Below are 70,101 nucleotides of genomic sequence, written 5' to 3'. Positions count from 1 at the left end.
TATTATCTTCATCACAGGATAGCTGCATAATCGGTAAATGTAGTATGCGTTCTCTCCCATAACCGCCTTTGATTCAGATAGTATGAAGAATGAGAGATATGGATGAGTAGATTTTCCATCCAATCAATTCATTATTTTGTTTCAGTCTTCTTTTTTCATCATTTGAACCTCGCTGCTCTTATGTGCCCCGTCTGGAGATCTGATGTCCGCCTTTTCTCTACGTAGGAGTCGTTGAGGAGGAGGAAGAACAATTTAAAAACAGTCACGGTTGGCTTCCCTCTCTTCCATGTTTGTATGGTTGCCCTCGTCAGTCTAGCAATCGGATACTATATCCATCCGTAGAGACAATTCTCTGTCCTGGATATTAGACAGTGAAACGAAGTTGTTTCTCCTTCTTGACTGGGTGAGAAGGATCTGCATGCATGTTTCTGACACCAAAGATGTTCTTCCGTGTGATGCGTAATATATGGATCTAATCTGAATTCTGCATGTAAGAACTTCTCCCAAATAATGTTTTGTTTTGTAAAAATGTCCTCCTGTGGATACCAAGTTTGTTTTGAAGCTTATGTTCCAAGAAATTCAGTGATCAGATGAGCGTGATTAGGTTTTCGAATGTTAATCAAAAAATTGATAAACATTCGAAATTCACTTGAGAAGTACCACTAAACTAAGAGTTAGTTGGTAATCTTCCTTTTCGGCATAAGGCGTAGGCCAAAAGGGTATTTTCATCTATTGATGATTGCTTGTTTGTACGAACGACATTAATCTCTTCTATAGGTGATGAAAATGGTAACGCGGAGCCAAAAATCTTCTCTTATTTTTCATCTAACCGTTGCAAAGATATATTAGATCCCTATATGCAAGATCTAACCGTTGATTTTTCAAACCACTCAGTCGATGCAATTTCCGAAATCAAAAAATTTGAAGGATCATTACAACACCAATCACACAAAACTTACAAGGGCATCAACTGTGCTAAGGATTTAACCTAATCAGCAACCTACGCAGACACGAAAATTTCCGAACCACCACACGAAACAAGCAGCTCATCCTGTGTAAAATGCTGTCACCACACGAAACAAGTATCCTTTGTATGAACAAATGCACACTGCAGCCACTCTCAAGCACAACCTATACATTACATAAATTAGTGCTCATCTGTAATTGTGTATAAGTAGTTATATATGTGTGTTAGTTCCGTCTCAATGCCATTGATTTCCAATTTCTTCAACAGGTGAGCCTGGAACGAAAGGCACAAAACCCCGCCCGCCAAAAACAGGCCGCATGAAAGCATTATCAAATCTTCGCCAGTAATGGTGGACGGTGTGCGAAGGAGAGCTTAAGAGCATTCGTAAACTAGTTGGACGGGGTATGTCCACGGGTCCTATGTTTGCCTCTGAATCTTCCACCCCACAGTTCACTTCTGAATCTTGGCCATTGCCGAGTAGTGGCACAACGATTGATTTAGGACTAGACGGTTCAGAAGAAATCATACTCGAGACGTGTTTTGAGACAGGAAGCAAGATTCTCACAAGTGGTTTAGTCATCAAACCAAACACCTGCATAAACAAAAGTATGTAATGTACCAAACCAATCATTTGCGGGTTTATATACAAAATGTGTCCCGAATGAGTCCGGTTTTCAAGTCGCAGGTGTCTTACCACTGTGCTGAAAAGAACAACTGTGATGGTGCTGGTGATCATGATCGCATTCGCACGCAAGTCCGTATGGCCAGACCTATTAAACTGCATACGCATTCAAAACAAAATATCAATGTTTGTGTGACAAAACTTTCCCAAGCAAAGATCACGAGTACACAATCATGAAGTTCTTCTCGCTTTCGTCCAACTGTCTTAAAAGTCCCGAAGATTACAAAAAATGAGTTTCATAGGCAACAGAAAGGACTACGTAGCGTTCAATCTTTACCTGATTATAAGCAAGCGCCATTGAAACAGAGCCACGCATAAGCCCCGCCCACCAAACTGTAACCTGAAAACCGGGAAATGCGCGGAGATCTGTAATATTTCATTTGATTCAAAGAATGTACACCAAAAGAGATAGAATTGGATAAACTCTTACTTGTTGCTTTAAACTAAGCTTGTCTTGTGGAGATTTCTTAGTCAAGTTGGATAAGAAAGACAAGGGAAAAACAAAGGCTGCTCTTCCAACCAGAACCAGTACCAACAGTATCGAACTCACCGCCATGGATTTTCCAGGGCTGAACAATGAAAATAAAGCAAAGCAAAATTAACCAACGGAGATCGACTAAACACGTTGTACAAGACATAAGAGTTTAAAAGGAGGCCGATTTCCTTTTTCTGCATTGATCATACCTATCACTCACAAATCTCCACTTGTCAATGTCCAGGGTATCCATGCCGACATAAAGAAAGATAAAGATCTCGGCCACAAATGAGAGAGTGGCAAAAGTATGCCTGCATTAGTTTGTAAAGAGAATGAAACATCAGCAATGTTTTCCCCAGGTTTCGGCAGATCGAATGAGAACGCCTCTCAATTTTCCAGGAAGATGTTTATGGATATTTAACGTACTTAGTTGTCACTCGTGAACTTTCAGTCACGTTATGCCATGTGTAGTGAGACATAACAATTCCGCAAAAGAACACAGTGAGAATGGCACTCAAATAACATAGCTGAATGATAAATCAAAATTTTGTTTTATGGTCAGAGCTCTTTTTAGATAAGAAACAAAACCAAAGAAACACGATGTACGAGTTGTCACAAATCTTACTTCAGACAGCACGTATGACAGGTAAGCCATGAGTATCATAAGAGCGACTTCGCGATCAGTTGAGTGCCTGATTATTGAAAATTAGAAAAAACAAGTATAAGACCACTACTCCAAGTCACGTTTAAAAACTCCGTCCTCCAGTGTAAAATTATACAAACCTGCCGAAGTAGAGCTTCTTGATGATAAATGCACTTAGTAGTCCAGCCTGCAAGAAAGTAGCGTTACGAAAAAAAAGATGTATGTGTCTGAAATTTATTTTGGGAGAGAGAGAGAGAGAGAGAGGGAGGGAGGGAGGAAGGCTTACTGCGACTCCCAGGATTGTACTTGTAACAAACAAATATAAAAAGTTTCCAAAAAATTGCAAAGCAGTGCTTGTATTGATGTGAGAGAGGTCGAAGCTCTGGATCGCATTGAAAAGCACTATTGATGTAGCATCATTAACGACACCTTCCCCAAAAACCAGGCTGTACAACAAAGGCGTTTCATCCTGATTCAGCACCTGCATTCAAAAGTTTGGATTAATTCAGTCGTCGTTATTAAATCTGCAACAGGAGCACATCCTTCACAAGACACAAAGACCATGCATACCTGTAAGGTGCAAACAGAATCGGTTGCAGAAAATATCGCGCCAAGTGCTGCAACCAAGGGACTGATCCAATAAAGCAGAAAATAACAAGACAAAAACAAAACAGCAATAATTTGAAGACATAAAGTATACCAAGATAATCTCCAATCTTGAGGGAACCGACACTGAACTTGTGAAAAAAGTGCATTGCACCTGGTTCAAAATACAAAAGAATTCATGAACAACCATTAAAAACATCATTGAAATTATCCGCTGGTCAATCAAAATCGAAGAAGCTAGTAACGCAGAAGCTTGTTTGAAACCAATTATACTGAAGAGGCAGTCCTGCTCATACTTTAAATGATGTATTGTTTCGAACATTTTTGCTCTGCACAAATATCCTAACACGCAAATGTCTCACATCTTTAAACCTTCCAGCGGAAACCTATGCTACAAAAGCTAAAATCCTCAGGTTGTCGAGTTACCTAAGGATACGATGGCAAAGGATATGAGAGTTCCAACAGCACCAAACGTCACGATAGTCATGAAATTACGAAAAAATTGCTTCTTCTTGACCTGGAACCTGATGACGTTGAGAAGAAAAGATCAATTATAATGTACTGCCAACTTAGCGAGTAAAATAATCGAAATAAATATTTACTAAATTCCATTAATACACTCTTTTAAAGTTTACATCGATCGAGTTATTATGCAGTAACAATCAAATTCGACTTGTACTAATGCTTAAGCACTGCAGCTCCTGTCATCGAGCAGAACTCCGGTCATTTCATGCCGTTTATGTTAATTTCGATAAATTGTCAAACTTATATAAAAAGCAACGAACCATATACCGATTGCGTACGTTTTGACGGTTAATTAAACTGATCAGGTAAACAATGAGTTAAACCTACATCCACAAAACCGCATTGAACTTACCCGGCATTAAAAATGATAGGCGGAAGCAGATATATAAAGAAGAGATCTTCACTGAACACTAACAAATGTGAGCTTTTTCCTCCAGTTGTGAGCAAAATTACAACTCCTGTGCACAGTCCCTGCCCACCAAAACAAAAACTCCCACAAAATCATTTCCGGTTCTCCATAAACACACACATATCACAAATACATATGCACGTAAGGAAGTGATTTCCGCACGTCCATTTCCTCTCCTTGCACGCCATTCGTTATTTCTCGCAATTGGATTGAACAAATCAACGGACAAAAATGAACAGGGATGTGCGGAAATCATTTCCTATACCGTCGTAGAACAATAAAAGCTGACTCACAATTACAAGGGCTGTGATGGACTCATTCATCCATCGACTTTCCTCCAGCAAATGACCAAGTAGAATACAAGCGCAGAGAAGCGCCACGAAAAGGTTCATCGAAACCACTGATGTGTGGTCGGAGGCCATCAGAATTTTCATTGATTCCGTTGCAATTGTGCTCGCATCGACCGCCATTGCTAGCAGTACCAGAGAACAATTCAGTTCAAGTTCCACTTGGAGTTCAAGTCAGGCCTTCGTTTCCGAGAAGCTGAAAAGTGAAAAAATTTGTAAGAAACATTACATCTTTAACTTTTTATTTTATCCACACTAAATTAATCTATATTTTTCAAATCTGGTCAACTTCGGAAGACGTGCAAAACAGAAGAGAATTAGACATCAAGACAGTAGTGACTGTTGACAACCCATGTCAAATTTTCCTAGGCTAACTATTTCACCTTAAATTGTGGAAATTAAATAAAAAAGATTCAATGAAAGTTAAAAAAAAAAAAAAAAAAAAGATAAACTCATTTTTTGAGTAACTAACCAGTTTTTGGAGGTCAAAGTTTTGATCTTTGAACAAGAAAATGGAGGGGAAATGGTCCAAATTTGGATCTGGATTCTATAATTCCTACTGAAAAAAGCTACCAAAATTCAAGATTTGTTAGTTCCAGAAAAGTTTAGAGAGAGAGAGAGAGCAGAGTAGGGGAGGAGTGAGAGGATAGGAAGAGAGACCGCCAAGAGAGTGGAATATATACGGTCGCCTCGCCTCCGTTTGTGAGAAGGGGGAGTTTGAAATTGGAGGGAAGCTGACCGTTGATTGAGTAGCAGTGATGACAGATGAACGGTGGAGATGTAAGCCTGTGTTTGACTTTAAGTGGCGGTAATACGAGGTGTCTTGACGGTCTTGAGATGGGAATGAAATATTCTCTGTTGTTGTGTTGTGTTGTGTTGTGCGTCATCATCATTGTGTTTGAGTTTTTGTCGCCTTGAATGAAGGATCCTTTTTTATTTTTTTATTATTATTTTATTACTTTTGCTTTTTTGTGGAAGGTCGCTTTTTTGTTTTGCATGCGATTGATAGGGATCGGGCTTTCATTGTCATAGAATTCTAAAATGTTAAATTAATTTTTCATTATTACATTCTAATGGTATTTTTTTATTTAAGCATGCGATTGATAGGGATCGGGCTTTCATTGTCATAGAATTCTAAAATGTTAAATTAATTTTTCATTATTACATTCTAATGGTATTTTTTTATTTAAAAGTGAGAGATCTCAGATTTTATTTTCGTCAAAAGTAAAATTGAATCGCATTATTACAAGTTTGTTGTGAAACTCAACTCACCGTCCTTCAACTTATTGTACATAATTTTTTTCATTTGTTATGAAAAAATATTAATGTAATACAACCACTCATGCTTAGTAAAAATCCATTAACACGAACAAACTCACCTGTTAAAAAACTCTCTTCTGTCGCTCAAAAGAAAGTGAAAATACAATTTGATATTTTATCACAAAATAAAATCATAGTATGTAATTTCGCACAAACTAAATTTTAATCTTTTTTGTGACAGCCCATCCCGAACGTATATATTATTTTATCCTCGAGATCATGGAAATTTCTATTATGCCCTTTAAACGTTGAGTCGTGTATGTATAGGCTAAGGTTTTGGACCAATTAGTTCCATTCCTAATTAATTGGACCCAATTAGAACTAAAAGACCTAAGGTTTTGGTTGATTGGCTGCAAAACTGGACCACACACACATACACCAACCAATCACGTTGACTCTTCTCTCTCTCTTTCCCTCTTGGACTTCTTTCCATTTCCGTACAATTGTACAGACAAATTTCAAACCAACCTTTGGAGGCATGGATCAAGACTGTGAAGGTGGTTTTCATGTTCCTTGCAAGCCCAAGAGTTGATTCGTACCCTTAGTTGGTCGTGAGAGCTTGTAGAACTTGAATTACCCAAACTCCGGCGAGGGGTGATTTTTCCTCCGACGTGATCGCGAAGGTTTTAAGTTGTTTTGAGACCTAAGAAAGTATTATTCTTACTATTCTAGCACGTTAGATCAATTTTGGAGTGGTTTTGACGTAAGAACAATCGAGTTTATATAGTTGCAGGCTTTGGCCAGTTTCCTCGAGTTTTTTCGGCGAGTTTCCATTGAATTTAGGTCCCCAAAGTGGTAAGAATGTGTTCTACTCGTTGTAAGCTTCATTTTGGTTCAAATTTCATCGAATTTGGTTGAGAAATGGAAGAGATATGAAGCTTTAACATTTTTCCAGAATCCGACGATCGCAGCGGTGATCGACGCCGAACTCCGGCGAACCAAGGAAGAAGGGGGAGAATATTCCATCAAAATTGACGGAATATTCTAAAGGCGTCAGGTATCTTTAACAGAATATGCTTTTATTTAACGGAATATTCCCTAACGATGTTAAGGAATCCGTCAGTGTGCCAGGCATATGCCTGCACGTGGGCCGCACGTCTGGCCGTGCCTTGGCCGGCGCATGAGTGGTCGGAAAAAATTTCTAAAAATACGGGGTTGTTCCTGAGGTTGAGTAGGATATGGTGGTATATTCAAATACCCCATTTGAGCAATGTATGAGAAGTTATTACCTAATTTTGTTTATGTGCTTAAAAATAACGTTTAAATAGTTGTTCGCATATAGGTGAGACCTATCCTGAAGACGAGCGCAATCAAGCAAGGCTCGGGGGTTACGACCCTTCCACATATTAGTGATTGGGCTTTTGGTTTTCAATATATATATATATATACACACACACTTGGTATTTTTCCCAGAAAACTTAATTAAATGATTTGATACTTTGAAAGCCATGTCAAATACTCTTTATGTTTAATTGTGCATTATTATGGTTATATATATATATATATATATATGGTTATATATATATATATTGTTGTTCGACGCTGTGGACGCTCAGGCAAGCTTCAGGTGAGTATATTGATGGTAGTGATGGTAGTGAATATATTAGTGCTGAGATGCATTTCGAGCTATTTATTCTGCACCCCGGTGTTAGTGCTCCGCCTGAGGATAAGGCCTAGCCTTTACGTGATTGTTCACCTCCCGCACCTCACGCTTACCTTGGATCCAAGGCATGTCGTACATACCACATTAGGTGGTTCCGACTCGTAGGTGACTTGCGATACTTCGCACAGCCTTCACGTGACTGTAGCACTTGAGCGTATTTATGTACACCTAGCTTGTCGTTCAGACCACATTAGATGGTTCCAACTCGTGTGCAGAATTTGATTAATGAGTTGTGGACCCAGCCGTACAAGTCATTTTAGGTGACTCCGACTGACATATTATTTCTTATTGATTTATTGCACCTGGCTTACTTATTTCTTGTTGAGATTTGACATGGTATTTTCAGTGGATTGCTATTTGAATATGCTTTGAGATATAATCGTATATGCTATTTTCTGGGAATTTTACGGCGAGGGGTTACTACTTTTGATAGTGAAATGGTTTTGAAAAGCTTTGTTTTTGCCCACTCACACTTTCTGTTTTGCGCCCCTCCAGGTTTTAGGTAGGATTGCTCGTTGGTGGCTCACGAGGAATTGACAGTGGTTCTGACATATCATCACAATTGTAGGACCATCTTTGGTATTGTATAACTAGTATTCGTCCTGCTGGACTACACTTAGCCTACCTACGCTATGGTTATGCGTAGTCACTTTTAATAACGCACTTTCATCTTATCTCATCTAGTATTTTAGTCAGTTGGTTTTTATTTATTCGCATTTCTTATATCATTATTGCTTCCGCACTGTGCACTTGGCTATGTCACTCTCACGTGATGGCCAGCATGCCTTGAATTTAGGTCGGGGTGTGTCATTTTTCATCCTCAATTATAGCATATTTCTAATTTTAGATTTTGAAAAATAAAATTTTTACCTTTTCCACGCTCTCTCTTTGCTCCATAATTTTGTTCAGAACTAGTAATTATTTATAGGATAAAAATCAAACTATGACAAGTATATGACAAGGGGTGCAAAGTAGAGTTTATTCATACTAATGTATCGCTGAGTTGACAATGTGACCCGTTTGGAAGTACTTTTAAAATGATTAAAAGCATTTTTTGTGAAAGTGTTTTTGAAACAAATCTATAGTAAAATTACAAATAAATCATGAAAAAACACTTGAAGTTCTTCTTACAAGAAACACATAACTAGTGCTTATGACATAAAACACTTTAAGTGCTTTTGGACCAAAAAATATTTTCTTTAAAAGCGTTTTCAGTCATTTTTAAAAGTATTTCCAAATGAGCCACAAATCTTCTACCTAGCCAGTAGGCTTGAAGGTGAACGAGGAATACAAATCCTGCATTGAAAAATTGGCAAAATTAAATAGGAATATTTGAGTGGTTTCACTTCTAGTTACGTTAAAACTCTCACACTTATCATGTTGTGCAAATAATATAATATCAATATGTTTAGTATTAGGAAGTTGATACGTCTATTTAAAATCTTAACAAAATCTAGGTAGGTTTTGCCCATAAAATATAGAGAAGGCAATGTGGCAATCGCTATAGACTAAATTCTCAAATACACAATTGAACATGCCATTTAGGCAAAGGGATTCTCATTTTTTCAAAAAAATAGGGATTAGGTATGGGGCCCACCCTGCATCAAACTTCAACGATCTGAACCGTCTAAGTCTCGATTCATAGATCATCCTTACAAAAATTCAATTCAATCCAAAATTATTTGACTGTTTAATTATCAAGATAAAATTTCATTGTTTTTTATATAACAAAGTATTCGTTATTTTTTTTAAACCCAATTAGATGTTTAAATATTTCCAATTTAACTAATATTTTGTAAGAATGATCTATGAAGTGCAACTTGAAAAATAAACAGTTCGAATCGTTAAAATTCGATATCGTATAAACCCCACAACTAATCCGTATTTTTATAAAAAAAATTGATATCTCTTCTATTAAAAGACTTCCCCACAATTGAATTGAACAGGACCTTTTAAGACTTCCCACAATTGAATTGAACAGGACCGTTTAAGAATCTCAACGTATGGGCCAACCCCACCTAACACTGCACCACACTGGTTCCCCACGTTCGCAAGGCACAGTGCTGGGGGAGGGTTCGTACGGCCACATTATGGAAATCATAATCCCCACAATCGCCATCAAAATATTTCTGACTTCTTCTTTATTGGTTAAAGAGAAAGGTTAAGAAATATCTTTCAAATTAAGATTTTCTATGAATTCTCAGTCATTTCATTTTTTTTTTAGCATAATATTTTATAATATAGACATGAAATTTGATGTTAAAACTGTGAGATGGTGAAAAGTTTAAATGTTGAGAGAGATTCCTTAGCATTTCTCTTGGTTAAATAATAGGCGAGATGAGGGATTTTTCAGTGTGATCGGCACACGAAATACTTGAATAATTATTTGTTATGAATCATGAGCCGTAATGTGACATAAATATTCTAAAATGAGGGAGGATGGTAAGAAATGAGAGATCGAACCTAATACTCTATAAGCGAAGATGAACGGATCAACCCTAAAGTGAGAAAGAGAAATGTGAATGAAACTTTCTCAAAATAAGACTCTTCATGAACTTTCTACCACCTCATAGTTTAACATATCCGTACTTTCGGTTGTCTTTCCACCCTCATTTGATCGGGTTGTATTTCCTGACCTGACTAACCTCATTCGCGATGGAAATACCCTATTCCCCTTTTTCAACCACTCACAAGACCACTGAGATCAAATTGACTCAGTGGAAATGCAGATACAACAGAAAGGACCAAAAGGAAGAGCATCCTCTTTTAAGTTTCTTACTCCCCCACCCACCGCCGCTCGGCCCATGTTGGAGAAGACGATGCAAGTCTTTGAGGGATGTCTTAAATTTCGTGCCAACATTATAAAACATTGCTAAAAAAACATGAGGTGACAAATATTCTCATTTAAAAAAAAAAAAAAAAAACTCCTTAACATTTCTCAAGTGAAAATTGTGCTTAATTAAGTTGTACGGATGATGGTAATCTATATGTAGTACAAAAGGAAAGAGCAACATTAAGCAATTTGTGGTGCTTGCTGCTTGACGATGCACCATTTGTGGGTGCAAAGCCATGATAACTGCTAGCTTAATGCCGGCATCTTTAAAGATCGATCAACACAATGCAGGTACAGGGACCGATCGAGTAGTGGAAGAAGAATCAACATCATTATATTAGATCAGTCAATCGCATGGTCCACAATCATCACCATTCTATTGCCACGTGGTTACTTACGTACACACGTTCATTGTTTGATGGAGAAATTTTTGGACGAGCACACTATAACATGGCGTGTTATAATATAGTGAAAGGCTTATTTTTAACTACATTTTTTGAATTTGGTATTAGTCTTATTTTGTTCACTGTAACTTAAAAGTTGTCACTTTACTTTTTGAAACTCAAAATATGCTCTATTTTGCCATTGGAACTCGATTTTGATCGTATTTTGTCTACTGAAACTCAAAAGTTATCATTTTACTATATAAAACTAAAAACCCGCTCCACAATGCCTTAATTTTGTTAATTTCGTTATGTGGGTTTGATTTAAGTGCACCAGGCTAATTAAATTTTTTTTTTCATCTCCACAGCTCAAGCAAAGCAACCCAAAAAAAATTTCAATCTTAATTTCTTCTTTTAAATTTAATATTTTATGATTGTTGAATGTTGAACCCACAAGTCGAAGTGAAATGAATTTTGAGTTTCAGATAGTAGAGTGGTAATTTTTGAGTTACAGGGAACAAGGTGAGATCAAAATTAAATTTCAGGGACGTAGCTAAAAATAGACTGATAGTGAATTTATATCATCATATAAAGGTTAAAGATCACGTAAAGGAAAATTGATTGGAGAATTTTTTTTACGGAGGCTACAGGGAGAATGACTTAAGCGTATCTTGAACCACTAATACAAAGCAAAAGAGTTGTACACATAACTTTATATTAGTAACTCATGACGCCATTGATGCCACTATAACAATGAACTTCTTTCATATAAGTACTGGTTTGGTACTGATATGCTTTTATAAAAAGTGGGTATTAAAAATAGTTGAGCTCAAAAAGGTGTTTGATAAACACTTAAAAACAACTTATTTTCATAGTTTTGGGTGAAAAAAAACTGAAAACGTGAAGCAACAAAAATGAGCTTATTCTCACAACACAGCAGAAGCAGTTTTTTTTCAAAGTATAGCAATACCAAACCAGCCTTAAGTCATTCTTTGCTAATAGACCATGTGTTAGATGTATCATGCATGGATAATCTTAAGGAGATCAAATTTTCAAAACCAAATTATATGGTTGTGAATGATTTGATTATTACTTAAGCGTTGATTAACGTGCTTATTCATCATGCAAAGACCCATTGTTTGCATGAGTTGCGCAACTCATATAAACCCCAAAACCCATCTCGCTGATTCTGTTTCCCAATTAGCCTCTCGCATGGATGTGTGCTTAATCATGATTATTGTGTTGATCTTCTCTTTCAAACACTCCCAATTTTTTTCCTGGTTGGCGTGAGATTAAAAGTTCTCTGCACTTTTCGTGCATGGTTTCAAATTTAAAATCCTACGTAAGAAGTATATGCACGGTGAGAGTGTAATCTGTGTTTGGGATAAAATCTGAACTTTGGGCCAGAGAGAAAGTCGGCCCAAACCCAAGGCCCAGAGGAAAACTTAGGAGGCAGGAAAGAGGCTTTCGGCTGGGCACAAATTACAAAGGCCACCTGCTTACCTGCTCAAAGACCACAGGGGGTAGGTTATTCAATCACTGCACAGCCCAATAAAGTACTTTATTGGTGGCATTCATGTAAAAAAGCTAGTGAGTCATCACCAAACCGCATTCGGGCAACCGCCGTTGCTACAGGAACCCAAGCTGAATCCGTCTATAAAAGGAAGAAGAGAAGACAGAATTAAGGACACTCAAACAAACAAACAAAAGCCAAAACTCTGCTCAAGCCAGATTTGCCTTCAACAAAGCTGTAGTCAGCACAAGCCTTCATCCCGTTCGGGATAAACCTTCCCAAACCCCTGTAATAGCTCTGCTACCTTGTTCTTGGTGGTATCGATTCATTTTGTATCCTCTTCTCCCCATCAACCCCTTCTGAAAGCTTTCAGACCTTTGATAGAGCCACAAAGATAGATTTTGTAAGAAGTTCAGCCTTGGCCGATAAGGTTCAAACTTGCCCGACTATCTTTGCTCTGTCTTTGTCTTTTCTTTCTTTTAAAAGCACAATAACATGTTATATATTCTCAGTTATATACAAGTTATTTCTGGCAAAGTCACAATGAAAATGAGTCTTCAGCACTTGAATCCGATCTGAATCACGTCAGAGTTTAGATCAGATCTGAGGCTTAAGCCCGCGGGCATGTAATTTAAAGATCAGTTTAAAAGTCCTTAGCCTCAAGGCATAAAAAAGAACTCTATGTGGACTCAACCCATCCACGACGATCCTTGATAAGCGAGAAGTCCGAAGTTACTTGGGGCGCAAGTAATCAATCTATTTCTCCGTTTTGTTACTATTATATCTTGATTCGTAGAAAAGGCTTAAGCATAGAGTGAATTCTGATAGAAAGCCTCAAGGCCTACACCTAAGGCCCCACGAAGGCATCTATTTAGCTTCATTTTATGTTGCGGTCTAGTTGGTCCGAGTATAAGGATTAACTCTGATGGGAAGCCTCAAGGCCTATACCTAAGGCCCTACAAAGGCACTCATTTGGGTTCGTCCTACCTCTGGGATTCAGATAATCAAAGGTATAATAGTGATAAAACTCTGGCAACCATAAAAGGCCAAATATGATACATCCAAGCGCTGGTTTAGTTTGACAGGAAGCCTCAAGGCCTACACCTAAGGCCTCACAAAGGCACCTGTTATATCTAACTCGGTTTCTCGGGCGTATACATATTCAATCAAAGCTTAAACACCCATTCAACATCTGCCATACTGAAGATGGCAGTGGCACGCCTGAGCACGATAAAGTTAATCTTGATTGTGAGCCTCAAGGCCTACACCTAAGGCCCCACAAAGGCACCCTTTCAAATTAACTCTGTCCTTCTCTTTCAGAACTGCCCGACGAGCCTTGCCCGAAGTGTGTCTTGCCCGACCAAGATCTGCCCGACGAAGGCCTTCCCGAGCAAGCCCGAGAAGAAAGCAGGAGTACGACAGATACCCTCAACCGACGCCATTCTCCCAGGGGAGCTGTGTGCTCGACCGCCAGGAGATTCCTGCGACGAACATAGTTTTGGCACGCCCAGTGGGACCAAACTGATCTGAAGATAAAGATAACCATGCCAGAAGATTTACAGAATACTTTGTTTCAAATGCTACAGAGACTGAATGAAGCCTCCCTAGGCTCTAGAAATGAGACAGGTTTGGCTCCTCCCAAAGGAGAAAGACACAGGACTACCCAGCCAGATGAAGTAGTCATAGTCAACCCCGTGTTGCCCTTTTTTAAAGCCCCGGTAAACATGCTCAACATGACCTGGGCAGAGAAAGGAAAAGGGAAAATTATAAGGGAAGAAGAAGAAGGAAAACTAGCCAAACGACCTACGGAAGGGATAGGCAAACCATCCGAGTACCCAAAGGCTGCCATAATCAAAGGGCTGGTTATGTGTAGTAAATGCCAGTGTGAATGTGAACTCGAGATTCCCCCAGCTGGAGTCCTTATTGATCACGAGTTAATTAAAAGAAAAGCCCGCGAAAAGCTTAAGCAGGCAACAAGAAAAAATACTTCCCGAAGCGTTTTTCAACGTTTAGGAGGTGATTCCCAACCCAAGGCGTTGTCAGAAGTATTTCGAAACTATGAAGTTTCTGACGAGGCAGAAGATATGAAAGCCAAACTCCAAAGAAGTACAGAGCAGCTTCAAAATGGCCAAAAGGGGAAGGAAGTCAGAAGAACTGATGGGATAGCTAATCCTGTTAAGAAAGCAACTCCTGCATATCGTGGGCGGAAATGGTATGTAGTTGGAAAAGATAGGCAGCCTACCAGACCAATGGGAGTATCCATGGTCAGAAGGGTTCAAAGGCAGCACAAAGCCTACATGAATTCCCTGATGACCTCCATCACCTCTGAAGCCTCAAAAAATCAAAAGCCAGAGAAAGCAACATCTGAAAGTAGTAGTCAGCTTCGTTGGCGAAGTAAGAAGGAAGTAGAAAGGGCTAACAGCAAGACGGAGGGTATGGGGAATCATGTGCCACAAAGCCATCACCCTGGCAAATATAGGATCTTAAGAAGGGCTCAGGAAGATCTGACTATGATGCCAACACCTGGTTGGAGGCCAGGGCCCACCCATGAGGAAACTGTTGCATCTGAGAGGAGACCAACCTTTCTGCCTTTGGATCCGTTTGGTGAAGTTCCAAAGCAAGCGCTGTACGGAGACATGAATCAACCACAACAGGAAGGGATACCAGAGCCCTTATTACCAGCCGATGCAATGGCCTGGTTAGACGAGTTCATGGATCACATTGGGAGCAAGAAGGAGGACTTGCTCGAACCCAGCAACTTCCACATCAACATGACGTATGTATTATCCGCCATGTTTGGCGCCAGGCCTGACCAGCCCGCTACTATGAAAGGTGATTATTTAACAACTGAGCCGATGATGGCTCATGTCAATGTGGAGGTAGTTACAGAGGAAGACTCAGACGAGGTTGAATCCTCAAAAGTACCTAAAGGTGGTCCCATACGGATTTACACAGATAAAATGGTGTTCAGCCGCCCAAGTATTTCGTTGGCCAACCACCTGAAGCCTATATACGTTTCAGCTCATCTGGAAGGTGTACCTTTCAAAAGAGTTTTGATTGATGGAGGAGCAGCTGTTAACATATTGCCAGCCAAGCAGATGAAGAGGATGGGGAGAAGCACTGAAGATCTTATTCCCACAAACCTTACAGTCTCGAGCTTTTCAGGTGCCATCACCAGGACTCATGGGATATTACCTTTGAAGGTAGATTTGGGGTCCAAGAAAATAATGTTGGCGTTCTTTGTAGTAGACTGCACTTCCACTTACGGGGCCCTACTTGGAAGAGATTGGATTCATCAAAGTTTAGCCATCCCTTCCACTCTTCATCAACAAGTGGCTGTATACCACGAGGCAAGTACTGAAGGATCAAGCTTTTGGGAGATGATAGAGGCCGAATCACGGCCGTTCCTCCCCTCAGCTAATGTTGCAGAAGCAAATTTCTACAATCCCAACGTGGGGATTTTGAAATGTTTAGGAGCTGATGAGAACGGCCGCCCTACCAAGGTGACGGCCCGAAAGCTTCTAGAACAAGGGATGCTCCTTACCAAGGAAGAGTGGGAGAGACCCTGTCTTATACCAAACTCTCTATACCATCAATGATCGAACAAAAGAAGAAAGATCAGGTCATGGCAGTCAGATCCCTGATTAAAAGACTGTTGGTGTATGGAAAGGGAAGAAGACAGGAAGAAAGGCTCTTGGATAAAGAAGAGCAGGAGTGGCAGGAGAAAGTTTCTACCAGCCAGCAGGAAAATGAGGAAGAATCTTACACAGAGGAGTTAGATAAGGCCATTCAAATGGCCGAATGTGTCTACGATATAGACGAGCCAGACGGTCTGCCCAAGAACCCGGAGCTAGTTGAATTTTTGTGTGCAGAACCTGATAAGCCACCTCCAGAGGTCCAGGATCCATTGGAAGTTATTGAGCTAGGCACAGAAGAGGATCCAAGACCAATTCAAATCAGTGGTTTATTAGGGATTGAGGATCGGACCAAGATTATCTCTCTTTTGCAAGAATTCAAAGATTGTTTTGCTTGGCATTACACCGAGATGCCAGGATTAGACCCAGCCCTGGTGGAACATAGATTGCCTATCAAGGAAGGATATAAACCTGTCAAGCAGGCACCACGAAGGATGTCAAAGGAGATAGAAGAAAAAGTCAAAGAAGAAATTGAAAGGCTGGTGAAAGCTGGCTTCATTAGACCAGCCAAATATGTAGAGTGGCTAGCCAACATTGTACCTATTTTAAAAGCTATAACAAAAGCAGTACGGTGTTGTGTTGATTATAGGAATATTAATAGCGCCACACCAAAGGATGAATATCCCATGCCCATGGCTGACTTATCCATAGATGCTGTAGCAAAGCATAAAGTTTTATCGTTTATGGATGGAAATGCCGGTTACAATCAAATAAAGATGGCGCCAAAGGATATTCATAAGACAGCTTTTAGATGTCCTGGTCATGTGGGGGCATATGAATATCTGGTCATGCCATTCGGGCTCAAAAATGCAGGCGCCACGTATCAAAGGGCAATGAATGCCATTTTTCATGATTTAATTGGCCAAAACATGGAGGTGTATATAGATGACATTGTGGTGAAATCTAAGACAGAAGAGCAGCATCTCGTGGACCTCAAGCAAGCATTGATGAGGATGCGGATCCACAAGTTGAAGATGAATCCAAAGAAATGCGCTTTTGGAGTGAGAGCGGGCAATTTTTTGGGATTTTTGGTACATCAGAGAGGTGTGGAGGTGGACAAAAATAAGTCTCGGGCAATATTAGAGTCACTTCCACCTACCAACAAAGTACAGCTTCAGAGATTGCTAGGGAAAATCAACTTCTTAAGGAGATTCATTGCCAATTTGGCGGGCAAAATCCAGCCACTAACTCCACTACTGAGATTGAAGGATAGGGAGAATTTTGAGTGGGGGCCAACCCACCAGCAGGCATTTGATAGCATCAAGGCTTACTTAACTTCCCCACCAGTGCTGGTGCCACCTCAAAGGGGAAAGCCATTGAAACTATATATATCTGCATCGGAAAGATCAATTGGGAGTCTACTAGCTCAGAATAATGAAGGAGGAAAAGAGCAGGCTGTGTATTACCTCAGCAGAATTCTGACCGAGGTAGAAACAAGATATTCTCCGGTGGAAAAACTGTGTTTGGCTCTATATTTTACTGCCAGCAAGCTAAGGCATTACATGCTACCTTGTCATGTGCACATTATCGCCAAAACAGATGTGATAAAGTATATGTTGTCAAGACCTATGCTAGCAGGGAGGATTGGGAGGTGGATTCTAGCATTATCAGAATTCAGTTTTCAGTACATACCCCAGAGGGCAGTCAAAGGCCAGGCAATTGCTGACTTCCTGACTGAACATCAGGAGTCTCAAAGTGAGGAAATCAATATCCCGGGAAGTTTAGAAGTTGCTAATGTTTGGATCCCACCAAGAAGTGATGTTTCGGGCAAGGAAGATTGGATCCAGCAAGAGATAAGGAGGGTAGCAGGTCTTTGGATTACACCTTGGAAGCTATATTTCGACGGGTCCTACACTCAGAAGGCAGCAGGAGCTGGAATTGTGATTATAAACCCTCAAGGGGTTTATCATTACTATTCCTTCCTACTTGATTATCAAGAAAATACCAATAATCGGGCAGAATATGAGGCATTGATTATCGGCCTGGAAATCCTGATGGACTTGGGGGCAACTGAGGTAGAGATCTTTGGTGATTCGGAGTTAGTGATAAATCAACTAAATGGCGAGTTCAAATGCAGACATATCACTATGGCAGGGTACTATATGGCAGCAACACAACTGCTGAGTTTGTGGGAGTCTGATATATCAGTCAATCACATTCCTAGGGGATCTAACTTGGCAGCCAATGAAATGGAGCAACTAGCTTCAGGAGTGCCAATGCAAGAAAGGAGGTATGGTGTTGATGTTGAGATCCAAACAAGAAACCTTCCCTCTATTTCAGATCGGAGGTTCAGTCTGGATGTAATGGTTCTAGAGACCAAGGTGAAGGATTGGAGGACACCTATTACTCAGTATCTGAAAGATCCTTCTTCACCCACAAGTAAGAAGAATAGGCAGCAAGCAACCAAGTATGTATTGTGGACAAAAAATCTGTTGAGGAAGACCCCATATGGGTTGCTATTAAAATGCTTAGGCCTAGAGGAATCCATGAGAGTAATGGCCGAAGTACATGAGGGAATATGTGGAGCACATCAAGCGGGAACGAAGATGAGATGGCTACTCAGAAGGTATGGTTATTTCTGGCCCGACATGGAAAAAGATTGTAAGTCCTATGCCCGCGGATGTGAAGAATGTCAGAGACATGGACCTCTCCAGCATGTACCATCCGTACCTCTCAATCCAGTGGTCAAGCCTTGGCCGTTCCGAGGATGGGCAATGGACTTCATCGGGCAGATTTATCCGGCCTCTAGTAAGGGACATACTTTCATAATTGTGGCAACGGATTACTTCACCAAATGGGTGGAAGCATCGGCAGTAAAATCCATAACTTCGGCCGTGGTCAAAAATTTTATTGAGACCAAGATCCTGCACAGGTATGGGGTGCCTGAAACTATAGTAACAGATCGTGGGCCATCTTTTATTTCAAAGGAGGTTGAAGAGTTTGCAAGCAAGTACAAAATAAAGATGATCCAATCCAGTCCATACTACCCTCAGTCAAATGGGCAAGCAGAAGCTAGCAACAAGATTTTGGTCAACATTATTAAAAGGGTGGTGATTGATAGTCCAGAAAGGTGGCATGAGATGCTAGGGAATACATTGTGGGCATACCGGACTTCTAAAAGAGCGGGGACAGGCACGACTCCTTATGCCTTGACTTTCGGGCAAGATGCAGTGCTTCCTATGGAAATCAACGTCAGTTCCGTAAGAATTCAAAACCAATTTGGGTTGCATAGTGCAGAATATATCGAAGCCATGTGTCAAGGTATTGAAGATCTGGATGCAGTCCGAATTGAAGCCTTGAACCAGATTCAAGAAGGAAAGATTGCTGTTGCCCGAGCTTATAACAAAAGGGTGAAGTTAAAGTCTTTCAAGGAAGGAGATTTAGCGTGGAAAGCAGTCCTCCCGCTAGGCGCTCAGCTGCGTGGCTTCGGGAAATGGAGCCCGACATGGGAAGGTCCTTTTATTATTAGTCGGGTTTTGAACAAAGGAGGATATTATCTGGCAGACCTCGAAGGCAGTGAGCAGAAACACCCTATTAATGCAAAATTCTTGAAGAAATATTGTCCTACATTATGGGATGTTAGGGATTGCTATATCGAAGAGGGGGCAGAGTGAGACAGACCTTAGAAATTCACATACGGTGTTTTGTTCATCCAAACATTTAAAGAAGGCAGAGATGTAGAAATAGATAAAATTTCTTATTTCATGTCGACAAATTGATGAGATTACAAGATACCAAATCCTATGTATTACATTTGATCCTCTCTGAAAGTGTTGGTGTCTTCAACTGGTTTCCCGTTATCTTCTTGGTTGAAACCCAATTAAGTGATCGGGTTGTGCGGCCAACATGAGCTTGGTAGGGGACCCTCCTACAAGATCTTCACCATGTATGATGATGAAGCCCAACTTATCACCACAAGTGGTGGGAAGATCAGTCATCAGGAGGAGACCGCCTGACCAAGGGTGTTGGAGGTAGAGGGGTGATCGACCAAAGGTGTTGGAGGTAGCAATCATCAGGTGAAAATTTTTCACGAAAGGGGAGTTTCAGAAAACTCCACTCAAAACCTGAGGAACCCATTTCTCAGTGGGAAGACGGAATGATTCAAGGTGGATGAGGGGTAAAGACCAAAATGAAGAAGAGGTGATGATTTGAAAAGGGTTTCCAAAGCCAGAATTTATAGAGAACCAGAAGGTAGTTTAAAGGTCGCAGGAAGCTCAAAAGGCACGCATGCTGTTGTTCAATTAATGTTGGCGCTTGGGATCCCAACCTTAACATCAATTGAAGGGGGCACTGTTTGGGATAAAATCTGAACTTTGGGCCAGAGAGAAAGTCGGCCCAAACCCAAGGCCCAGAGGAAAACTTAGGAGGCAGGAAAGAGGCTTTCGGCTGGGCACAAATTACAAAGGCCACCTGCTTACCTGCTCAAAGACCACAGGGGGTAGGTTATTCAATCACTGCACAGCCCAATAAAGTACTTTATTGGTGGCATTCATGTAAAAAAGCTAGTGAGTCATCACCAAACCGCATTCGGGCAACCGCCGTTGCTACAGGAACCCAAGCTGAATCCGTCTATAAAAGGAAGAAGAGAAGACAGAATTAAGGACACTCAAACAAACAAACAAAAGCCAAAACTCTGCTCAAGCCAGATTTGCCTTCAACAAAGCTGTAGTCAGCACAAGCCTTCATCCCGTTCGGGATAAACCTTCCCAAACCCCTGTAATAGCTCTGCTACCTTGTTCTTGGTGGTATCGATTCATTTTGTATCCTCTTCTCCCCATCAACCCCTTCTGAAAGCTTTCAGACCTTTGATAGAGCCACAAAGATAGATTTTGTAAGAAGTTCAGCCTTGGCCGATAAGGTTCAAACTTGCCCGACTATCTTTGCTCTGTCTTTGTCTTTTCTTTCTTTTAAAAGCACAATAACATGTTATATATTCTCAGTTATATACAAGTTATTTCTGGCAAAGTCACAATGAAAATGAGTCTTCAGCACTTGAATCCGATCTGAATCACGTCAGAGTTTAGATCAGATCTGAGGCTTAAGCCCGCGGGCATGTAATTTAAAGATCAGTTTAAAAGTCCTTAGCCTCAAGGCATAAAAAAGAACTCTATGTGGACTCAACCCATCCACGACGATCCTTGATAAGCGAGAAGTCCGAAGTTACTTGGGGCGCAAGTAATCAATCTATTTCTCCGTTTTGTTACTATTATATCTTGATTCGTAGAAAAGGCTTAAGCATAGAGTGAATTCTGATAGAAAGCCTCAAGGCCTACACCTAAGGCCCCACGAAGGCATCTATTTAGCTTCATTTTATGTTGCGGTCTAGTTGGTCCGAGTATAAGGATTAACTCTGATGGGAAGCCTCAAGGCCTATACCTAAGGCCCTACAAAGGCACTCATTTGGGTTCGTCCTACCTCTGGGATTCAGATAATCAAAGGTATAATAGTGATAAAACTCTGGCAACCATAAAAGGCCAAATATGATACATCCAAGCGCTGGTTTAGTTTGACAGGAAGCCTCAAGGCCTACACCTAAGGCCTCACAAAGGCACCTGTTATATCTAACTCGGTTTCTCGGGCGTATACATATTCAATCAAAGCTTAAACACCCATTCAACATCTGCCATACTGAAGATGGCAGTGGCACGCCTGAGCACGATAAAGTTAATCTTGATTGTGAGCCTCAAGGCCTACACCTAAGGCCCCACAAAGGCACCCTTTCAAATTAACTCTGTCCTTCTCTTTCAGAACTGCCCGACGAGCCTTGCCCGAAGTGTGTCTTGCCCGACCAAGATCTGCCCGACGAAGGCCTTCCCGAGCAAGCCCGAGAAGAAAGCAGGAGTACGACAGATACCCTCAACCGACGCCATTCTCCCAGGGGAGCTGTGTGCTCGACCGCCAGGAGATTCCTGCGACGAACAATCTGACATCGAGAAAGTAAAAGTCTTTTATCGTATAATAAAACACAATTTCACTTGAATCTAGCATGTTAGTGGTAGTCAATCATGTGGATTGCTCAATCAGAATAACAGTATAAACATACACGAGATTAGAAACAACGACCAACTATATACATTATTTTATTATTCTATACCGCTCACCAATGACGGAACCAATATTAGGTCATTGGTTGTCTTTAATCTCAATAACTTCAAAACCCCCATATATATTTGTTTGTATATTGTATTGACATTTATAAACAGTTAAGAGAAACTAAATTACAACTTCATCTTCATACTTCTTCTATTTTCTTATGTTATATTTGTCTTCATTTTCTCTCTTCTTGTATGAAATACTTTGGTTGAAAAGGCTTGATAGTTTTTAACATTACTCCACAGTGTCCTACATCCACCCCTCGACAAGCCTCTTCAAGTAATAGTAGTTGTCGACATATGTTGGCATAAACTTTTGACAAATGTTGACAAAAATTAGCAGGTGCCTACTAGGTGCTCGACGACATGGCCCAATGAAGCTTTTTGGTTGATATTATGACCCTATTATTTGAAAATCTTGGCTACGCCACTGCAGCTCACATACCATGCTAAAATCAAACGAAAAATCAAGAGTGAGAATAATAATGCCATAAACATAAAACTTGTTTGGATGTGCTGTTAAAATGATTGAAAACGCTTTTAAAGAAAATGTTTTTGGGTTCCAAAAGCGTGCTTTTTCAAGATTTATTTGTATTTTTGCTAAGAATTAGTTCCAAAAATATTTTCACTAAAACACCTTCAACCATTTTAAAGACAACATAAATATATGGTAATATTACACTAATAAGATTGCCGAAAAGCTAGATCTTGTTATAATGGGCCTAAGACGAACATCACGAAGATCAAATTCAACATGGGCTTAACCAACCCAGAAGGTTGTTGTGGGTTCTTGAGGGGGTTCTCAAGGAGTTGGGCTGGGCTATATAGTCAGTGGGCTTGGATCCAATAGCTCCATGGCCAAGGCTGTACGGATGCTTGTTGGGTTGGTTTACCACCATCTCCAAATTCCAATCAACTCAATTTTGTCTTCAACCCAAGAGAAATGAAGGTGATAAAAAATGGTATTAGCCGAGTGTAATGATATACAAAGTTATGTGTTATCACCGATGATATATCTCTAACGACATTCAATCTTCACTTTCTACGTGTACAACTAAAATTTCACTTATGTGTTTTTGCTAAATGAAATCAAATTGTTGGTTGGACTCGAGATTTTGCATTTCATTTCAACAATACGACAAATTGTATGCACAAAATTTGAACTCAAGAAGATGTCTTGCATAAGCTCTTGGGATTTTAGCTAAGTGGCGAAGAAGACTGGGTGATGGGCTAGGATTTTAGAATAGGTCCATAGTTTTAATCCTTTCAATGAGTTACGGTTATAGTGTCTATAACAATACGAGACAAAAATGTTTACTAAGAAGACATTTCGTTTTCGATATTTAGTACTATGATTTAATTGTATTTATTTTCACTTATTAGTGAAATGTTTTAAGTTTAAATCTCATGAATGCCGAGTTCGCAATCAAATTATTTCTCTACCCCTTTAGTGTAAATATATCATTGTATAAAATATAAAGACATTTTCGCCCTCTCTTTTTTATCACTTTGCGGTATCCCATTTTTCTTAAAGTTTAAATTAAATAAAAGTTTTTTTAACAAACAAGTTAAAATGTTAGTTGTTAGGAGCAATGTTTAAAATATTGGTATCGGTGGAAATATTGATATGCAAATTTGTGAAAATATCAATAGATATATCAAGTATCGATATTGATTACTTTTGATGAAAACAATGAAAATTTATAATGAAACCTTATGAATTGTCAAATATTGGTTTTAACGAAATATAAAAGTTGCTCAAATATTTAAAAAATGTGTCAGCAAAATCGACGGTATATGTTGATTTTAGTCTAAAATTAGTTTCTTTGATATGAGGTGAAGTTTAGACTTAACCCCTAATTTTCATATTTTTTTATTTTATATTTTCATGAAAATATCGACCGTATTGAATAAATTTTAAACACAATTAGAAGTAAGAGGATCAATCAGGATCGAACTCGTACTAAAATGCATAGATATGATTCACTACTACACTTAAAACGTTATCTACAAATCAAGTGGGCCCCGTGGGCACGTGTTGGCAGTTGGCGCAGCCAAACAAATTGAATAAAAAGACAAAAACCCCTCAACCGTCTCCCTCTTTTCCTCTTCTCTTCTCCCTCTCGGAGTCGGAGCAGCAGAAAACCCACGAGCACTCAAATTATCGTTTTCCAGTTTCAAATCTCACTCCAAAAAAAAAATAAAAAAACGAAAGAGAAAAGTAGGATTCTCTCTCCCTCTCCGTTCTAGGGTTTCCGCTTCCGCCATTGCCACGCACGTTCGCGCATTCTCTTTCCGCCACTGCGACCATTGCTTGCTCCGAGCTCGCCGGAACTTTCGATTGCTGCCGGTTGGGATTCTCCGATTCGGTGTCGTTTTTGGTAATTGCGAGGCGTTTTGTTGGGACTCGGAAGAAGGCTGCTTGTACGGACTGTGGTGTATGTGAGGTTCACCTGCTGCTTGAATTTTTATTTCGATTGTTTCAAGTGGTTGATTAAGCATTTATGCGAATTGCTCTCTAGGTTGAAGGTTTTGGTAGGGTTTTGGATTGTGGTTTGCACATTGATGAATTCGATTTTTTTAGTTTTGCTTTGCTAAATTTGGGTTTAGAGTAGCGGTTATTTATGCGTTTGAATTGCAAATAAAGATGGACTCTTTCGTGCTTGTCATTGTGAATTGCCCGTGCATTTTGAAATGTGTTGCTGTATGAATTTATTTTTACTCGCAGGCTCACAATCCGCGTAGTGATTTTCGGTTTTACTGTGGTAATGCAAGGCTGGATAGTGTTCGTACGGTTTTACATGGACTCTTTTTGGGACAGTGGAAGTTAGTAGAGCGTATTGTTACATACAGGTATGCGAGTCTCGATAGTATGTTCACTTGGAAGTGGGAGGATGGCCGTCATGGCAAGGCTTCTGGCAGGCGGGACTGTCTCACAAAGCATAACAGGTACAATATGATTTTTTATTTTTTATTTTTTTTGTTTTGTCAAACGATAGATTTGTTAGATTAGAGAGCTGATGGGGTTCGAACGCACGCCATGGTGCAAGGGCAACACCCCTCTCCACCACTGTGGTTGAGGACCACTTGCATGGTACAATATGACTTTGGGGTTGTATGTTTTTGTGCATTTTGTGGGCTTTCTACACTCTGCCTCACTTATGGTCTACCAATGCTTAGTGGAACTAATTATTTTTTCTTTTAAGCAGCACTCAATTGCCCCGTTTTGGTTTGTCATTAACCTCATTCCCGGTATCCTCTGTACAGAAGATGTTGGCCATCAGAAGTTTGCCGCTCAAATAATTTGCAGAGAATTAAGTGAGGCAAATGAAGCTAATTTGCTTGACGAAGAAGGTGATTTCTTTATTTAATTCAGACGCACCTTTTTAATAAAGAAGTGTATTTGTTCTATGGTCATGGGGTTAATGATAATCTGGTGATGGTGGTTTCGACTAGGAACATCTTTTATTCGACATTATAATACTATATATTTATAAACATGATTAAGAACATTTTTATCAAATTTGGCAGATTAATGTGCACCTTTAAGTGTTTTCATTTTGTTTCTAAAAATTTGGTTTTCTAGATGCATATGTATCACAGCTCTTGGTTCAATTCTGTATTGTAACATTTTATAGTTTCATGCAAGCCTTTAGTTTGTAGTTCGATAATTTTGTTTGATGATTTTCATCTGGGTCTGCAGATATGCATGTGTTTGGTTTGAAGCCGATGGATGATCCTTTACATTTGGTAAGGTTTAGATTACATCGATTTGCCCATGTATGCTGAGTATTTACACTTTTGCAAAGAAATAACTTGTACATTATCATGTAGGTATATAACACTGTTCAAGCTGGCAAATTCTTTATTTCTTCCATCCTAAACATTAGAAACTTCATATTTACTACCTTTGTGCTTGTAGTACTAATACAATAGTGGTCATAACTTCCTTAACTGGAAATAAAGGAGACCTTAGCCTTTTCTAAGTCTCTAGTGACTTCTTTTGCTAATAAATGAGCATGAATTTATTTTATGGGGGCGAATAAACTTCAAGTAGTGGATAGTTGCAGTAACACATTGAAGAAATTAAATGATTGCGAAGTCATCAACAGTCAAATTGAGTACAGTGGATCAATGTGATGTTCAGCAATACTGTGGTCTGTCTCAGACCAAAAATATTGGTTACAAATGTGTTGATATGAATTATGGTGCAGTGAGAGGCTGAGTGGAACTATAGATAGTTTTCTGTGCGATTGCTGTAGGAACCTTATGACTTCTTGCATACAGTAATTGATATGGACTATGATTTTGTGGTTAGCAGAAAAGTAGGTAAAGTTCCTTGGGGTTTATATCCAGGGACCAGGGGTTGAATCTGGCCTTTACCTTGGTTTGAGGTCTTGTGGATGGGAGAGGACTACCATCCACTGTCCTTTACTGGACTGAGAAATTAATACATTTCTCTCAGGTTTAGATTTATGTAGGTCAAACAAGATATCATCACTTGACTAGTGACTACTTTAGCCTGTGAGAGTGTTTGTGGCAGCAATAAGCCCTCTGCTTCTGTAATCTCCAAAAAATTAACATCATGATATTTCGATTATGCACAACACAAGTTGCCTTTACTGCATGGAGTGTGTTAGATATGAAGAATATTACTTTTTATATAGCTGATCTGCTTTAAGTCTTTAAGTAAAAAATAAAAAAGGTACCTGACTGATCCGTGTCGTTGTTTATATCTGATGTGTTTGTGTGGTTATATCTCTATGCATAACCTCTATTTAATTTGATTATTTAACATACTGTGAAGGTGTGTTGCAATGCTTGTAAAAAACCAGTCAAGGCCAGTCAGTATGTGGCTCATGCAGGTTTGGAGGTCTTTTTTTTCCGCTATTTCCTTCAAAATAGTTTTCTCTGTGTTCCTTAGGCCTTTCATATGTAGACACACATGTTTGTTTTCCCTTTCTTGTGTGTGTATGTGTGTCAGCCCAGTATTCTTGCGCTTTACAATTTGAAGCATGCTACCATGTAAGAAAATACTCGATGCTAGCACCCAGTGGAAACCTTTGGATGTGAATTAGTTCTCTTCATAATATTTATTGCTCAAATGTTTGTATGTGGTGTGTTGCATGCTCGATGGAGAAAAATGTGTTGCATGCATAGCCCAATTCATGTTCCAATCTAGGATCTCTCAATGTGGTAGATACCTTATCCTTGTTTATTGGACTGCAAGTAGTGTTTGCTGATTGGTTCCTTCCTAACTCTTTAAGTGTGCTGGATGGCCCGGAATTTTCAGAACTTTGTAGGTCCTTAAATTCTATGCAGGAAACTACTTTGGAGCTTGATGGAAGTATGGGGCAAAGGAAGCCTCCGAAGAAGGAGAGGAAAAAGTTATCAATTGCTCATTCTAGTATCCTTTTTTTATTTATTTCAATAGTAAAGTTTAGTGTTTTCCTTGTTCTTTCTTACATTTCGTACTGATGCCTCATCCCGTTTCTCTTATTCATTTCTATTTGAAACAAAATGGAGTAAAGTTTAGTGTTATGGAAGATTTAATAGTAGTTATTGATATAAACACCATTTTCTGAGTTTTTTTTTTTTTTCAAGTAGCATCTTGGTGCTCTTTTTTTTTTTTTTTTTTTTTCTGATTCAGTGGATAATGTTACCAAATGGTGTGACAATTTGATGATTCTTAACCTTTTCTAGACCAGTCCACTTTAGTTGGAGAGCTAGAACGATCTGAATCTATAGATGCAGATGATATCACTGTGTCACGATTCCAGTTGGATGGGAAAATGGGAATGAATCCTGGCTCTTTTATGGAGGCAAAAAGTAACTGTTATTTGTGCTTAATATTGTCTTCAATTTGATATCTTGACTTTCCTAATTTTAAATCTCTGTTTTGTTTTTATCACCTTTTTTTCTTTCCTTGCCCGACATGTTACTTTTTTTCACCATTAGGGTGCAATTTTCCATTTAAATCATGTTCCTGAACAAATTAATCAGGCTGTAACTTAGGGCCTGGTATATGAAGTATTGGCATATTGCAGATTTTTTTTAAATATAAGATTCTCCCTAGAGTTTAGTTCTATTCTTAATATCATCTAGCAATGTCACAATGGCCTTCTTAAGTTGATTTGCGCAAGTGCACTCCTCCCTCCTTTATTTTCCACTAGAGAGGAGTGCTTGACTTTTTCAAAGAGCAAAAATGAGCTCCCAAATAAAGCAATCAAATAAGTTATTATACAGCTATTCTGCATAAGGATTTGTTCATATATGTATCATTTCATATAGTGAATTCAGCTTATGCAGATGTGACAATCATGATGGATGGTTCCGGAGTTAGTCCAGGAAATACCAATGGCTCAACATCTGTGATACTTCCACCAACGAAACGATTTAAAATGTACGATTGTTATTCTTGTGACCATTAATTATCTTTGCATTGTGATTATATACATATCTTAAGTACTTTAAAAGTCTATTTGAACTTCAAACATATAATGCACACAACTGCTCTAGCTGTTTCCCTTTAGTCAGTTTCTTTCGCCCCCCCCCCCCCCTTTTCCTCTGATCTTATGCACAGCCGAATACTGGACTGTCAATTTTCATTTTCCTCTTTTAAGGATTTTGAGTACTTGTGCATTGTGTTTAATGAGCAATTTAGAGAAATGGACTCTTAGTGGCTTTAGACATTTACCCTGTAGTGGGGTCACAAAGAATGTCTAGACCATGGGCACTTCTTTTGACTTCTTTCTACTTTTATTGATGCCTTATCGCAAAATTTTTATATTTTTATTTTTGTTTATTAGCTGCCTACCCATTGTGGGTAGGGTGATGCAATGTTACAAAAGTGGGATTCATTCTTGCATCCTGTATACAAGTCAAACGCAATGGCTTGTTGGAAATGTTCAGTCGCTCTATTTTTTGTTTTGTTTTTGTATTGATGTAGAAGAAGCCTTTAAATGGTGTTGGATATTTGTCTTTCATTTCCATTAAATGATGCAAATGCCTTTTTCCCCGCTTGTAGGGTAGCAGGTCAGCAGCTGCCACTATCAGATGATATAGGAACAGCATCTGCTGTATCAAAACTTGCAAGTACTCAGGATGCATGTCCTTGTGAGGATCTTTAATTTTTGGAAGTTTTATATTAAATCATCATCTTATACACTCACATGTTGCTTGTCGAGTATTGAATATCCAATCACTTTATTTTGTATTTTAAATACTCCCTAATGTTAAAATATAGAGAACTTTTCATCTATAGCTACCCTCATTACTTGGGCATGAGTATATCACCACCATTTTCATAGTATGAGAAGTTGGATATGGTTGATTTTGATGTTTGATTCTCATTACGCATTAATTCAGAGAACTTTTAGATTTCCACCCCACACCCTAGAGGAAACGAAGAACTGAAATTGGGAAGAAACTACAAATGGATTTCATTGTTTCATTATTTCAAATATGCATAAATATGGTAACTATCACCTCTAACGTAACTAAAACTTTATTGATTCTCTAGTTGCTTCTAAATTTATGGTGTATTCACATCTAGGTATGTATTTCGTGCATGTGTGCAGATAGGGATTCTCCAAAAGGAGCCATTCCTGCAAGTGAAATACCTTATCCTGCTCTTAAGTATAAGAAGTCCGGGCAAGCCCTTGAATGCTGCCTGCCAATTAAAGGTATGCTAATAATAGTGTCGGTTTGCTCAATTCTTTTACTTTAGCATGCAAAGATTAACAATAAGGTCTTGAATCTTAAAGATGAATCATCATATGTACTTTTTGAACTTCAATCGACTTCTTGGGAAAGTTTATCCTGATGATCATTCTTTCCCAATAATCTACCGTACGTGCTCTCTGTTCACAGTATTTGACAAAAAGTTTTGTATTAATCAGATTGTCCTCTTCCCCTTGCTACTAAAGTATATTACTCTCAAAGATGCAATCGGCTCCGGTCAGATCTTAGTCATCTTTATCATGAGGCAATGGCATCGACTGAGGAGCTTTGTAGTGACATGGTGAGTCACTAGTATGAAGATGTTAAATGAGTATCGGACAACATTTTGGATTGCATCAAAACAAGATTGTCTCCCTCTCCTTTTTCCATCAAACGTTTTAGTGACAAACAGCTAATCTGAGATATAATTACTTAATTGTAAAACAGAGAGACTCACAGCATTTGCCTTCTTTAAGGAAACCTGATCAAATTCTCGCACAAAATTCAGAAGTTTGCTTGGGGAACTCGGTAGGTTGCCAGCCTGACGGTGACTTCTCGAATCAGTTACCCGTGGATAATGTTCCAAGGCCTGAGGTGGCTAGTGTTCGTTTAACTAGAAGCAAAATTCTTTCGAAACCTTATTCTTTTGCGGGTAACTCAGGTATTCTTGAATCCTTTGTAAGATGTGTAGTATTTCATTAGAAGTGTACATTAGATTTGATCATACTTGTTTGTTCTGTAAGGACTTCCACAATGGTAAATAAATCGTTCACCCAGACAATTTCATTGGTTTTGTAGGACAATCACTGGGGATCATGCAACAGAAAACTGGCAGCGTTCACGTTATATAGGAGTCCTGGTAGGAATTTTTGCCTCGGTTAAGGTTCAAATTGAACCTAATACTTGAGGTTAGGACATAGGTTTCTTTTCCGAAATTGACTATACTCATCAGTAAAACGCTCATTCGAGGCCTCTACATAAGAATCAATGACTGAGCAATGTTTGTATATCGCTTGCTGTCCCAAGTTTCTGTCCGAAGAAATGCTACTCTCGAATTTGTAAATATGACTATTTGTGGCCTTTTAATTGATGCAATATTCTTTCTGTTACATTAGTTTCGTTGAAGTCGCCTTCCATTTACTATAATTCTTCTGTACATGGAGAAAAATTTCATGTCATCCTTTTTTTCCTATGCTGTGGCTATCGAAAGTTTGGTGGTGACGGAAACATGTTGCTCCAGTTCGATTACGAAATTAAGCGGGAGCTCTCAGTTGGCGGGGCCCTGGTAAGTTTCCATCAACATTTATCATATATGCAATGAAAGAAGCACAGGCCTCATGTGTGAAAACAGCAGCCAGCGCAAGACAAGACTTGCGCGTGACCGCAACAGACTTAGACAGCCTCTTGTTATTGTGGTAAGGTATTTTAATTAATTATATCCTAGATATTTTGATCCTTAAATATAAACGGCAAGCCAGTTAAAAGTAATGCTAAATTATGTCCTTGTTCTTACTTCTTAAGTGTGTGATGGGCTCTTGTTCCCAAAGCATGTCTAGATATCATGATAAAAGAAACACCTGTAAATGTTAATTATGTCTTGGGTCTCTTTAGTTTGATGCTTTCGTTTGTTTATCCAAACAAGAAATTTTTAATCAACGTCTTTATCTGTACGAATTTCGAGAGTAATTATTGTCGTTCTAAAAAATTCATTCTGTATTTCTCGTTCGGAAAAGCACAAAAGAGAAAGTGCGTATCTAAGGAAGTGCTGAATAAATTTTTCGGGAGTGTCAGTAAGAATTCCTTAAATTCTCTGCCAAGTGATTAAAAGATGATTTAAGGCTGACGTAGGTGTAGGTGTAGGAATATGCTTTGAGAAATCATGGTGGTCGTGTGATTGATAAGGCTGGCATCCTCTTTTTTGCAATAGTGCCCCCATTTAAAAAGTTGGGGAGTGTCACTTTCCTCATCCTACCAATTGGCATGTGGGCTCATCCTTTTTTGAGAGCAAATAAATCAAGAGTGGGTGGTTTTTGGGGTAGTATCCATCCATCCTGTGGGCTAGCACTAGTAAAATTCTTGTCTCCTCGTATGTTGCGGACAAGTCACAGTTTGACGTGTAATGCGTCCGAATCTCTCATTTCTGTGATTGGAATGATCTGATTTTACAAACGACTGTGATTTGCAGATAAGAAGACGATATTCCAACATAAAACCTCTCTCTCTCTAATATGATACTCTCAAACCAGAGGCCCACACAAACCTTTGTGTAAATCCTAGATCCTCGTATGGGAGAGAGGTCAAATTCGATCCTCAACACATCAGGTTTGGCTCCTCCCGCAAGAGGACCTCATATATATCTCGAAGTATTAGCATTTGCCAGTTTGTTTGTCTGGTGGTTTCTGATTAGACAAAGGGAGAGACAGATAATTGAAATATAACAACCGACAAACAAAGTGTTCCTCTCAATTCAAGTGTCTTCATGTACACATGTTTTCTTCTCATATGTTTTCTTTTGGTTTTGTCCCCTTATCTTTACAAACTTTGCTTGCCGTTCAAGTCTTGTCTGGAAGACTTATATATAACTAGTTCACTGTCTCGTAGCATTTCAGTTCAATAATGCATCGCTATGCATAAATTTTTTCATGCGCAATGCATTATTGGACCGGATGGCACATAGATGGTGAACTGGTTCTATGTAAGTTGTTCTCGTAAGTTAGAATGTCGAGTTTAAAACACAAAAAACTTATAGAATTGTGAATTTAGATTAGAAATAATTAAGTCGATTAGAAAAACGTAATAAAAAAACAGATAAAATATGAAATTAGGTTAGAGAATCCCGTCAGAATCATCACTTGGGTACTAAGCAATATGAAAAACAAAAATAAGGCTGTCATGCTCGTAGAGTACGTAAAATTTGGACACTAGTTTACTTTTACGTTAAAACAAAAGTTTGTGTGTGTATAATAAAGAGGAAGGGAAGGCTAATTTGCGGATTAGTCTAATACAAATTAAGATTCCACCCACTGATTAGCCGGCAAACTTTGTGTCATCTCCGCCCATCGGTTTAGACGGATTATCGATGTATTTTGTGCGTTGGTCCCCCCTACGACAACTTTACCTAAGACTTCCTCATCTGAACTAAACTTACGAGGTCCACTTTCAAGGACCTTAAACAAGCTTTAACAAGATGTATATAGTATGAATTTGTATTTCTGAGGTCGTCCATCTGACTTCTTGCGTTGCATTCTCAGGTGGCGGTTAGGCTTTGCCTTGCTTAGAAAGGTCTTTCGGGAGAAGATATTCTACATTAACATTCCACACTCCACGTTTTGGATCGATTCTTGGTGTTAGAGGAACATAAAATGCCTCCGTGAGTCGTCTCAACCTCTAAAATGATGGACTGTCATGGCAAAGTCACTAGCTGATTCCTTTTTAGAAAAACAATAAAAAGGTGAACCGAATTCGATTAGATTAGATTAGATTGTACTTAATTTGGTTAATTAGTTTATTGACCAAAAAAAAGTTGGTTAATTTTTTTTTTTTTTTGAGTACATCGATATTTTTACACTAAAAGGAGTGGGAGTTCGGTAAAGCCACACGATGGGCAGCCTAATTTGGTATTGAATTCGCCATCCACGAAATTCGAACCTAAGACCTCTCACTTCCAAATAAGGAGAAATACCACATACCGTAATATTGAGTGGCAAAAAAAAAAAGTTGGTTAATTAGTTTGGCTAAATTGTATTGAACTTAAATACTCTTACTACTAGAGTCCAACCTTATCCATTCATTTTTCGGATAAAATTTTCCATTAATTTTTTGGGATAAACTTTCAGTGCAAGTGTAGAACTATCACTTGGTATTCCATTTTTTTTTTTAAATAAGCAATATTATCTACACTAAAAGGGAGGGAGTGTCCTAAGTCTCATACTGAGCTAGCAATAATGTGGTTCAAATTCGTCGTTGACGAGATTCGAACTTAAGATCTCTTACTTATAAGTGAGGAAGAATACCATTAGATCGTAGTACTAAGTGGCAATTTGGTATTCCAATTCAAATGCGTAAACAGTATTTTATAGTTTTTTTTTTTAATTTGAACTAGCGATATTATCTAGTAGGCTAAGCCTCATAATGGGTGAAACAATAATATGAGATTCAAATTCGCTTGGCGAGAATCAAATTCAAGACCTTTCACTTACAAATTAAAAAGATGAATATCATTGACTGTACAACTAGGTGACAACAATATTTTACAGTTAATAGTATGATTTTAATAATAAAATAGAATAAAATTATATCATGTTGGGTACACTAAAACTTACTTTTTATATTTTAGGGTTTGTAATTTTTTTTTCTTCAAGATTTCTAAAATAAAAGAAAAGGAAATTGGGAGATGTGTTGTAGGTCTAATTTACTGAACAATATAAAGGATAGTGAGAGAGAGGTGCAACATAGAGAGATGAGAGAGATAGGCAATTGTGAGGTGTGTGTTATGCCACGCCGTGTCTTTATTTATAGTAATTTTTTTTTCCAAAAGAAAGAAATTTTATTATATTCAAATGTAAATGTTTACATCCGAAGCCAAAATATTAAATAGCGATTCTGGCTCAAGACCATCCCAATTATGAAAGCCCCCTTCTCACGTAACAAAAGAAGCCACTGGATGCGCTGTCTTGTTGCAAACAGGATGAGCGAAGATAACTTCTATTGACCTCAATTGTTGTTTCAACCATTGAACATCAAAAAGGATGCCTTCAATCACAACATCAAGTTGAGTTTTCCCGTTAAGCATATCCACTAGACATTTGGAGTCCGACTCTATCTGAACCGACTCAAAGCCCTTATCAATATAAGTCAACACTGCCACTTGTATCGCTTCAGCCTCCACCATTAAACTAGATTCATATGGCAGGTCTCCACTGTCGCCTGCCCCTTAAAAGATACCCGCATAATCTCTTGCCACCTATCCATATCCACCACGACCCAATGCCTTGAACCAAGCTCCATTAACATTCACTTTGATTGTACGAAATGATGGGCGTACCCAACTTTTAGGAAGAGGATCACTAACCTGGGCAATCTCTTTATTTATAATAATATGGAAGGTAAATTTCTTACCTAATAGGATTACAACTTTAATAATATAGTATTAGTCTAAGATATACGCTAGAATCCCAATAAATATTCTAAATATATTAAAATTTATACAATCGCATTCCTAATCTAATAAAGATTACAACAAGCTGCATATTATATTAAGAGAAAATTATTTTTGGCTTGGATGATGTTTTGGTTGACATTCGCCTTCACCCATTTTGAGGTGTTTCTTTTTCAACGCCCCTTGGTTGTAGATAGCACTCCAAATTTAAGATTTGCGTTCACATTATTAAATAAATCTCCACATCGCACACATCAATCATCCCACTTCGCCACGTGTACACTATAAAATAATTTCACAGTTGAAAATTCTAGATGTATAATAATATATTTTTGGAAAATATGGAAAAAAGGGGCTGACCAAATCCTCTTTTCACAATTTTCAACTCTGGATTGGAACTTAAGATTTTTAAATTCAAAAGATTTAGGTTTTAATCTAGAAATTTTTTTTTCTTTTTTAACAGTTTTGGATTAACTTTGAGTTCGAAATTATTAAAAAATAAATTTTAAGAATAATTTGTTTTCCATAAAGTACTTTAATATATATATATATATATATATATAGAATATCCTAATTTAGTTCTATGAACATTTTAACTTAGGGGTATATTCAATTAAGAATTTGAGAGATTTTAATAGATTTATAAATCCATAGATTTTTATGGAGTTTAATTGATTTGTAGAGATTTCATATAAATTTTGATTCAATTCCCTCAAAATCTTATGGGGAGAGGTGAGCTTTGTGGATGCTTAAAATACACTACGAAATCTCTCCAATTTCCTCTAATTCTTCAACTTTCTCAAATTCTTTAAAATCAATTTATAATTGAATACACCAAGAATGTTATAAACTTCTTTAAAATCCTAATTGAATACATCCGGATTTATATGGATTTTCATAAACTATCTTAAAATTCTAATGGGAAATTTTATTTGAACCCATCTAACATCTTTCTACACTCAACTTACTCTCTTTACCCATATTTTTTTAATTAAAGAATTAATATCTCTTAAACCTAAATTTATTACCTAAAATACCCTCTCAAATCCAATTCAAAATGTAAAGTTATCTTTACACCCATTCCCTTTATAAAATAACATCTCTAACTGAATGTTTTTTTTTCTTCAAAGAGGCATCCTTGTCCATGGCCTTTTGTTTTTGTGTTTTCTTTTTTCAGCTACCAACCATCCATAGACTTGTGATCCAAGAGATCCTTCCATAGATTTGAATTTGCCAGAGAATGCGATGCAAGCTCCAGTTTAGTCCATCACTTTGCCAGAAAAACATTTGACCTTGATGCTTTGGATTTGGATGGAGACATGTCACCCGCTGGTGAGTGGTCAATGTTTATGAGGTTGGGCAATCGTTATTTGCATCGAGAATCAAGTTATATGTCTTTGCACTACTAATTAGAAGTCCTTGCAATGGTGTTTTGGGGGCAAACAGACTACAAAGAAAAACAAATATAATATAATATAATAAGTATGAAATTTAATCCAAAGAAAAAGCAAACAAACAAAATATCCATATTTTTAAGTCATACCTTAGTTGAAGGATTCAAAACTTCAAAATTACTATCCATCAATAAAAAAAAACTTGTTTTTCTCTATCACAACTATTAGAGTTTTAGTCGGAATGGACGTAGGATAAACAAAGGGTGATGCTAGAATTTAATTATAGTGTCTGGATTTATTGAGAAATTTGAGTTTTATTATTAATTTCATTTTGTACTTAATAGTAATTATGCAATAGGGTAAAATAGACAATTAACATTTAAAATTTAAGTTGGGTGTAGAAAGAGGTTACATGGGATTAAATAAAATTTCCCAATTCTAATTGAATACACCTTGAAGTTCAAAGAATCACTTAAAATCTTGATTGAATACCCCTAGATTAATTAAAAGAATTAAAATCCTTCAAAATCTCAATTGAATACACCCCGTTAAAAATAATTTGATTCCTAAATATTGAAAAAAAACACTAAAACAACATTATGAAACTTGTGGAAATATGAAACACATAAAAGATTTTTTTTAATTACTTTAGCCAATGGATTTAAATTTGGACGGTTATATCTTTGTTTTATCGTTGGATTTGATCATATTAGATCTTTGCCGATTGGATTCAATGAAATTATAAAATATAAAACTAAAAAAAATACACGTATATAATGGGTCAGCCATTCTAATCCACGGAGAATTCTAGCCTAAATTTGCACTAAAAATAAATTTTGGATTAAAACTCATATTTGCCTCAAGGTTGGAGTAAATTGGAGTAAGTTTATAACTTAGAATTTGAGTTTTATTTCAAAAATTGAAATAGGTCTCAAGGAAAAAATATAATAAAATCACGTTTTCCAATTCACAGATTTGCAATTTGTAGTTGAACAATTTCGAATAATTAATTAGAAAATCCCACCAAACAATGTTTTTTTTTTTTTTATAGTCTAACCTTTTGGGACCGAAAAAACTCATAGAAACCCTTAATCATTATTGTGTGATTCACAAATGTATCGTGTGAAATATGAGTCTAAAAATTTGTGCTCACATTGCCACCCGTGGTGGATAATCCCTCTACATAATTAAGAGTATAAAATGAAAAAGAAAAATTTTCCCACTCACCAAACAACAAATAAGAAAGAGTATAAAATAACAGAGAAAAAAATTGAATAAATATTCCTAGTTGCTCTGGCCACTCGATTCTTCTTCAAAATTCCCAAATCCTCCATTCCAAATCCAATTTCTTATCCCATCGTATTCTGCTTCGTCGTGGAGTTTGAATCAATTGGGAGATGTCGATAAGGAGTATAATCCAGGACATGAAGTTCTCGCGGTCGCAGCGGGTGGTGCAGGACTCGGCGGCTCGGCCGGGCGGCCAGGCGGTGGGGGAGTCGTTGAAGCAGAGCTGCTGGGCTCAGATGCCTCAGGAGTTACTCAGAGAGGTTCTGGTCAGAATCGAGGCTTCGGAGGCCGCCTGGCCGCCGCGCAAGAGCGTCGTCGCCTGCGCCGGTGTCTGCCGGAGTTGGAGACACCTCACCAAGGAGATCGTCAAGGCTCCTGAACTCTCTGGAAAGTTGACCTTCCCCATCTCCGTCAAGCAGGTCTCTCTCTCTCTCCAGAAAAAAAGGAAAATTATTTTGATTGAGTTCTTTTTCTTCTCTAATTGATTGAGTTTATGTCCAAAATTTACATTTGTTTGCATTTCTCATGGATTCTGGATGTATTACAATTGGGTTTCAGTGGAAATTGCATTGCTTGATTTGTTTGTGATGCTTCTGGAGTGTGACTGGAGTGAACTTTTTAGCATAATTCTTGGCCTTCCAGGCAAGTTTAGCCAAATCTTCAATCTTTGTAATGTTTTTTGGAATTGGAAAGCAATTTTTCTTAACGGTTGTAGTGGCTAAAATTACAAAATTTCAGTCGTTAGTAACCATGTAGTGTAAATTGGTTTAACAAGCGAGGGGAAGAGCCTAAGATCACGTGAATCACGTTCTGAATTCTTATTTGTTCGATTTTCGGGTTGGAAAATCTTTGGTTTACCAGAATTTTGATTTATTGTTCTCTACCTTTGAAATCGTCGTTGTACATATTTTCAATATCTGTTTTATCTGATTGCAGCCCGGTCCAAGGGATGATCTCGTGCAGTGCTTTATCAAACGGAACCGTTCCGACCAAACATATTATCTTTTTCTTGGTTTGACCCCTGGTGAGCATTTTTTAACCGAAAAAGGAAGTTCTGTTGTTTTGAGTACATTTTGAATGACAGGTAAACTTTTCCGGTTTGTTTTTCAAAGATATGGGTTTTCCATATTTGCTCTAGTTTTTTTTTTCAGTTAGGTCATGTAGGTATTGATTTCTCTCTTAAGAAATCGCTTTTGCTTTCTGTAAATGGTGGACCTGTCCTCTTTCGGTTTCCTTTTTGAGCTATAAGTTTGTGTTAACTTTTCTTGTTTGTCTGGTGTCAATGGCAGCTCTAATTGACGAAGGCAAGTTCCTACTTGCTGCGCGCAAGTTTAAACGCCCCACCTGCACTGATTATGTTATCTCACTGTATGCTGATGATATGTCAAAGGGGAGCAGCTACTATGTTGGGAAACTGAGGTGTGCCGAAAGATGCATATGATGTAACCTGTTTTCTTGTTCACCATGAGCTTAAGTATTAACACACTTTTCCCCCCTCTCTCTTTGTGAAGATCAAACTTCTTGGGAACAAAGTTTACAATCTTTGATGGGCAGCCGAGTCATTCGGGAGCCAAGATTGCAAAAAGTCGCTCCACTAGGCTTGTCAATTTGAAACAAGTTTCCCCTAGAGTCCCTGCTGGCAACTATCCGGTGGCTCAAATCCAATATGAACTAAATATGTTGGGTTCCAGGTAAACCTTATGCTTGTAGGACAAGTTATAGAACGTACTTTAGAAGTGAAATTATAAGAGTACATCTAGTATTTCATTGGCATAGGTGATGCTTTCATTCTTTTCTCTTATTCTCCGCAATCCTCACAACAACATTGTGAGCTGTGATCATAATTTGATCAGTACACTTAGGTAAGGGTGCATTTTCATTTTAATACTGAGGAAATTAAAAAGCTCACAGAGTTCTTGCAAGCAGGGGTCCGAGGAGAATGCAGTGTACCATGGATTCAATTCCATCCTCTTCAATTGAGCCTGGAGGAGTAGCACCCACACAGGCAGAGTTTTCACATAGCAATGCAGAATTATTTCCATCCCTCTCATTTAATCGATCGAAATCAAACCGCATGGAGAGTTTCCTGTCAGGGCCTTTGGCCAGACAGAAAGATGGGGTGCTGGTGTTAAGAAACAAGTCTCCTCGGTGGCATGAGCAACTCCAGTGTTGGTGTTTGAACTTTCATGGACGAGTAACAGTTGCTTCAGTGAAGAACTTTCAGTTGGTGGCTTCTCCGGAAAATGGACCCCCTGGGCCAGAACACGAGAAGATCATCCTCCAATTTGGAAAAGTGGGCAAGGATCAATTTACCATGGATTACCGGTATCCAATATCAGCGTTCCAGGCATTTTCAATCTGCCTCAGCAGCTTTGACACCAAGATTGCCTGTGAATAAAGGTATAGGTTTAAAAGATGAATCTTTCTGAGTCTGGTAATTAGTTTTGAACCTAAGTTGACCAACTATTATATACTTGAACACAACTCTTTCACCCCAGTGCCCATAACACTTCCAGAATCCATACGGTTGTTTGTGCTTTGTTTGTAATGTTGATGGAGTCGGTTGGTCTTTAGGTGCCAATATCTGCTAAACGAGTATGATTGACTCTTATCTTTGTCTCGTATTCTAGTAGCAGCTAGGTTTAAAGGTCACTTAGTGGGTTGAGTTCAATGAGGCCGTTCACTGAAGGCGTTCGTAGTGCTGGGATTGGCAGGCATACAGCGTGCTCAGACGCTCCAGACCTTCGTGGATCATGATTTTGCCAAACCCCGGAGTTCTGGAATATAAAGGTGGAGAACTTTGGTTCTTTGTCACTCCTCCATGTGCTGTAAATTTTACGTTTTGAATGTATATACTAGCTATTTTAACAAAACCCTGTTTTCCTGAAATTTGACCACATTTAATTTTATATGTACATTTTGTTTCGTCCAAGTATAGGCTGTTCAATCCCCCATTGCATTCGGAATTCTTATAACGAGTTGCTTTGCAAAGCTGCATCCATGGACGGTGGCTCTTCTGGCACTGTCCCAAACCTCGCCCGTTGTTTCCTTTTGACAAGGAAGAGAGAAGAAAAATTACAAACTTCGAAAATTTCAACATGGTAACAGAGCCTTGGTTACGGGCCCGTGCAAGCCGAAGTACTTAACATGGAAGTGTGGACTTGTAAACAAGCATGGACTCTTAACATGGAGTTGGCATTTGAGTTCTTAAGAAGCACCTCTTGAAAGGATGGGAAACAAGTTTGTACTCCATTGGAATCGACCTTTGAGTTTCAATTGTTGATGTGTGGATCTCCACGCGTGAATCATTAAATGGGGTTCCATGTGCGGAGGCGTGTTAGCTATCCCACATCGGTGGGTTCAAAGAAAAATAATGAATTTAAATAGGATTATTTCACTCTAACTAATATCGAGACCTTCTGTGATAAAAACTACACATCAGATGGATTGGGTAGATGGTAATTACCAAGTTGGGAACAATATCAGTGTCGTTAGGGTGGGGCTCCTTTGACCCACCGATAAAAAAAATTCCGACAACTTCATCGTGCTTCTGTTTCTTATCAAAGAATCTACGCGTATTTCGACTATGGTACTGATTGAACAGGTCTTTTGAGTTGTATGCTGCCCTTATTTTGCGAGTTATCAGAACAGGGCTCTCTGAGTTGGCCAAACTCTGGAATTTTCAAAGTTTGTTTGCATGCCATTTGGTGCAGAGGTCGATACCAAACCTTGGCTCTTTGGTGTGCATTCTGTGTACAGCATACAACCGAGATTACTTACTGTTGCATGCCTAGGAGGGTAGCGCGTTTTGGGATGCGGGCGAGCTATTATCGGCCAGCCCCCATCCTAAGACGGCACCAGGTACAGACCGCAGGACATGGGTGACGTCTAATCCTCGTCCCTCCCCCTACCTAATTAAGGCGTATTCTATATATTTTAACCTTGTCAACTGACGCCAGCATCACCACTGCGGAGCTTTCTTATTGAGTGGGATAGCATGGTGTCGAGTGGCACTAAAATATGGTGCGATCCGATGCATTTTATAGGGATCCGAAAGCATATGTTCGGACACCACTACCCCATGTTTACCGTTATCTCCCGCACTTCAAAAAGAAAAAGGAAAAAATGGGTTAACAGGATACAACTTAAACAAATTTGGGAGCCTAAAGTATTAACATTCACCAGGGAGAATAAAAGCCTAAAAATTGCTCATAGGACCATAGTTTTTGGTACAATGTAACGCAGTGATATACTGCTGTTCTTCTGATTTGGATTATACGATTTTGCGTCGTTTCTCCAGATATACGTATAGCAGACAAGTTTAATATATACAAATAAAAAGGTCGTACCCAGTGCACAAGGCTCCCGCTTTACGCAGGGTCTGGGAGAGGTGAATATATACAAATACAACCATAAATTCTAATTGAAAAATACAACCATAAATTCTAATTGAAATTAAGCGGTTTGCAAGCGGATGACTGATTCCGAAGTTGTAGGTATGGACTCAGCAGCTTCTTCTTCAGTAGGTAGATCATCCGACTCCAGTTGTGGTTGATTAAGGCTCCGAACAAACTCAGAAAATGAAGGAAAATGTTCAGGTGAGAAGAAGTCCGCTCCCATTCTCTGATATGTGAATAGGTTGATCACATTCTCTCCCAACAAATTCTTCTTTATCTGTTGAAAGCCTCCGCGAGCTCCCATAACTGATGAGTTTTGGCCAGCAATCTCAATCCCATGCTTTCTGCAAGCTGTTTTAATTTGTGAAAGTAATAACTCGGGACTTGAAAGGGAGTCCCGTGGCTGATGTTCATCTGATAGGTCCATTCCAGGCAATATAATTTTACACGAGTTCCTCGCAAACATCTCAGCAACTGCTTGGTAACCATCTCTAGAGGATGTGTTGTAGAACCCAGAAGTCAGCTCAGAAGGGTGAGCCCTTGTTTTATACCAAGAGTGCATTAGTGGAACTTTACCACAAACTTCCACTTCAGTGTCACCGAAAGTTGACGAGGCAAGAGAGAGGAGGCGATCTCCATGAGAAATGAGCTGGTTCGAGTACCAGGAGAGGAAGAAGTCACCATATGGAGACTCCCATGAACCGCCATTATCCTTGAAGAAGTTGTTTGCATTTGGTGACTGGTCGTAGCTAGGAACATCATGAGGGCCACCAAGACCCCACAGAGGGTTTCCGGCTGCTTCAGCATGTTGCTTAAGAATCCTTAGCATGTTTTCATCATAACACTGGAATTCTCCAACTCCGGGAGTTTTATTTTTGACCAGTCGGTGCTGAGAAGGATATTGAAGCTCACCATCTGGTCCTAAGCTCATTGAGATGCCCTGAAATTTAGCAATACAGGAAATTGACAATTTAGCATGCGAACAAAACGTATGATGACTGATGAAATGCGGAGTTTTCAAGTATCATGGCTCCTTACCGTGATTGTGGAACCAAGGAAAGGCGCCAACGAAGATTTAAAGCTTTCGCAGAAGTCTTCGTAAACTTGGATTGGAGTCTTTCCATTCAGAACAGGAAGTTCATCGACAGCAAGCGATAAACACTCTTTGTAGTGCTGCCCTGACCGGTCCTTAAAGAATAGACCAGGTTGGGACTCGCCAAGGCGAGACACCCACGCAGGGAGTGGGATCTTCGGTTGTTTAGACGCATGGAAGCAGAGCGAGACATGGAGCTCAAGGCCGGCTTTCTGAACCATCTCTGCAACGGCTAGGTAGCCTGACCACTCGTACTTGCCCATGGCTTCTTTCTCAACCACTCCCCACCAGACCGGGAGCTCCACACCGTCCACCCCCAACAACTTCAGAGCCTTTAATCCGGCAGCAATCGCTCTAGCATGATTCACCGCGTTGCAGTCTGAAACTGTATCTAGAGGTAACCCAACAAATAATCTTACTCCATCATTCTGCAAAGTATAACACATCACAAAAAATGAGTCAATTAAGTTACATAAATCAGGCCGGAAAATCAACAAATAGAACATTAAACTTCTAGGACTACATAATAAGTTAAATTAATGTTTTGGCCTTTTTATCCAAAATGGTCAGTGAGATTAGCATAACTTGTCATTTTAGTCATTAAGATTTAAAATCAATAGAAGTGATGATGTTCACCATCAATCATTTTGGCCATTCAGCGATAGGTCTCCATTAATTAAGAGTATTTTTGTCAAATTAACCCCTCCCTTGAACTAGATTTTCTTTAATTTAACAGAAATTTTTTCACAAAATAATCAAAATAATTGACGGTAGATAATATCATGAACCCAAATGAAGAGTTACGACAGTTAATGGATTTGCATCCATTCTTATTTTGGTTATTGATTTAAAATTAGTTTACGAGTTTGTCTACCTTAATTATTTAGGTTATTCCGTGAAAAATCACTACTAAATGAGGATAAAAAAGATAAAAATAATTGATGCTGAACAATCTCAAATGCCCCTTCTATAGGTTAGGTTTCAAATCTTAAGGACTAGGAGTTATGCAAATCCCAGATACTAAAAAGTCTAACGGAAATTCTAGTCTTCAAACCAACTAAGAAACTACAAAACATTAAATTATCATGGAAGTATTGTAGGAAAATTCAAAACTTATCATGTTTCTTGAAAACCCTTTTATAATTTCATAAACTTGAGGTCAATTCTAATTTATATAATAAAAATTTGAAATTCAATCACTATTTTCCCATTTTTCTCCAATTTCTCAGAAACCAAACAAAAATCTAAGTTATCTAACACAAAAAAATTGAAGAAAAAACCACTTACCGGTTTGGATCTTTTGGCAGGACCCGAAACCTTATCGGACCGGACTGGTGAATCGGATTGTACGGCCCTCACAGTAAACTGAAGCCGGGCGCTTTTCCAGCTCTTGCTCTGACCAAAACAGACGTTGGTCTTCAAATTTCCATTCAACTTAGAAAACGCAAACTCCGTTCGCACCAACTCCGCCTTTCTGACCGCCGCCTGAGAGCCGCGAAACACCGAAACCTCCATTTCCCAAACACCCGATTACCCGAAAACTTTTAACAACCCGAAATCAACAGACTTAAAAAATCTACAACAAAGAAAAGAAACAATTGAAAATTTGATTTTTGTGACTTTAATTTATGAAAATCCAGAAAGTTTGAGAGCTTCTGAATGCAGACGAATGAGACGCTGACGAGTTTTGAGAAGTTATGGCATCGGCAAGCCCGATGCTGAGCTTTATAAACACAAAAGAGGACCTCCTACGCGTCTTTTCTTTTTGGAAAAAAATAAAAAATAAAACCAAAGGCCAATAAGACTTTACCACGTGTCGATCGCACAGGAATCTAATGTAGTCCGGCGCTAAATTATTCGAATTTTTTTTTTTCAAAAGAAGGGAGAGAATAGTCATATAGGTGGTTTGAAATTTGTCTTTTTGAATTTTTTTTCTATAAATTTGACTCTTTATTCAAAATGGTCACTTGTTATAATGGACAAGTGATCCCGGGATCCATGATCGTGATCGTTTATTGTATATCGTGCGGTCAGTTTTTATTAGGTACTATATATATTTAAGTTTAGATTTTAGATTTAAAATGATTTCTGACTGTACGATGTACGATGAACGGTCACAATCACGAGATCTCCGGAATTCCCAAGAAAAGGATCTGGTGAGGATCATATTCCCATTATAACTCCTCACCTTGCTCCTCATGTTTAAATTCAATATAATTGGTCCCAGAAATCATTTTTGGCCTGCCGTTAAATATCTTTGTTACATAAGGACTAAAATGATAAAAATAATACTTTCGATTTAATAAATAATGTGCCAAAATGATTTGACAAAAAAAATTCTCATTTTTGTCATCTTATCATTGTTTAACTGAGATTTTCACGAAATAACCAAAATGATTGATGATTGACAAATACATAGACCAGTTATATTAATTTTAAATCTCAAAAACTAGGGTGATGACTTATATATCAATCTCAGGGCTATTTGGATAAGAAACCTATAAATTTTCGTTATCCAAATGGTATTTAGGTGATGTCTTGTTAGGTTATTAATCATATAGGACATGCTTATCCATTTATATTATTCCAAAAACAAAATTATCCTGTGAATCATTCAAACCTTAACATAACGAAAACCTTGAGTACATGCGATGTATCTAGATACTGTTATTAAGATTTTTTTTTGTCAATTACTGTTATTAAGAATTCTACGTTGTCAAAGTGCCAATCATTATATAAACAAATGTCAATAATGGTATACAAATTGGAATCCGGATCCTCTTCGTGAGGATCCGGAGATCCGTGAATCATATTTGTTCATCGTATATTATGCAGTTAGAAATTATATATACTTCGGTAGTACGTAATGCAATGAAAAAAATGTAACAAATGCATGAGGCTAAAGAATGAGGATTAACATCACGAGCCGAAGAGAAAGCAAAGGTAAAAGTTCAAGAACCGATTGCCTTTGGCAGTACAACGTACCATATAGTTTTGACTTTGTAAATAGTCTTTGTTGTCAATTTTTTAGAGTCAACTGTTTCATTTCTCAGTTCTTCACCATTTGTTTCTCATACGATTGAGTAGTTCCAAACTGTTAAAGATAAAATAAATATAGAGCGTTATTTATTATTAGAAAAATTACAGAAAATTAGTCGACAACATTATATTTAACCAAGAATTCTAGAATTGTTGAGTTGAATAGATTTGGGTGGTGTGGAGAGAATGGAGGGAGTAGTCGTAGTCAAATAGTCAGAGAGTGATAGAGGAGGTGGAGAAGGAGGTGATGAGTTGGGCGGTGGTTTTGGTTTGCATGGAATATTAGGCAGCCACCTCATTCCAATTTCCATCAACCACAAATCCCACTTTTCCTCTCTTTTTATTTTTATTCAGAAAATTAATTCAATGATTTATATTTTGGAATATTGGAAAGGAGGTTTGGATTGGTGTGGCATCGCATGTGGTAGATAATTGAGGAAGCAAATATTTTATGTGGTGCTGCTGACTCATGTCCAGGGCCAGACTGCTCCCTAATATATTTTCATCGACAAACTTGAGTTGCTATTTTTGATGCCTCAGTTTTTGTTTTTGTTTTCTCTTTTTCTTATGAGACTGATCAATCGCCAACCATATATGTATAAGTTTTTTGAGATTTAATCATCCGTGCACTTGAGTTGTGCACGTAAATTGGGTATTTAGTGTATTGCCAGCGTAACCCCACCATATATAGAAGTATATCCATATTTCATACCATAAAAACTTAGGAAAACTAATGAAAAATGCTTGAAAACTTTGAGTTTTAATGATAAGGACAAAATAAAGGGTAAAGTGAATAGTACCAAAATTGACTTTTTAATGTAAAAATGTAATTTTTCGTTAAAATGAACAGCACCGGGAGCTTTTCGTTAAAGTTCTTTAAAAACTTATCTCTCCCATAGCCCACAACATCAGAGCCCTCGGATCTTGCGGTTGTGGATAAGAGGAGTTGGGATTGGACTAGGCATCTAGATTTTGTTTGCCTCGTATGACGGTATGAGCCTCAACTTGCAAAACTCTGACGTGGCATCGTATCAGCCTCAGCCACTTGTTCAGACGTGTTCAAAACGTTTAGGAGCTCTCTTGATTACCTTATATAACCGACTGCATTATTTAGAATGTCCAGTGTTGCCTTAAATTGAAAATTTCTTCATGAAAAACAAAAACAAGGTCTAATTGTTATATTAAATCAGTAGAAAATCAAGAAACAATCATGCAATTATATATCATAATATGTACATGATTAACCAATGCTAAATGAACATGACATAATGGATTAGATAAACTTAAAAAATATGATCAAGGCAAGTGTGAGATACTCTGTTCTTAAGATAAGTTTGCGTCCTACTACAGTGCTTATGGTTGATCGGTGCTTGTCTCTCAAGATACAACGACCACATCCTTGTAATAGTAGCAATCCAAATCACAAAACTCTATTAACCACGATTATGTTGAAAATTCTCATATGAACTCAATTAGACTCTAATATTTAGTACATGAATACATGTAATTAAAATTTATTTAATGACTACAGAAGGCTTCCCTATTTATAGAATTTGAGATATCTCTTTGAAAATGTAAGATCTCACATCGTCCAGGGAAGTGGATCATGTAAGCCTTATATGTATATTCTCATCTCTACCTAGCACGAGGCCTTTTGGGAGCTCACTGGCTTCGGGTTTCATCGGAACTCATAAGTTAAGCGAGTTCGCACGAGAGCAATCACATGATGGGTGATCCACTGAGAAGTTATCGTGTGAGTTCCCAGAAACAAAACCGTGAGGGCATGGTCGGGGCCCAATGCGGACAATATCATGCTACGGCAGAGTCGAGCTCGGAATATGGTGGGGGCCTGGGCTGGGATGTGACAGAAAAACATGTGATCATTCATGAAGAGTAAAAAATTGCAACTCTTCCATTTAAATAAACACATCTTTTTGCCAAAAGGCTTCACTTCTAATTCAATTAACAAATTTAATATATAATAGTATTACTATTAAATTTTCCTAACACAAATCTCACATGTGTTTATAAAAAGTTGAATTACTTCGTATATTGAAGAGTAGTTGCGAGTTTAAAACCTCCAACTTTTTACGAGATCTAAGATTTTAAGATATATAAATTAAGGGAACTTTAACGAAAAGCATCCGGTACTGTTCACTTTAACGAAAAACCATATTTTTACACTAAAAAATCAATCATGGTACTATTCACTTTACCCTTTATTTTGTCCTTATCATTAAAACTCAAAGTTTTCAAGCCCTTTTCATTAGTTTTCCTATAAATTAATCCATCTACACCATGAGGCTGTGACTTGCCACAATCTTTTTAGTATAAGAAACTTGGTCTTTAATTAATCTCGTGTAGTTTTTAGATTGCAGAAGGATAAATAATAAAAAGGGTCAAAATTATTATCGGATCCAGTCGCAGAAGAATAATGGACACCTGCATGACTACTCATGACTACTCTCCGTATTATGAATTGGATTTTATCGTTTTAAGTTTGATTATTTGATCTTCCTCTGTTCAGCCTAATGGCGATGGAAAACTTGGAATTATTTCTCTAATTCCATCAAGAATGTAGGATTTATTTTATGGGATAAATAAATATCGAATGACATTCTATCCACATGAGGATATTAACCTCCTAATTATCTATGTGATAATTAGATAAAAATAAAGAGATATTCATATTACAATATACTTGGGATTTTCATAAGCTTTTTAGTCTTTGTACATTCTTTTCAACCACTAGAGGCTTTGGGGAAGAGAGAAATAACAAGAAACACAAGCTTTTCCATAGTTCAAGTATTCTAATTAGGTTTTTAGAGCTATCACTTTCAGGCTCTAGGTCTTGAGGGAGGTGAAAACCAAGGAGCAACTCGACATACCGTAGCCAACTCGACGATCCACGAAGGATTAGAGCAGTTGTTCGTGTTTGTAGAAGCGTGTTAAGATTCAAGCTCCCGCATAAAAAGTACACACGTCATTTCAAATTTATTTAGTCTTCCAACAAAGAAAAAAGGGTTACCAATTGAATGTGACAAATTATTAAAATATAGGAGGTCAAGAAAAGTAAGCTCTGACATTTGACACGATTTTTACGTTGGGTAAGGCATTGCCAATGTCAAAAACTGTTGGCCAATGTTGAACTAGTGCTTTTTCCATGGTCAGAATTATGACCTGCACTGTACTGCATGAATATTACCAGGTCTATGCAAACAGAATGTTCTTTTAAATTATGGCTAGTACCATATATATAAACAGTAATTCAAATCCAGAAATTAAGCGTATTCTAACAATTTTATATAAAATAAAATTTGATTTTTTGGGCGTGATAGCGAAAAAGTTGACAGATAAGTCATCCGTCTTTTTCCTTCTTTGCATGCATCATATTATGCCAACAAATTAATTGATTCATTAGCTTTCACCGTGTTTCCCTGATCATTCAGTAGTGAGTGAGACTAATCATTTTCTTTTAGTTTTAAATTTTTAATATTTGGCTTTAAGTTTTCATTTTTTTAAGCAAAAAAGTAAAAGTAGTTATCAAACAAGATTTCAGTTTTTAAAAAAGTGAAAACTAAAAATAAAATAGTTATTAAACGGCCCCATAACGTTTAAGTTTTTTAATACAAGAGCTAAACTATAAAAATGAGGATTCAAACATACATGCGGAGGGAGAACGTACTGTTTTAGTTGACTTGGCTAGACGTCTGTCTATTCTCCTTCAATTTGATGTACATCAATTTTACAACAATATTGAATTCACATAATTACCTACATTCATTTTTATAGTAGGGTTTAATTTGGTTTGGCAAAACCTTGACACATTGTAGTTGGCTTTGTTGAGCATGCCCACTTTAAAGGAACTCAACATGGTTCCTACCTGGCTCGGACGAATCGGCAGCAATTGCAGCCTCATGAATTGTCTCACCAAATGACAGAGAGTTGTTCTGAATGCAATTGTTTACTAACCGAACCAAGCCGAACCCGCATCGATTTGAGTCCGACAAGGATTGTCTGACCTCCCACTTCCGGAACACTCCCGTGCCCTCTTGTTTTGTATGGTCACAGTTAAACCACGTCAACATGTTATATTGTTTTTTTATAAAGATAATAAGATAAAAATGAATAGTAATATAAAATGTTGACGTAGCTTAACCGTGACCATACAAACAGGAGGGCACGGGAGGGCAGACAATCCTTGTCCCTTTGAGTCTTTCCTTAAGGGCTTCGAGAGTACATGAATTTGTCCGGATGAGTGTTGCTGGAGCCCCGACTGCAGCTGGTTTTACCAATGGGCCAGACCAAGTTTGGACGGATTCTTCTGAATATGCAAAGCTTGTGGAACTAAATGAAACATCCAAAGGATCAAAAGCAGGAACAATGTGATCTGATGAACCCAAAGGATAACCAAGTGTTCCGTCTTGGTGTGGAGGAGGAAACTTCTCACTCTTGCTCTTCACATTTGCATGTGTGATAAGACGTTGCCTCTGCAATAGGACGACACATAAAGAATAACAGTTAGCAAGTGCTCAGTTTGGGTAAAAGGCCAGTTTAATTCCTCAAGTAGTGACTACACAGTCAAGGGTCACCACTCACCATCAGCTGCATTAGTAACTGAATATTGAACCAAGTGCATTGATTTTAGTTTCAAGTATGAAATCCGAAAGCATGTCAAGAGTCTCAAGACTTATCGATTATAACATATATGCTCATCAGCAAAGATGGCAGAAGAACAAAGTCAACGCACCTGCATCCAGCGACTCAACCGACAATGCTCAATACTTCATATAAATTCGCTACCCTTTTAAATCATCCCCTCACTAGGATCAGAAGCCAAAATCTTATTTGAAATCTCAAACAAACAATAGCCATATGCATTAACTACAACAGAATTAACTACCCCCACATGCTTAATGATCAGAGGCCACCAACTTTAAAGGTTGGAGGAGGTTTAGCCATTTCAGTATATGGTATATAATGTGTCAAGTGTTATTAGATCAACTTTTTAAATACCAATACAAAGCCTAACAATAATCCCATCAGCCACGAGAACTTAATCAGCACCAACTTGTTCCCTACTTCAATTAAGTTCGGTATCAAACTATGTCTCTAGCTAAAATGTCTGCCTATACGCGTATATGGATGTACTTTTCCCATGAGAGGATGGCATTATGCATATGCTTATCTCCCCATGAGGCCCAGGGAAAAGCTAGATAGGTTAGGGGCACTGCCGCGCTATGCACAAAAAGTGCCGTGTATGGACATCCTTGTCCTCTTCTTCATCGAAACTCCTACATAATCAATAAAGGCGGTGGCCACTGGCAAGGGGATATTTTAGGATAACATATCTCACTTGTTGATAGAGACAGATGGGATACCATTGGATAAAGTTACTGTTGCAAACTTAATTCAATTTAAAAAACGAATTCCATGTTAATTATTAAACCCACAAAAGAAAATACTGTAGCTTAAAGAAGCAGATTAGATGCCGTACATCAAGATTGCCTTGACGTTCAGCATCGGCTTCTGGAGCAGGAATTCCCTTGCGGTCACATGCGCAAGATTTCCTTACACGATCTGCGTTATCTCTGCCAGCAGCTCTCAGTCTACAATCATGAAACTCATTTCAGGTTGCATATAACAAGCAATTTTCCCTTTTGGAGGGAGGTTAATTAGAAGAAGAAAATGGAAACGACTGAGAGATTAGAAAACTGATGAAAGAATAACTACTTCATAAAGAAACATGAAAGTAATAACATCATTGAGATGATACATGATAGTAATCAAAACTTAACCCAAATAAACAAATGAATCAATAATCCAAAGGGACAAATGTGGAAACCAACGTAGAGTCATGCATGGAAATTCAAGGGTCAAGGCAATGCATTTGGTTCATCAAAATATTAGAGTGGAAGTGGATGATTCTCTACATTTAGAATTTGTTGGTTTAAATCTCTGCAATTGAATCTAATTAATACTGTAAAGGTTCATGGGAGCTGTGAGCCGTGAATCTAACTAAAAGAAAATTGGTTAGATGAACAATAAAAAATTTATTCATTGCAATCATCAACCTTGTAGCTTCTACATCCCATAGCTTAGCATCTCTTTCCTGGGTGGATATTTTGGGAGGCTAGACGGTTCACAGGCATATGGTTTGGTTGTGAATAACTGCAAAAGACAGGCCACCATCACATGACAATATTTAATAAATTATAAATCGTACGGCTCAGGATGATAAACTACGACATTAAGATGAGAAACTACCCAAGATACAGTTCAAGGCAATAAAGAAGAAAGGAAACTGAACAAGATAAATTTAATAGTGAAATATAAAATCTCACTTCATTCCTCAATGCAGCAGTGGCAGTCCGACGTTCAGCTGGGTCAATTGCAAGGAGTGTCTCGATTAGTAGCAATGATGATGGTGGAAAATCTTTAAATACCTTTGCAATGCATCCTTTGTATGATTGCTGAGGCTTAAAAAGGGTTGGCAATCTTGACTTTCTCCAGTATTCTTCAGAAGGTGAACCACATAACTTAAATATCTTGTGTAGCTGCTCTACCTATTTAAAGTAAAAGATAAATTAGGAGGACTGGAAACATATCTTTTATGCACGAACATAGTCAGAACACCAACAATTCAAATACTTCCATGAATCAATAAGCATCAAAGTAAACCTAAGCAAAGGATCTTCCGATGGCAAACACAGTGAAGTGAAGGAACTCAGTTAATAAACAGAAGCATTCAAAACATACTTCTGTGCGACCTGACATGATTGGTTTCCCGGCCAACAGCTCAGCTAAAATGCAGCCGGCACTCCAGAGGTCCACACCTACACCATAATCGGTGGCACCTAGAAGAAGCTCTGGTGGTCAATACCATAAAGTAACCACCCTACTAGTCATTGGATGCTTGTGATTAGGGTCACAGAAGAAGCCAGTCCAAAATCAGCAATCTTTAGGACACCACCATTGTCGATAAGAAGATTGGACCCTTTGATATCACGATGAAGCACATTGTGGTTGTGACAGTGTTCCAGTCCTGATAATACTTGGTTCATATAACACTTAACATGCCATAGTTACATATAACAGATATGAGAGAAGTTGCTCACTTTCCCTGCACAAGGGAAAAAATGGTTTCTTTACATGCCAACTAAACGAAATAAAATAAAAGCAAAAGACTTTTGCAATACCTGAGGCTCTGTGAACTTGATTGCAGGGCTTGCAGCAAGTCCTGCCAAATCATGCTCCATAGATTCAAATACAAGGTACACAGTACACGACATCCTCGAGGTCACTAAACCTTCCAATTTTACAACATTAGGATGATCCAGACGATGCAGAATGAGAATCTCTCTGGCCATAAACCTTACACTCTCGGGCTCCAAATTGTCAAACCGAACTTTCTTCGGAGCAACAATTTTCCCTGTCAAAAGATCCCTAGCTTTGTACACATTACTATACATCCCTTGCCCAATCTGATCAAGATAATACATTTACAAGTACAACTTACTAAGCCATTCATTTCCGCAAAAGGTAAGAACTTCGACAAGTAAAAGGCTAAATACTTAATTCAAAGTTCAAGTAATCCATTCATTAGTGAGGCTTACCAAATTGAGTTAATTGCTACTATTAAAAACCAAACATGATCCAGAAAAAAAGTTCCAACTTTTGTTTCCTACTCTAATTTCACACTAACCCTTTTTGTCTCCTTGCATTTTCTCTCAACAACCAAACAGTAATTAAGAAGCTCCAAAATCATTTTAACACTAAATAAGCTCTCACCTTATCAATCTTCTCGAATGTATGGGCGCGGCGGGGCGTCCAGCCATTGATGGCCTCGCCGGCAACGGTGGAGGGCCAACCAGCGGCGACCTGCTCGCCAAGGAGGTGCTTGGGAGGATTGCTGAGCCTAGGATTGGGCTTGTAGCGTCTCCTCTCCCCTATAGGCCTCAAACTCCACTCCTCATTCTCCATCCGATTACTATTACTATCATCGTTACTAATACTATTAATCACACTATTCCTCACCTCGCTGACCTCGCCGGCGGCGGCCTCTGCTTGCATGGAACCCCTAATTTCGCCATCTCCGTGGTTCCCAACGGGGTTTGCGAAAGCCTGGCCTACGGGCTGGTTTGTTATTGCTGTGTTTGAAAAAAAAAAAAAAAAAGCTGCCGTTAAATAAGACGCTGTGATGTGAGACGGTTGTGAAATAACAGAGTGTTTGGTAAACTTTTTGGTAAAAGTGCTGTTGAAAAAAAAAGCAGTCTGATAGTGGGTCTTTTCATTAAAGAAGCACTATTGCTCTGTGTGCTTTGAAAAAAAACCAGTTTTTCAAAGTTACAAATAACAGCTTCAGTTTTTTCTTTGATTTCAGCTTATTCTCACCCTAGCTTCCAAAATAAGCCTTTTTTTTTTCAGTTTATCAAACACCTAAAACCCTCACAACTTTTTTTTATGGGTGCTTATAAGCACCGCACTCCCAAACCACCTCTAAAACGGACCCCATCTCCTCTCAGTCATCGACTCATTTCTTCTCTGCTGTGCAGGGGAGGGGAAGGGTAAAGGGAAAAATCCTAATGATTTGGGGAAGGAATGGGGGGTGTGGACTGTGGGGGAAGGAAGAGGAGAAGGGGAAGGAAGAGGCCTGTGGGGTTTGGCTTTTTTGAGACAAAAGTGGAGGATAGCAAAGCCATGATTTGGACTGCAGCCCAGTCTTAAACCCTTTTCTATTTTGACTTTGGACCTAGCTGATAGAACAAAGAAGGTTTTGGGCTCCCACTTTAAATAAATAAAAAAGTTGGGACATGTTAGAAAAAGCAAAGAAAGGAAAAGGGTGGAACTTTGACCCCTTCACACATGGACAAAAATCAAGTCACCTCCTTAGACTATTCTTCTCGATTGGAGACTTAAGGGATTCTCATTATGGGAGTATGGTTCTCTCCTTTTTTTCCTCTTCTTTATTTCTTTCTTATTTGAACAGTTACGGTTAAATCATATCAATATTTTATATTAATTTTTTATAAAAAGAAAAAGACAAAATAGAGAATGTAAGAAGAGATGATGGAAAGATGAGGGTAGAGAATCCTAGTCCCTCATATGTACTACACTTAGGTAATCAGAAGTTTCATGATTACTCAGTGACTTGAGTTTTACAAGTCCCTAATTGAGAAGTTTTCCTCACTTGGGAACTTGGAGGAGTATTGTTTGTATCATACTTCACCAATCCTGAAACTATCGAGCACCGACAACTCCATACGTCCAAGGACCTATTGAAGAATTCATGTTGAGGCACCTCTGCCAAAGCATAAGGGTTTATCTCCAACCATGAGGCAATCACAACGCGATACATGTCAACATCATAATAAAGTTCTTAGAATCTCACATCGACCGTGGACAGAAGCAGAGGACTCTCGTTAACTATAAAAGGAAATCATTCTCCTACAATTAAGAAGTAATGTCATTATTGTACTTAAACTTGTCATTGGAACTCACTAGTGATGATTATGTTTGAATATATGTATTGTGTAAACTCGTCAATATTAATGAGAACTCATCTACCCTTGTGGATGAAGTTCAATTTAAGTTAAATCACACATGTCTTGTGTTTACTTCCCTATCTCTACCTCTGTACATATTATCCTCACTAGGTAACTAGAATAACCTTGCGAATGTCACAAACTTAATATTTTAGATTATTCCAAAACCTTATTATTTTCTGCATCAACAAATCCTATACCGTTTACCCTACCCCTTCACCGCTAGAGCTAATTCGTGAGGATTAATACAATATAACATCTTATAAATTTCTGGACAAATTTATTCTTGAACTATGCAAAATAATGAGTTTTTATTCACCAATGCTAAATTTGGGGACGACTGTTAACCAAAAATCCAGTGCCAAAGTCTCCCTCCACAATTACCTTTTGAAATTTTTACCACAAACACTATATCTCTCTCTCTCTCTCTAGGTTGAATTGATTGTTTCTAGTCATCTTCAACCGAATGGTCCAGAGAGCCAGAGGGTCAAAAATAACTCGAAAACCGTCTCCAACTGAGGGCCAGGCCAGAGGGTTGTGGAATCTGAGAGGGCCCCACAGAATCGGAGAGGGATGGCCAATTTTTTTTTAAATGTGTCGGATTTACTGTCGGTTATAACCAACATGAATGCTTTAATTTTTTTAACAGTTTTATTATTTTTTTTTATTTACAAATTTTTTCCTATAACTTCTATTTTTCATATTTTTCTTTTAAATTCTATTTTTTCCTATAACTTTTATTTTACAAAATTTGTTTCATATTTTTTTTTAAATTCCATTTTTTCCCATAACTTCTATTTCACAAAATTTGTTTCATTTTATTTTAAATTCTATTTTTTTCCTATAACTTCTATTTCACAAAATTTGTTTCGTATATTTTTTTAATTCTATTTTTTTCCTATAACTTCCTAAGCCATTATACAACATTAAATTAAATTAACTAACATAAAACAACATTAAACAATATGAAACAACATTGAATAACATTAACCAATATAAAAATTATACAACATAAAAAAAAAACATTTAACAACATGAAAGTTAAACAACATTTAAGTTGTAGTTTTTAAATAATAAATTATGTTTGGCCCTTGGTTCGAGACGATTTTTTGTGACAGGGCTAAAACGAGCCATCTGGCCCGATTGGAGACAGAGGCAAATATGGCCATGTACTATTCATTAAAATATTAATATCTTAGAGGATCTTGGAGGGTCAGAGGGCTAAAACGGGCCCTCTGGCCAGCCATCGGTTGGAAATGGCCTCATTTCTCAAAAGGAGATCCAGACAAGTGACGGTTTGGATCATAAATCTTCATTGAAGAATGAGGTTATCCATTCTTTCTTTCGCTTCCATTACAAGAAATTGAACTCTTAACTCATATTCACCACTTAAGCTAACAAAAAAGGCTCAAATAAGCTTTAACGTTATGTCAACTAACACTTACATTATTTGGAATCCTCAATTCAAGTCCCATAGTAGAGCGTAAAGGTTTGAAATCCTCAAATTGAGTTTGAAATCGCACGAATACATTATTTGGAGTGATTGGCTCTGTTTTGGCGTACCATTTGACCCTAGCGCTAAAAGTATACTGTCGTCTAATGTGTGGTTGATGAAGAGAGATTAGTCTGTCATCAATGTGCGATGATATATCTTCTATGTAAAAAAAAACAATATAATATCGTCTTGATTAAAAAATTTGGCAAACTAACAACTAGGATTTATTTCAAAATTTAGAAAATTAAGCTTAAAATTTGAAGTGAAAAAAGAAAAAAAAAAGAAAAAAAAAAGAGAGCAAATCCTCTCATTTATTGGATTTAGAAGCTAAGAAGTTTGAAGTTTTGATATGCACTCCATCTTAGTCGAGCTTTGGTCGTCACGGCAAACAACCAACACCAAACAAACACCAAACGACGTCGTCCTGTGGGTCCCCGTCAACTAACCCATCCTACTGAAAAATAAAACGATAGAGAGCGATGCCTCCCACCCGTCCACACCTCCGCCTGCGTTATCAAATCCTCCGAGAACAGTCTCGACTCTCCAAGCTGGAACACAATGGGCACCATTGCTGGCGTTATCTTCCTCACAACAACTCCATTGATAAGACCTCGAGGACTCATCGGGCGTTTCCCTAATCTTCACTGCCCTTCTTCCAAGTTTTCACATTGCCGGACCACCGCCAACACAGCCACGGACGCCGCGCCTTTCCAAGTCTCCGCCGCAGCATCGTCGCCGTCATCTGCCATTGGTATAATCTCACTCTATTTCTAACATTTTTCTCACTAATATCTGTTCAAGATTGTGAATATCCAACATTTATCAATGGTAATTGTTTGACGGGTCGGAGCCAGATGAAGAGAAGGAGGTAACTTCTTCTGGGAATGTTGGAGCGGATGACCTGCTGATTGTGGGGCCGGGTGTCCTTGGGCGCTTGGTGGCACAAAAATGGCGGGAGGTACTGATCTTACCCATGCTGCTCTATCTGTACGTTTAATTTAGTAATTAATTAGTGGGTAAAACAAGTAATTAATGTACGTAGGAGCATCCTGGGTGTCAAATACATGGGCAAACAGTGACAGCTGATCACCATGAGGAGTTGAGTGAGGAGGGTATTAATCCACGTTTAAAGGGGACCAAAACGACCCACAAGTTTCCTTATGTCATCTTTTGTGCTCCACCATCAAGAACCTCAGACTACTCTGCTGATGTTAGGTGAGTAATTTTTCCGGTGCAGTCGTCACATTGTATTACCAATCTGCTCATTTTACAAGTGCAATCGTCTGTTAACACCATACCCTGAGTCCCCGATATATTAACCCGCGCGACAGTGTGACTGTCTTACTAAAAACACTCTCATGGAAGTGATACTTGGGTAGTGAGAGTTTCATGTTTGTTAATTATTTACTAAGTATTATTTATTTATGATAGAATAGCTTGTAAATTGTAATGCTTGCTGGCAATGGTTTATTTATTTTTGCTGCAATCGATATGTATTTGGTTTGGACTTATTTTTAAATAAGCAGAATGGCTGCATTGAACTGGAATGGTGAAGGTTCGTTTTTGTTTACATCAAGCTCTGCACCGTATGATTGCAACGACAATGGTTCATGTGATGAGGTAGACACTTATTTCTGCTCGTGGTACCAAGTTGCTGTAGCGTTATTCTGTGAACTTGTTTAATTTCATAGTCATGTGGGAGTTGGACTTTGGAGTGATTCGTTTTGTCATATTGGTCGTATTCCTCTCTGCAGGACACTCCAGTAGTGCCAATAGGGAGGAGCCCCAGGACCGATGTCCTTCTTAAAGCAGAAGAAGTTGTGCTGGAGTTTGGCGGTGTAGTTCTTAGATTGGCGGCGCTTTATATATCCTTTATGAAAGTCGTACTCTGAAAGATTATTTGTACCGTAGGGAAAACATTCAGGGATTTGGGTGATCTTGGTATTTTTTATATTTGAAAGTGTCCTTAACTATGCCTACAAATCAGATAGAGGTGCACATGTTTATTGGTTAAAGAAGGGGATCATAGAAGCTCGCCCAGATCACGTCCTGAATCTTATACATTACGAGGTGACGGAATCATCCTACTGTACTTGTGTATTTGAAAAGTGAAAAGTTATTTAATATAGTTCTATCAATATGCATTACTTTCCCTTTTATCATTACTTTCTCTGTTCAATTTTGTTACTTAAAAGTCACTTACATTTGGCTTTTCCGTTTCTCTTTAAATTTCAAATCACACTTTAGATGGTTACGCTTTGTCATGGTCAGTAATATACTTCCTGTTTCATTGAATTGTCAGGATGCAGCTTCCCTCTCTGTTGCAATCTTGAAGAAGAGATTACGTAACCAGATCCTCTTGGGTTGTGACAATCATCCATTGTCCAGGTCCTATCTGAACATTGCATCTTTCAACATTATTGAATTGCATTGACTATATCAACTGTTGCTGGTTTTCTGTGTGTACTCGTGTGTAGGGCTACAATCAATTCACGTTGGTACATAATATTCTGTATATGATTAAACTGCTAATCCAATGGTTGAATCAAACGAAAAGCTGGCAAGTTTTACACTGATGTCTATTGATCGTCCTATACTCACATGCAAAGCATCCAGTTGTGTGTGCGCGCTCGCACACATACACTGCTAAATTACAATTCATACTCAGATCTTATAGTCATTTTGTTATTTCCTTCTTAATTATCCCCGTGAACTAGTGACACGAGCGTTTGTGGCCCTGCCAATATCTTTGCAGGCAAGAAGTGATGGACTTAGTCACTAAAAGTGGCAAATTTTCAGAAACGTTTGAGGCCTTTACAGGTAAGCTTCCTGCTAATATTACATGTAGATATTTAAAGGGAATTCTGTTTTTACAAAATTTTGATATCCACCTCACACCAATTGATGCTGTTTGTGCAGGGACCAATGATCCCTTGGGTAAGAGATTAAACAACTCAAAAACTCGCGAGGAAATAGGGTGGGAGCCAAAATACCCCAGTTTCGCTCACTTCCTTGAGAGTTTATGAATTACTGCTAGCATCCATTTGCATTGTTGGGGTTGGATTTAGCAGTGGGAACCATTGGTTTAAGGCGCCCAAGGAGCATTCGCCATGGAGCTGCCAAAGGTCTTGCATTTTCGTGTCTGCTTTGGATATACTCGGTACAGCGGGATCGCTTATGTAGAGAACGTACAATTCTTACTGTCTTCAACCAGAATTATCCGACCATCGAAGCTGTGTATCTCTGTACAGGTAGCTGAGATATATGCAATAGGTCCCAAGTTCTGTGTGGGACTTGACTCTATACGTATGATGCATCACCCCTCATGTATCTAATTTTTTTCTTCTCGATTTTTGCACGAATACTCACATGGTCGTTTGTGATTCCACTCGCTCCTGACCTGTCATGCACGCGTGAGCAACTGTCCCAACCACTGCTCACATTTGAAAGCGTTTACTTCATCTTGTAGGTAACGGTTTAAATCAGCATAATAATACAATAGTTTAAGACATTAATAATGTTTAATTATTGGGATTAGTGTAACAAGCAAGTTAATTTTGTGCTTCTCTGATTTAGGTTCAGACATGATCCCTTCTTCACGGTCTGTTTTCTTTCCTCTTTTTTTGTTATTTGGTTTACAAGGTTGCCCTTTATAATGTTGAAAATATTGGCGATATAGATGCTACTTCTTCTACAATAAATCACATAAAATTAATATTAGTATATCACAATTTTGTTTCCACAAATTATTAAATAAAATAAATGAAATAAGATAAAATACTTGTCTTTTGTAGGTAGAAAACGCTCTTTGTCGATGCTTGATTAGAACAAGATTTTAGGTTGTTCACTATCCTTACGGTCAGATCTCGCCCCTCCAAGACAATGTCTCGGTGTAGAGTGCCCTAACCTCCAAGATACAACATTCTTTAATCCTCGTAAGCATACGCTCGCAATACTTTGATCAAATGAACTATTTGATTCTTTCCTTTGGTACTGTTTGGACCCAAAATAATATTTTGGGCCTAGCTTAGAGTCGTTTTCGGCCCAGTAGCATTCATCTAGAATCTTGTCATGGGCCGTCCAGTAGAGGTTGGCCGAATCCCATTATGAAGAGGATTAGTTTAGATAAGGGTGAGGTAGTTGAACCCTAGTGCAACAAGGAGTCTTAAAGCTGAGGATGCTTGGGATTAAGGGATAATCTAGTTCGTTAAGGAGCTTGGTTCAAAGTTCTATAGGGATTAGGATTGGTCGAGACCTGATCATATTGGGTTGATGAGTTCTAATCCTAGTAAAGTTCTAGTTTAGCCATAAGGGGGTTCGCTACTATAAATAGAGAGGGGAATGCATCATTCAAAGTCCCTTCAAATCAACACACAACTTGCCCTGCGCAAAGCTTCTCAACAACCTTGAGATTTTCCTTTTCCCCTTTCTTCCCGCCAACACATCTTCAGTTTGGATAAACAATACTGTGAAGGCAATCAACGACATCTTCAATTTGGATAGACATCACTGGAGCCGTAGAATCAGCCGACCAAGGAGCACATTCAGTTTGGATAAACATCATTGCTTCGAGGTCGACTGGTTATTTATCCAAGTCTCGACCAATAAGGGTTTTCAAGTCCTTATTGGTGGAGGTCATCTCATCAGCTCTCTCAATGAAATGAGGTGTTACGAGTTGTGTCTGTATAGTCTGATACCGGTTTAGAGTTCGGCATTTCAACGGTCGAACCACATTTACCATCAAGACATTTATCTCTTTGGAGTATTTGTGTTCGTATAGTCTGATACCTGTTTGTCATACTTATACTCTTATGAATATAATTATGGAGACCGAACCCGGTGCTGACGATTTGTAAACTTCATAGAACTAGCAACCTTGTCTTCAGGCTATAGAACCCGAATGCCGATACATGTTCCTTCCTCGGCCGCAATCGCAAGATTAAGAAGTCAGCAACGCACTTAACACATATCAACATATTTTACTCCCCGGTCGAGCTCGCTTGACGAGTTGGCACGCCCTGCACACAACCAAATGACGTAGTTAGCTTATTAGTTACTCGGCTTGCGCGCCACGTATGTTTGGTAGTTTTTAGGGTTAACAAGTACATAAAACTTGAAGAATATCTTTGAACAGAAAATGAAGAATCAATAATATATAGAAGGCAACTTTTAGAGCTCATTATAAAAATAAAGGAATTGTCATTGGCACTCCAAAAATCTCATTTTACACTTCAAACTTACTATATTTGGAAAGAAAAATACAATTGTGAGGAGTGTATAATGAGATTTTTGAAGTGCCAATAACACTTCTAAAAAATAGTAAATGAGAATATTTATAAGAAAACAAAAGGGTGTAAAACCGTTAGACTATGTAATTGCCCATTTAATGGCCGAATGCACTTATTGAGGTGGAGGGAGATGCCCTCGTGGTTGTAACTGCAATTCAACTTAATGCAGCAGCTAACAAAGGCCCACTTGGGCCTCTCTTGGAGGACACGGTAGATTTTAAGAAAACTAATGAAAATGGTTTGAAAATTTTGAGTTTTAATGATAAGGATAAAATAAATAGTATCAAGTTTGACTTTTTAGTGTAAAAATGTGATTTTTCGTTAAAATGAACAGTATCGTGAACTTTTCGTTAAAACTCCTAGATTTTAATGACTTTTGCACGGTGGAAAACTCCGTTCAGTCGTAGAGAGACAAACAAGGCCCCACATCGTCTAGCAAGGTTAAGATAGAAATTAAAACACCAAGTCTCGTTGTTTGAGGAATCTTTCAATATAATCTCAAATTTTTTGTTTGAAGATAATATTATTAGTTAAGTTGTTTGGTGCATGATGTTTTTTTTCTCTTCAACCCGGTTGAAATCTTCGGTAAATTTTTTATCGAGCTCACTATTTTTTTGAGCCCACTATTAGCACCCTATCATCCGTTTGTACATATTCCTTATCATTCAATGAATATCGTACTTGAATTTCAAAAAAAAAAAATAAAAAAAAACTCTCAATTATGATATGAATTAAATGAATTGGCTAATAGCAAATGAGGCTATAAGTGATGAAACGACCATGCAATAATATCAAATTAAAAAACAATAATATGGCATAGTAAATGGGAGGAAAGGAAACGGATGCGATGAATTTGTATTTTAAAATACTCAACAAAATTCCAACATATAATGCTCACATTTTTATTCCAGTAAAAAAGTTTGATATTTGACATAGTGGTAAGTTATAATTGCACAATTTCCTTTGGTAAATGATAATTACCTCTTAGTTTTACACTTTTCCCCTTCATTTGCTTGATCCTGCTGTTTTTAGCTGTGATAATAAAATACTTTAATTTCTTAAGAGGAAGATTCAAACTTAAGTGTAACGAGACGTACATACAATCCAAATTTACCGGCCAAACCCATCCGTGTCATTTGATGTTACTTATAACTTCATTTACTTATAAGAAGTTAAGAACAATGACTGTCACATTAATTAACGTGTATGAGTAGCTAACCAAGTTGCGAAAGTATATATTATTTTGAAATGAGGTTTAGCGAAGTAGAAGTGTTGTTTCTTTGTGACCGAAAGGTCATAGTTCGAGTCTTGAAAATAGCCTATTTGCAAAGCAAATGTATGGTTGCGTACTATAAACGTTCTCTCTCAACAATCGCAAAGCAGAAGACCTTATTGGTTTGTGATCGCCCTTGTGTATTTGTGTTCAGATCTTGGCTTATTAGACGTGTAAGAAAAGAGGAATTTCCGTGCATATATAATAAAAATAAAAACTAATGAAAATGGCTTGAAAACTTTGAGTTTTAATGATAAAAACAAAATAAAGGGTAAAATGAATAATACCATGTTTGACTTTTTAGTGTAAAAATATAATTTTTCTTTAAAATAAACAGTACCGTTGATTTTTTATTAAATCTTTCTATATAAAACCATATGAAACACGACTTGCGACTTCGAGGCAACCGCAAATAAACAATTCAAGTCAACTTGACTTCTTACTTTTATAAACCAAATCGCTCATCAAATTATTCATTCATTCATTCCCTCTCAAGTAATCTCATTCTCCATTTCCAAAACCTTTCAAGCTTTCAAGCTATCAGGTGATGGGGAAGTATTGCTGCTTTGAAGACGACGACGGTGGTCTTAGTCTCGCGGCACTTCTGTTGGTGATTGTCGTAGCTCTTGTCATCATGACTATTTTCTCTCCACCGCCGCGGCGTGGCGGCGTCGTTGCCTTATACCGCTGCTATTGAGTTTTGACGTCTTTGAGTTCTCGTATTTTTATCTCTCCTCTCCTCTCCTCTCCCCTCTCAGTAATTTTTCTCATTTTTTCTGCATTGAGTGCTGGTAATAATTTAATAATCATGTTTTTAATGAATCATAGTGTTGTTTAAATTTTGTTGTAAGATTTATTAAGTGATATCGGTGACAAGGTGTTGGAATTATGAGCTCTTTTCCAATTGTAACCACAGATAATAATCTTATAAATTTATGTTTATTTAGTTTCTGCCTCTCTCTCTCTCTCTCTCTCTCTCTCTCTCTCTCTCTCAATATTGAATGAATGAGGATCCTCTCCGGTTCCTCTTTGTAAGGATCTTATTGATTCTTTAATCATATCTGTTCATTGTAAATTGTATGATCAGTTTTCGTCAGGTATTATTTGTGATTAATTTTAAATTGATTTCTGACCGCATAATATACGATTAAAGGATCTCCGAGATCCTCATAAAGAGGATCCGCGTTCAAATTGCATCACTAGTTGATGTAGTTTATTAGAAGTTTTCCTTGCATTTTGTCCTCATTATTTCGTTTTGTTTTGCCTTTAGTTTAATACGTCAACTTAGTTCGATTTTCATCTATTTTTATTCACATAAAATTCCAAGTGAAAAAGTGTTTTTTCGTATTCAATACATTTGACTAACTTGTTAATGAATTACAAAGACGAAAGTGTTACAGAAAACTTACGAACGGGCGGAAGCGAAAATCCAAATAAATTACAGGAACTATTTTGTTTATGTTTTCATGTACATATGTACAATCCCAAGCGCCAAGTTTATCTATGATTCAACTTCACAAATCAATACTCTTATTTCACTTTTTATATTTTGGTTTTTTTTTAATTTAATTTAATTTATTTTTTAACTTGGGAGCGCTGCTAATTAAATATATATTAACCAAATGAATGACAAATTAGTAGGCACTATTGTAAACACAGAGATATTTACAAATAATATTGTAAAAATGGAGCTGTTATCGACATTCTGAGCGATTCAGCATGCACTCCTTTCTAATAAAAAATAAAGAAGATAGAAATGCATGATGACTTTTTATAGTGCAAAAAACAATTTCTTTAAAAAAATTTCTTAAAAAAAAAGAGAAGATAAACAATCCCTATATAGGAGAGATTTTTCAATGTACCAGGAATACAGCCCCTTATACCAAGTGTAATAATACAATTGGTTGGAAATTTAAAAAAAAAAAAATCAACAAATTGTATTATTATACTTAGTATATCAGACCGTGTTTTGGTCAGACTAAAAAATTTCTCCCTAGTGTCAATATTTCAAATGGTTGGTTCTAAGTTTGAAACTTTCATTGGGTTTGCTTTGCCAGGGAGACTTTCATTAAATTTCCTTAGCTGACTTTGCTTTGCCAGAGAAACTTCCTTTAAATTTCCTTAGCAGAAACTTTGCTCCTAAAAGTATGCCTATGTGTGAATCTTAAACAAAAACAAAAAACCTATGTTTGAATGCACCAATTAGTCACAGAAATCGTGTGGATTCAGTTGGTATGCATTCATTTATGAAATTGACACCTTGAACCCACTTTTATTTGTTTCCTTGGTAATGACTCAAACTGAACTGATTTTATTAATTACAAGAGAAATTTTGGATACGTAAGTAGCTTTAGTTGGTGAATAATTCACTTATTATCACTTATTATGCACCCTAATAGAGATTGCTGATAGCAACTTGATGTGGACATGATGTACCTTTCCAAAATAGAGCTCAATTATCTGCATAAACTGGCATAAGAAAGTTGATATTTTATCTTAAATTTGATTGACGATGAGGTGATTAGTTTAACTTCTATAAGGATATAGAAGATTTCCTGGTTTTTTAATGTGGAATAACATGTAATAATACTTATTAGGTGCTGTGAGAACATGTGTTTGTTGAGTTTCCAAATAAAGAAAATCCTATTTTGATACAACGAAGAAAATTGAGATGGTTCTACCATATAATTAATAAGAGAAACTGAAATACGATGAGTGCAAATTTATTTTAGAGTGAAAAAAAAAAATGACACTTTAATTTTTATTCCATAGCTTCAATGAGTTTTTTCTTCGTCTATTTATAAGAAGGAAAATTTCTAGCCTCATACTATTTTACCCTCTAGACTTTCAATTCATGCCCATGCCCCCTTAGTTGTTTAATTTTTTATTTAATTTTATTTTATTTTTAAAAATGGAGACCAGCTGGTGACTTTGTCACGACAATTCACCCTTATGAGGGTCTGAAAGACTCACATAGTCATTTCAGCCTCTCTCTAACCATCATCGTGTGATTCATTAGCGCCAGTAATCAAACCTAGGATGTGCAATGTGAAATACGAGCTTACAATTCGTCCCCAACTACTGACCATCCCGTGGTGGTTCATGCCCCCTTAATTGTTAATGTTTTCAAATTTTTGTTAATTTCAACTGAAACAATGCATATTCAGAATTTGATGAAATAGGATGAATTGAGACGGTATTTTGTAAATACGTAATTATCTTGAATATATTAACTATTTCTCTATTTTCTGATCTCTCTATGGCACGAATGGAACATATAGGAGAGCACATAATCAAATTGAAAGTTTACTGGGCAAAGTAGAACACAACCTAAAATTGAGGCGTATTACCAAACTTTTCTCCACGAGACTGAATTGACCAAAAGGATCGATTCAACTCAAATTCAATGACCGAAAGCAACCGGTTCAATGTTAATTCCGAGGGCCGAGGCCCGTGGATAGTAAACCGGTTTGGGCCTTTAGGTTCAGTTACCAAACCAGCCCAGCCCAGCCCTCAAACAGCTCATTACTTTATAGTCACACGTCATCTTTTATATCCACCTATCATTTGGATCCTCCTACGATAGAGTTTAACCCCCAGAAACAGCCATGGAATTCCACTGAACTCCAAGTCTCCAACCACAAGCTCGTCCTCCCCCATCAGCTTTCATCAACTCCAACCAGAAAAACAATGTCACTGTGCTTCTCCTCCCTTGTATTCAATCTCCATGCAGCAAAGAACCAAAGCTTCATAACCCGTTTATCTTCTCACTTCCCCAACCAAACCTGCAAGGTAAGCTCTGTTCCATCTGCTTTTTCATCATCTTCTCCACTAAACTTGCCTGAAACTTTGAATTTTATAAAAGATAGATTAAAACCGATATCAGCTTCATCAAACCCAGTTTCTGAAGTCACGAATCCACCCTCGTTCCGTGGTAAAAACCCAAAAGGCATCAACATTTTGGTGGTGGGTGCAACTGGGTACATTGGGAAATTTGTTGTCAAGGAGTTGGTCAGCAGAGAGTTCAATGTTATAGCCATTGCTAGGGAGAAGAGTGGAATCAGGGGTAAAGTTAGCAAGGATGAGACTTTGAGGGAGTTGAATGGTGCAAATGTGTGCTTTTCGGATGTGACTGATTTGGGTGTTTTGGAGAAATGTTTGGAAAATTTGGGGGTTTCGATTGATGTTGTTGTTTCATGCCTTGCTAGCCGTTCTGGGGGTGTGAAGGACTCTTGGAAGATCGATTACGAGGCCACGAAAAATAGTCTTGTCGCTGGAAGGAAGCGTGGGGCTTCACATTTTGTGTTGCTGTCTGCAATTTGTGTGCAGAAGCCCCTTCTTGAGTTTCAGCGTGCAAAGCTGAAATTCGAGTCGGAGTTGATCAGAGAAGCCGAGGAGGATAATGGGTTTAGTTATAGCATTGTGAGGCCGACCGCGTTTTTTAAGAGTTTGGGGGGTCAAGTTGAGTTGGTGAAAGATGGCAAGCCTTATGTAATGTTTGGGGATGGGAAGTTGTGTGCTTGCAAGCCAATCAGTGAGGCGGATTTGGCTTCATTTATTGCGGATTGCGTGTTGAGTGAGAATAAGATTAACCAGGTTTTGCCTATTGGAGGACCGGGGAAGGCGTTGACACCACTGGAGCAAGGGGAGTTGTTGTTTAGACTTGTGGGGAGGGAACCCAAGTTCCTGAAGGTGCCTATTGAAATAATGGACTGTGCTATCGGGATTCTTGATTTCCTTGTAAAGATCTTTCCTTCAATGGAAGATACTGCTGAGTTTGGGAAAATTGGAAGGTATTATGCAGCTGAGAGTATGTTGGTTTTGGATCCTGAGACTGGAGAGTATAATGCTGAGAAAACGCTGAGTTATGGCAAAGACACGTTGGAAGAATTCTTTGAGACTGTGCTGAGGGAGGGGATAGCCGGTCAGGAATTAGGCGAACAAACGATTTTCTAAGAATTCATGCTGTCATTAGAAAGTTTGTACATTCAATTTATCAATTGGTTCAACCAGTTTTGTACAATAGTCTGCTTTCAGGTACGCAGTTTCTCATCTGTACACCAAACTGTATTTCGTATCGGTGACAAGCAAGTCTTTTTTCTACCATCGCTGCTAGATACTTAACTGATACTTCAGTTATATCAATATATCATCAGATTGGTTGTTTAAGATGATAATGTGATCACTTGTTAGATTTTGATGACTTGCATTGCAAGTTACAACCTGTAATCACTGTTCTTCGGTTCATACTTCATTTTTCAACTGAATCTTAGTTGGTTGTGTAGGTTCCTTCCTGATATAGCGTATCCATTGCAGTTCAAAAACTCAAATGTCGTTACATACATTTGCATTCGCTTTCTTTTGCATATTGAAGAAGATGGAAATCATGTAGTAATTCATTTGTAACAGAAACTAAATTCGCACTTAGAAAACCCTTGAATGAAATGGTACAAGACGATTCAATGCCTCAGATGCAAGTAGATAACATTTACAAACCAAAAGAACCTGTAACATAAGAAATCCGAATACTAAGCTTCCAAATGGACAAGATAGATAAAGCATACCAGACAACATTTACACAATGAAGGAACCTAAACAGAAAACACTAAGATATTCAATAATACACGCAAGTGAGCGCTCACACACACTAGTTGAAGGCATCCTGTGGGTAGGATTCTAATACATTTCGTTATGTTCTTCAGTCTTCACAAACTCTACTGGCGAATTTTTTTGTGGAGGGTGAAAGTGGAGAGCCAGATCAGAAGAACCAGCAAAACTGAGGCAAACAGCGAGGTAGCGAGGGCTCCTACTATATGCTTACAGAACTTGTCGAAAACAGAGCATATCTTCTGCCACATCACATGTTCATTACCCTTGTATCCGATATATGCAACACCCCCGGCTGTGCCGGTGGCTGAGGCGACCAAACCCAGTATCAGCTGCATAATAAGGCATTTCACATACATAGTTTGTCAATATCGTGTTTCCGATGCTTGTATTGTAATTGTTGGTACAAATTAGAGAACAGAACACAACTTACTATATCAAGAAATACAAAATGGAGCAACAACTTTGGTGGGAAAATTGGCTTCCAGATGACTGAAATGGATGCTAGTGTTGTAAGAAGAGCATAGAGGCCTGCAACTGATAGAGCCACCACAAAGTATCTGAAACAAGAAACATTAAACCTTCTTTAGTTTTTTGTGATCTAATATCCACCCATTAAACACACTTATTGACATACTTTTTAATACAGG

General features: G+C 38.0%; 8 protein-coding genes and 1 pseudogene across 13 annotated transcripts in view; 5 read left to right on the top strand and 4 right to left on the bottom strand.

Moving 5' to 3' along the window:
- LOC103416794 (vesicle-associated protein 2-2-like) overlaps positions 1–589 on the top strand; it is a 3,614-nt gene extending 3,025 nt beyond the window's left edge. For both annotated transcript variants that reach the window (XM_008355017.4, XM_070815202.1), the window contains one exon: positions 226–589. In XM_008355017.4, the coding sequence (XP_008353239.3) occupies positions 226–342 (117 nt within the window). In that variant the 3' untranslated portion in view covers positions 343–589. The remainder of the gene's footprint in view (positions 1–225) is intronic.
- A 284-nt stretch (positions 590–873) lies between these two features.
- Positions 874–5,310, bottom strand: LOC103416793 (sodium/hydrogen exchanger 1-like). Its single transcript, XM_029096050.2, has 15 exons — positions 5,127–5,310; positions 4,601–4,850; positions 4,251–4,369; positions 3,800–3,897; positions 3,468–3,527; positions 3,338–3,384; positions 3,054–3,248; positions 2,908–2,954; positions 2,750–2,816; positions 2,551–2,651; positions 2,334–2,435; positions 2,080–2,218; positions 1,927–1,989; positions 1,662–1,745; positions 874–1,559 (listed from the first exon to the last, which is right to left on the bottom strand). Exons 2-15 carry the CDS (start codon positions 4,775–4,777, stop codon positions 1,203–1,205), a joined length of 1,656 nt encoding a protein of 551 aa, XP_028951883.2. The 5' UTR covers positions 4,778–4,850; positions 5,127–5,310; the 3' UTR covers positions 874–1,202.
- Positions 5,311–24,383: 19,073 nt separating this feature from the next.
- Positions 24,384–30,984, top strand: LOC103403790 (uncharacterized). Its single transcript, XM_070815318.1, has 14 exons — positions 24,384–24,591; positions 24,882–24,918; positions 25,007–25,102; positions 25,421–25,507; positions 25,857–25,903; positions 26,961–27,018; positions 27,447–27,560; positions 27,857–27,982; positions 28,454–28,556; positions 29,181–29,269; positions 29,734–29,838; positions 30,055–30,176; positions 30,323–30,536; positions 30,674–30,984. Exons 3-14 carry the CDS (start codon positions 25,009–25,011, stop codon positions 30,724–30,726), a joined length of 1,212 nt encoding a protein of 403 aa, XP_070671419.1. The 5' UTR covers positions 24,384–24,591; positions 24,882–24,918; positions 25,007–25,008; the 3' UTR covers positions 30,727–30,984.
- A 6,583-nt stretch (positions 30,985–37,567) lies between these two features.
- TLP5 (tubby-like F-box protein 3) lies at positions 37,568–41,121 on the top strand. 5 transcript variants are annotated; one of them, XR_011576849.1, is made up of 7 exons: positions 37,568–38,133; positions 38,651–38,738; positions 39,004–39,133; positions 39,226–39,405; positions 39,641–40,114; positions 40,348–40,504; positions 40,653–41,121. XR_011576849.1 is itself a non-coding variant. In XM_029095335.2 (6 exons), the coding sequence occupies exons 1-5, from the start codon at positions 37,825–37,827 to the stop codon at positions 40,110–40,112; spliced, it is 1,179 nt and encodes a 392-aa protein (XP_028951168.1). In that variant the 5' UTR covers positions 37,568–37,824; the 3' UTR covers positions 40,113–40,114; positions 40,348–40,646.
- Positions 41,122–41,868: 747 nt separating this feature from the next.
- On the bottom strand, positions 41,869–44,933 carry LOC103403788 (inactive beta-amylase 9-like). Its single transcript, XM_008342623.4, has 3 exons — positions 44,492–44,933; positions 43,150–43,632; positions 41,869–43,051 (listed from the first exon to the last, which is right to left on the bottom strand). The coding sequence occupies exons 1-3, from the start codon at positions 44,717–44,719 to the stop codon at positions 42,170–42,172; spliced, it is 1,593 nt and encodes a 530-aa protein (XP_008340845.3). The 5' UTR covers positions 44,720–44,933; the 3' UTR covers positions 41,869–42,169.
- A 4,997-nt stretch (positions 44,934–49,930) lies between these two features.
- On the bottom strand, positions 49,931–53,656 carry LOC103403787 (probable serine/threonine-protein kinase At1g54610; annotated as a pseudogene).
- Positions 53,657–57,692: 4,036 nt separating this feature from the next.
- On the top strand, positions 57,693–60,633 carry LOC103416791 (uncharacterized). Its single transcript, XM_070815364.1, has 9 exons — positions 57,693–58,034; positions 58,138–58,241; positions 58,326–58,498; positions 58,810–58,903; positions 59,038–59,149; positions 59,265–59,353; positions 59,586–59,671; positions 60,039–60,103; positions 60,203–60,633. The coding sequence occupies exons 1-9, from the start codon at positions 57,842–57,844 to the stop codon at positions 60,307–60,309; spliced, it is 1,023 nt and encodes a 340-aa protein (XP_070671465.1). The 5' UTR covers positions 57,693–57,841; the 3' UTR covers positions 60,310–60,633.
- A 6,775-nt stretch (positions 60,634–67,408) lies between these two features.
- On the top strand, positions 67,409–69,111 carry LOC103416790 (divinyl chlorophyllide a 8-vinyl-reductase, chloroplastic-like). Its single transcript, XM_008355013.4, has one exon. The coding sequence runs from the start codon at positions 67,535–67,537 to the stop codon at positions 68,798–68,800; it is 1,266 nt and encodes a 421-aa protein (XP_008353235.3). The 5' UTR covers positions 67,409–67,534; the 3' UTR covers positions 68,801–69,111.
- Positions 69,112–69,239: 128 nt separating this feature from the next.
- LOC103416825 (CASP-like protein 1D1) overlaps positions 69,240–70,101 on the bottom strand; it is a 2,899-nt gene continuing 2,037 nt past the window's right edge. The window contains exons 2-3 of the mRNA XM_029095793.2: positions 69,885–70,011; positions 69,240–69,783 (exon numbers count right to left, since the gene is read on the bottom strand). Coding sequence (XP_028951626.2) covers positions 69,559–69,783; positions 69,885–70,011 — 352 coding nt within the window. The 3' untranslated portion in view covers positions 69,240–69,558. The remainder of the gene's footprint in view (positions 69,784–69,884; positions 70,012–70,101) is intronic.

Source organism: Malus domestica, chromosome 16, assembly GCF_042453785.1.
Source record: "Malus domestica chromosome 16, GDT2T_hap1".
Classification (NCBI taxonomy): Eukaryota; Viridiplantae; Streptophyta; class Magnoliopsida; order Rosales; family Rosaceae; genus Malus; species Malus domestica.
Note: the sequence above shows the minus strand (reverse complement) of the source record. Positions and strands in the feature narration are given on the sequence as shown.

Bases quoted from the DNA above. Each gene is read 5' to 3' on its own strand.
- LOC103416793 (XM_029096050.2), bottom strand. From the start codon at position 4,777: ATGGCGGTCGATGCGAGCACAATTGCAACGGAATCAATGAAAATTCTG. The intron at 2,817-2,907 runs GTTTGTATAATT...TTCAATAATCAG, and splicing joins AAGAAGCTCTACTTCGGCAG to GCACTCAACTGATCGCGAAG. The intron at 1,990-2,079 runs GTAAGAGTTTAT...CCCGGTTTTCAG, and splicing joins AGCTTAGTTTAAAGCAACAA to GTTACAGTTTGGTGGGCGGG.
- LOC103403790 (XM_070815318.1), top strand. From the start codon at position 25,009: ATGCGAGTCTCGATAGTATGTTCACTTGGAAGTGGGAGGATGGCCGTC. The intron at 25,103-25,420 runs GTACAATATGAT...TCCTCTGTACAG, and splicing joins TGTCTCACAAAGCATAACAG to AAGATGTTGGCCATCAGAAG. The intron at 25,508-25,856 runs GTGATTTCTTTA...CTGGGTCTGCAG, and splicing joins TAATTTGCTTGACGAAGAAG to ATATGCATGTGTTTGGTTTG.
- TLP5 (XM_029095335.2), top strand. From the start codon at position 37,825: ATGTCGATAAGGAGTATAATCCAGGACATGAAGTTCTCGCGGTCGCAG. The intron at 38,739-39,003 runs GTGAGCATTTTT...TGTCAATGGCAG, and splicing joins TTTTCTTGGTTTGACCCCTG to CTCTAATTGACGAAGGCAAG. The intron at 39,406-39,640 runs GTAAACCTTATG...TCTTGCAAGCAG, and splicing joins CTAAATATGTTGGGTTCCAG to GGGTCCGAGGAGAATGCAGT.
- LOC103403788 (XM_008342623.4), bottom strand. From the start codon at position 44,719: ATGGAGGTTTCGGTGTTTCGCGGCTCTCAGGCGGCGGTCAGAAAGGCG. The intron at 43,633-44,491 runs GTAAGTGGTTTT...TATACTTTGCAG, and splicing joins CTGCCAAAAGATCCAAACCG to AATGATGGAGTAAGATTATT. The intron at 43,052-43,149 runs GTAAGGAGCCAT...GCTAAATTTCAG, and splicing joins TCCTTGGTTCCACAATCACG to GGCATCTCAATGAGCTTAGG.
- LOC103416791 (XM_070815364.1), top strand. From the start codon at position 57,842: ATGGGCACCATTGCTGGCGTTATCTTCCTCACAACAACTCCATTGATA. The intron at 58,242-58,325 runs GTACTGATCTTA...TAATGTACGTAG, and splicing joins TGGCACAAAAATGGCGGGAG to GAGCATCCTGGGTGTCAAAT. The intron at 60,104-60,202 runs GTAAGCTTCCTG...CTGTTTGTGCAG, and splicing joins AACGTTTGAGGCCTTTACAG to GGACCAATGATCCCTTGGGT.
- LOC103416790 (XM_008355013.4), top strand. From the start codon at position 67,535: ATGTCACTGTGCTTCTCCTCCCTTGTATTCAATCTCCATGCAGCAAAG.